This window comes from Myiozetetes cayanensis, unplaced genomic scaffold (genome assembly GCF_022539395.1).
Source record: "Myiozetetes cayanensis isolate MyiCay16 unplaced genomic scaffold, myiCay2020 scf5-8, whole genome shotgun sequence".
Lineage (NCBI taxonomy): Eukaryota > Metazoa > Chordata > Aves > Passeriformes > Tyrannidae > Myiozetetes > Myiozetetes cayanensis.
Genome location: NW_026087742.1, coordinates 56,080,050 through 56,152,138, shown reverse-complemented (window position 1 = coordinate 56,152,138; position 72,089 = coordinate 56,080,050).

Genomic DNA, 72,089 nt, shown 5'->3' with positions numbered 1-72,089 from the left:
TGACCATTTGCTGAAATATCCAAAGATCAAGCAATTTTTGAAACAATAGTACAGATGACACCTGAAAGAAACTCACTACAATGTGCTCAGTTGCTGGTTTGCCATTTACTGAAATGTATAAGCAAAAGACAAAATCAATCACATATTCATTAATTTTAGTATGATTTACTTTAGGAATAGCAAGGACACCATGTCTAAGGTCAGGGATGACTACACTTTGAGTAATTATGGAAACTGAGAGAAAGTTTGTAAAATAACAGGGCCACAAGCTAACGGGGTTTGCTACGGTTTGTAAGATTTTCAAAGTAAAAGCAATTAAGAATTGCTAGAAGTATGCCTAGAATGAGTGTTGAAACTTTTTGAAATTTTGAAATTTTGTGGATTAGAAAGATAACTCTGTCCTTCAAGAAGTGCAGTGGAGTGATTAGTTTCATAGGTACAGACAGTTCATGGAATCATAGAATGGACTGGGTTGCAAGGGACCATATAGATCAGCAAGTTCCAGCTCCCCTAGATGTTAAAGATGATGTAGTTTCATCAGTTTCCACTAGAACGGGTTGATCAGGATCCCATCCTTCCAGGGATAAGGCATCCACAACTTCACTGGGAAACCTGTTCCAGTGCCTCACCATCCTCACAGTAAAGAATTTATTCCTTATTTCTAATCTAAATATACCTTCTTTCAGTTTGAAGCCATTGATTCTTGTTTATCACTGCAAGCCCTTGTAAAAAGTCCATCTCCAGCTCTCTTCTAGGCCCCTTTAGGTACTCAAAGGCTGCTTTAAAGGCTCCCTAGAGCTCCCTGGAGCTCTTCTCTGCGATGAACAGCCCGAACTCTCTCAGCGTGCCTTCACAGGAGAGGTGTTCCAGCCTTCTGATCATCTTCATGGCTCTCCTCTGGACTAGCTTCTTCAAGTCCACATCCTTAAAGCTTGGGGTCCCAGAGCTGGATGCAGTACTCCAGCTGGAGTCTCACATGAGCAGAGTAGAGAGGGAGAAACACTCTCCTCCACCTGCTGGCTACACTTCTTTTCATGCAGACCAGGTTACACCTGGCTTTCTGGGCTGCAGGTGGACATTGTCAGCTTGTTAAGCTTCTCATACACAAAATGCCCACGTCTCACCTCAGGGCTGCTTTCAATCCATTCTCTGATCAGCCTGTGTTTGGGATTAGGATTGCCCCAACATGTGTAAGATCCTGCCCCTGGCCTTGTTGAACTTCATGAGGTTCCACTGGCCCACCTCAAGCTTGTCCAGGTCCCTCTGGATGGCAGTCCCTTCCCTCCAGTGTGTTGACCACACCACACAGCTTGGTGGTGTTCTGAAGATTCTAATAAACTCTGATAAATGGGCAAGTGTTACTTCAGATTACCTTAAACATACAATTCACTGCAGCAACCAGCAGCTCAATTTCTGCTCAACTAGAAGCCTACTAACTGAGCCTACTGTTGAATAGGAAAAAAAGTACCACAGGCTGATCTAGAGCCACCAGATGAAGTGGTATTGATGACTTATGCCTGCATTGCTGTGGCCCTCCTCTCCTCATAGCAAGCATGACTTGGAGACAACTAACTGAGGCAATGTTAAACAAGGGAAAGATGTAGAACAGTTATGTAAGTAATGATATTTTAGGCTCCAGTGCTGTAGCTTATCGGAGTCAGGATGAATCTGAGATGGATTTTAATGATTGTGCAATCAATGTTTCCAGAATATTGCATAAATGCATTTTAAACTGTGACTTGGATAAAATTTTGAAATCTGTAAAAATTATTTATGAAATATTTATATGTTAGTAATCAATTGCTTCAATAAATAACCAGAGATTAAAGGTTTGAAATGAAATTCAACTTTGGAGTTTGCATTTTATGATACTGTGGAAATAATAATACCTTCAGAGGTATTGGAGGTACAGGGTAGATGTTGATTTTTAGTCTAGAATTAAATTCTGTTAAAAATGTGTTCTAATAGCCAAGCATTATATTATTACCACTTTTTGTAGAGTAAAGGGTTAAGTTTATTTAAAAAATCCATGCTGTCTGTAAGTCTTGAGACTTTTAGTGAAGACATATGTTTTGCCTCAATGTTTTGACATAAAGATAGTAGCAAGTTAATTAATTACAACTTGCATATTGGTTGTGAGAAAGTTGCTCTGTTAATTTACAAACCTAGGACCTTTATCATGTCAATCACAAGAGGATATCTGCATAGAAACAATTTCAAGTATTAGGATCACTGACTGTTAAAGTAGGTTTCTGGTACATTGTCTTTAAACAACTCTATTGTTCATGTTACATATGATGTAAAATAAGGGTCAGGTTTATCAGGTGGGTTAGATCATGTAATTAAACTGGATCTAGACCAGTCTGTAAGCCTTTCTTGCTCCAGACTTTCCTCCTTGTCTCTGGGGTCTTGGCTTTCCAAAGAACAATCTTGCTGCTGAAGGCTGGGGCAAAGAAGGCTCTCAGTACGACAGTCTTTTCCTCATACTATGTCACCAGGGCCCCATGTCTGCTCAATAAAAGGCCCATATTTTCCCTATTCATTGTTTTGCTGTTTCTATAGTTATAGAAGTACTCATGCACTAGTGAAGCCTTTTGCTCTCAGCACTCCTCACCAGATTCAGATCCATCATTAATGTTTAACTTGACTTTAGTGGACTTACTTTAATCAAATAAGTAATATTTTTGAGTTTGCCAGTTACCAGCACAGAAATTCTCTAAAGCTTCATGAAAAATGCATAGAGCAAAATAATGTAATATTGGGCAATAAAACTCTGTACCAGTTTCTATTCAGTCCTCAGCTGGTCAAACAACCATTCTTGTAACTGTCCTATATTTTGGTTGAAGAAAGTGCTGAAGTGGCAACAGCTTCAAGATCTGGTCCATACTGAATAATTTCAGTACTTGCAATATATGGAACTGGCAACTGTTATGTTTACAGATGTAATTGAAGGAAAGGAGCACCTGGTGGTTATGAGGTATATGTCAAAAGGTTAATTATCAGCTAAATCCAACCATAAAATTGTATATAGAGATAATGCATAATCATAAGCAATGCTCTGTAGAAAATTACAATGTTCAGTATCTACTTCAAGTCAACTCCCATTACACTGGAAATGAGAATGGCATAAGGAATCAGTGGTGGATACTGAACACAGTCCTAACATCACACCTCTTTTGGCTGGAAAGACACCAGCACCTTTTACTCAGTATAACATATAGTCAGTGATACATATATTCTGTTGGATATCTGTCACTGATATAATTTCATATGTAGTATCTTAGTAGGAATAACAATTTGTTCTTCCATGTTACATGTTGAAATGGGCAGTAGGGTCTGTGGTAATTTTTTTGTTATATTTAATGAGCATTATATGTTTAAATTAATTATCTTTTTCAACCTCTCTTCTGAAAGTCGGTTTTATGCATATGTTGAAGTTCCTTTGATTCCAATGACCTCTGCATCATTCTAAATGCAATTAATGCATCAGAAATGATCTCATATTCTTTTCTCTGCTGGTGATATAACATTTGCATTTTTTTAATGTTCATAGTCTAGTGTTTTCATATTCTCATTAATTTTCTTATTAGTTTACTTGCTGATGTAATTCTATTAATTTTGTATGGACAAGATGATGTACCATTACAGTCTTACAGGAGATTAGGGATCCAATTCTGCTAAACTGTGGAAAACCAGAAAAGATAAATTTTTGAGGAGAAGAAGAGTGGAGTGATACAGTTTAGCTAATATTTAATAATATAGCATGTACGAAATCAGCATCATCACCTCCTATCATCTAGAAATCTTTAAATCCCTTTAAAACAAAGTTTTAGAAGTTCTCCTCTCTAATTTTTTTTGTTTTGAAACAATTATATTTGGAGTCTGGTCTCAGTAAATGCACCGTGAAGTCTCTACATTGTCTGAAACAGCTTTGTAAAATTCTGATTGCTAATTTCTCTAGAAAAGTAATTTATATACATACATTTATTTATTTGTTTATTTGTTATTTTTTCAGGGAGGAAATAAAATTATAATTGACTTTCGTTTTTCCAATTGTGATTTAAGATGTAGTATCTGTCTTTCTAATAGTCTGAAAAAAGGTGTTGTGTCCATGTTGAAAGTTAATAAGTAAAACATTATTTGGTTTATTTCCAAGAAGTAAAAAATAAAATCTCATATTCCTTGTTATTTAATCTCATATCCCATGTAATTTAATATACAAAAGAAGAACATGAATTTTGGCGGTTGTAGATCTGACAAATATAATAAATACAAATGGGTTAAACTTCCTCAAAATTCAGTGAGGTTTATGCTGTTTAGTTCTAAGATGTTTGAGTTTTTGCATTTTTACTTTTTTCAATTCATAAGGTTCTTTGGTTGTACAGTGAAACAGCTTCCCAAAATTTGTAGACCGTAGCTGGATACCACCTGCGAATTGTGCATATTTTATCTGTGCAGGTTTGTGTGTATGACAAGAAAAGATAAAAAACCATTAGCAAAATGGAAAAAGTTTCTATAAAATGTTCTGAAGTTTCAGAAGGTCGTAGCTGTGAGTCAGGCCATCTCAAACTGCACTATAGACCTGAAATAAATTACTCATTTTTGAGGACTGTTACTTTGTGCATCAGGACTATCATGAAACAAACGTCCTATCTATAACTATATCATTTATTCTTTATATAGTACTCATATCACGCTTAACATCATAAGGTTAGCAGAAGAGGACAGGAATCTCATTTAAGGCATTTTCATTTTAGATAGAAATCCTAGTTGCTCTTTTGGAGATTAATAGGTGCTTTAAGGACAGAATTCACTTCAAATAGATATCTAAAGTAGGTCAGATGAATCATACACTCTGTGTGTCTATTTCTCTTTGTTGTCTATAAATCCTCAGGTGATTAGTGTAGTTAAAAAGGAAATCTATCCATTCAACATATCCATATTGACATAACAAATACTTCTTTAGGTAATATCTGGCCTATGTAGGGAGCTGCAAGGGGAACTTTTCCTAAACCAAGGCAGCAAAGACTCTACCTCAGAAAGGAAACAGGTTCAACAGTTATTCTGTGCTCACACTGCTTTAGTTTCTTTTGGCTCTGAGAAACTGTAAAGAAAAATAAAACAAAATGCTGTAAAACTGACAAGGATCTCTGTACAGGAGCCTCAATCCTGAAGAAGCTCAGTTTAAGTTATCTGTTATAGAGTCAGAAAAGACTGTTCTAAAAAACTTTTGAGATGCGATCTTAGTCTACTTCTTCTAGCCTAACGAAGGCTTGATGTGCCTGTAATATTCTTGATCGATATTTATTGAACCTGCTTTAAAAATGACCTATTGTAACTGTTCATGAGAGAACTACAGTTTTCCCAACCTTGTTGTCCCTTGTTGCTTTACTAGACTTATCAATAGAAATATGTTGATCTTACTACACTTTAAGCCCTTTGCTTTTGGCTCTAATCTGAAACAATAGGACCTGGACAACATTTTACCTTCTTCCTCTCTGCAACAACTTTCATGTGTTTGAAGAGTCTTCTCGGAATATTTCTTCAAGATTTGTTCCGGTACTTTTAATCTTTTCTTGTAGATGTTTTTTATACCTCTAATCAACAAGAAATTTCAAGAAACCCTGTCCCTGTTGAGGAAATACATTTCTCCTAAAGTCATACTGAACACTGCACCTCAGAACTCTCCTTTACCTGAGATGATAAATATACAAGGGTCTGCATTTCAGGAAAATAGTCAAGTGAAATTTCTCCTCTTGAAGTATTTTATTGTCTAACACAGAAGAGGAACAAGAAGTTATGTAAAAGTTCCAAGTATATTTTCTGCTAGTCACAGGTAAATTTAAACACAAATTATAGAAAAATTGTGCTACTCCTACAAAATAATCAAAGATCATCTTGAATAAACCTCCGACTTGTTGCCATTTTCACTCTCTACTGGGAATTAGTGTTTGTAAAAACAATTAACAGAAAAATTTACAAACTCTTTGATTTTACTTAGATGCTGACAGTGTTTAAAGAAAGAATTTCAAAAGACAGATGGTAAGCTCCTATTTTTATTTTTTTAATATTATTTGGGGAGGGAGGTATTTTAGGTTTATTTCTTTTTTCAGTGTTGTGTAGTCACCAGCTGTGATGGGTTGGCCCTGGCTGGATACCAGGTGCTTACCAAAACTTCTCTATCATAGCCCTCCTCAGGGAGAAAATATAACAAAAAGTTCATGGGTCGAGTTAAGGGCAGAGAGAGATCACTCACTGATTACTGTCATGGTCAGTGCAGACTCAACTTGGGAAAGTCAGTTTAATTTATTAGTAATCAAATCAGATTTGGAAAATGAGATATAAAAATTAAATCTTAAAACACATTCTCTCCTCCCCTCTCTTCTTCCTGGGCTTGGCTTTGCTCCTATCTGGAGGACTGAGCTGTCTCACTCACCCAGTGAAGTGATAGGAAGTATACAGAGACTGGAAATGGGAATCAAATAAGTCTTCAAATAAGTAGATCTGGTATTCAGATATTAAACTCTTCTCATGTGGAATATCCATGTGAGTTGAACTCCTGACAGGTGCCCAAAAACCTGCTTTCACACTCCGCCTCCTCAGCAGGACAGGGTGAGAAAATTAGATGAAAAACTTGTGGGTTGAGATAAGGCAGTAAAATGGAAAAAAAAAACCAAAACCAAAACAAAACCAACCAAACAAACAAGCAAACAAAACAAAACAACAAATGTCACATGCAGAAACAGAGATGCTGTATTAACAAGGGATGTCCAGCCACTTCCTGAGGTGTAGGGCCTCAAGTGTCATAACAGTTGACTTGGAAGATAGCAAATTAAGGAAGATTCTTTCTTAATTGTTAATGTATTCCCCACAGACACTCTTTTCTTAGCTTTTATTACTCAGCCTGATGTCATATGGCATGGACTGTCCCTTTGGTTGCTTTATATCAGTTGTCCTAGCCATGTCCCTCCCATCCTACCTCTTGCCCATCATCAGCCTACTGACCTTATTGAGAGTTTGGAAAAGAGTGTGTTCTGGGTTGGATAGACAGCACAGATGCTGTGCCAGTACTGCTCAGCAATAGCCAAAACATTGGTGTGTTATAAACTCTGTTCTAATTACCAATACAAAGCACAGCACTATATGGGCTGCTAGGAGGAAAGTTAACTCCGCGCTGGCCAGGGTTTTACAATCTAAAAGGACCTTTACAATTGTTGGATTTTACAGTCTAAAAGAACTGGGTCAGAGAGTAATAGACCGCGACACATACAAACTGGAGAATTAAAAGATATTTTATATTGCCACTTTACTAATGAGATTTAATTATGTCTAATGGACAGGATTTAATTATGATGTTATTTAACATCAAATATCTCCAAATCCACAGCAATGCTTTCTCACTAAGCCAGCCATTGATTTGACTTAGGGATTAGTTCTGAGTTGTTCTCTTCTAATTTATCTTGTTTTGGTTTAATTGTGAGATTATGACAGAACATGAAGTTGAAGTTATATGTGAAGGAGACTTCTGAGTTTATGTTAAGAGCAATATAAGTATTCAGAAAAATAATATCCTTACTAGACAGAAGGTGCCAGGCAGATTTTACTGGAAATGAGCCCTTGTTCAAATCAGGTAGAGAAAATGACAAATGCAAGATTTACACCAGAAAAGGGTAGAAAGAGATCAGTGAGCATTAGAAACATGTAATTGATAATATGCTCTGTGCTACAATTTTTGCAAGAATAATTTGCAAGCTAATAAAATGTAAAATGTAAAATACTGATGATGACTAGATGCAATGAGAGAAATTTAAAAAAAACTGAATAGAGAAAAATAAAAGAAAATCATCAAGTGGAAAAGTGAAGACATAAATATATTATTAAAAGATCCAAAGATCTAGGATAAAAAAAAGGAAAAAAAACTCCAAACCAAAAAACAGCAACAAAATAAAAATAAAAAACCCAACCAAACAGAAACCAACTAACCAAACAAACAAAAACCTTGCAGAAAGTAGCAACCAGAGAAAGAAAGGCAACACTAAGAGCAACTATGAATGTAAAAGGAATTAATAGCAAGGTGATGACACTGAATCAAGAGAGATCTTGAGAGATGCTTATATTTGATGATGCAATTGACTCAAAAGAAATGTAAGTTAAATTTTTGGGGGATTTGTCATAATATTTATGTTGATTCTCCCAAGCTAATGAGAATTAGAGATGGGGTACTAAAATGTTAAATCAGAGGACACATTTAGTTGAGAAGAAATCAATAAGAAAATATGTCACGTGATTATTCGCTTAAGTCCAGAATGCCTCTGTGTAGAAGTAAAGCAATGAAGCCAAATGAGCCCTTGACCACTTTTCCTATCAATAAAGTTTCCTTAAAGTTTTCTTCCTTTTCTTTTATACTGCAGACCTAATCCAACATTTAAAAAAATTCAGAAGTTTCACAGATGCTAGCATGAGTGAATATTTGTTTTAAAAATCTTATCAAAATGCATAAATTATTTACTGTTCTTTATTCACTATCCAACATTTGTTGTTCATTATTCATTCATATACTACAGCAACGAGCTGTTCCATTATAAGAATGTTAATGGATAGATACTATAGCTCAAGTACTTGCAGTCCGTCACTTATATAGAATCAAATCATGATGATGTAGATGACTATTCACACATCATGAATATTGAACAGCAAACAGCCAAAATCAATATTTTGGAAACAGCCTGTAGTCCAGAAGTTGCTTGTCCAAACTATTTGTCCAATACTTACAAATAACTAGACATCAGGTTTGGCTTCTGAATGATTCATGAATAGAAAGCAAGGGTAAAGGCCAGTTTCAAACCCCTTTAAAATCAACAGGAAACTCCCCATTGGTTTCAAATAATGTTTGAATAAGTTCTCCAAATGTGCAATTGGTATTATTTGCAGTAAGTATTCCAGCCACACAGTGCTTCATCATACATGGTTTGTAAGAGTTTTGTGCTTTAGAGGAAAAGATAAAAGTTCTAGTCATATTTCCTCCCAAAGACATCACTTAGAAGAACTCTGGCACAGGATCTTCCCTTATACCTTTCCTGTCCATTTATGCTTAAAAAAAAGAAAAAAAGAAAGAAAAGAAAAAAAAAAAAGAGTGCTGTGCTATCATGGAAGGAAAAAAAAATACTCTGCCTTTTTAAAATCAAAGAGAAGGCAAAACATTTTTTCCTATGTAACCTTAAAATAAAAATGTGACATTCAAAAGATGATCTAACACCTGTGCACTCATCCTGATCCGTGGGACTGACTATGGCTAGTTTAGTCTTGACGCAATTTACATAGCTGAGCAGTGAAAGTAGTTCACTGGTTTTGATCTTTCCATACTCTGAGACAAACATGTCAATTACAGTTTGTTTTCTTGAAGCCAAAACTGTGGTGCTTTGCATTGTTTAGTACAGTAAACACTGAAAGAATCTGATGTTTGTTCTGAAGAGCTTATGATCTAATTGATCTTCACATGAGAAAAATGAAAAGGTCTTGCACTGAAGCTTATGGAACTCCTACACTGATTAGAGTCCAATTCAAGATCTATGATGAAAGCTTTTCTTTTGATCTCTACACTAAAAAGATTATTCAGAAGCAGAGTGATATCTAAGAGACTAAGTGTTTTTGCTAAACTGTGTCAACAACTTTTCTTTAAAGCTTAGAGAAAATGCAGAAGAGGATAGGATTCATCCTCGAGCTCCAGTAACAGCTCTGAATGTTTTGTATGTTGTCTATTTAAAGCACAGAGCAGCAGAAAATACAAGTTAATAGCAACTGCCAAAAGATTTAAAATAAAACTTGAGAGCTTCAGTACCTGACAATCTTTTGATGACCTCCCATTTTTAATAGATACACATGCAATACTTCATGTACTTAGCATAAATTGTAGTATTACCAAGGAACAAGTTCTTTTTTTTTTTTCACTTGTACTTCCTTCTTTTTCAAAACTTGGTGATTCATGAAGCAATTTGTGAATGTCATTAAGATAATCATGCATTGCTTAGGAACAGTCCTAATTAAATAAAAATTACTTTTTTTTGTAGAAATCAGTTTATGAAGTTCATGATTTTCTGCTGAAATCAAAGAAGTTACTACTGGAAAGCAAGCTCCTGCAGTGAATTTCAAAGCTTTTGTTCCAATTTCCATTTTAAGTTGATAACACTTTTAAGGCTCATCAGTACTGTTTTCTAAGTTACTCTTACATACAGTTGTTCATCATGTTAGAATCAGGAACAATCATCAACGTAAATACAGTGCAATACCATTTTTTTAATACTTGCTGAAGCTTTGCACAGCTTTGAAAATATTTTTGATTTATGTGAAACAAAACAAAAAAAAAGCCAAAAAAACCACAAACACTCTGATCATCCAACTGAAAGACAGGCGGGTCAGAGGTCAGTGTGAGAAAAATACTGTTTTGGTAAGTTCACAAAAGAGTGTTGATACTTCTTAACTATCTGAAACATCCACTGATTTTTACCTGTCAGTTTACAGAGAAATCTAGACCAATGGCATAATATAAACTTGGAATACAGCCAAGTTCCTTTGTATCCTTTAACAGTATGATTTTTTTAGGCGACGTTGAGTTCATAAGGTTAGAGCATACACTGTTTTTTGGTGTAAAATCATGCTCCAGGAAAATGGATTTTTGCCTTGGACTGAAACAGTGAGAGGATGCATTAGAAAAAACAATGGGAGTCATAGACTACAGGCTGTGCTGTTTTGAAAAGAGAGGGACTATTAACAGTCTAAATACGGCAGGCTTGTGTTACAAGCTATGTAAGACTTTAAAAGAAGAAAAAGCTGCTTGTGTAGGAATAGAAAAGGAATGTATTTAATTTCAGGACAAGCCCTTACAAAAGAATGAAATACTCTGGTTGCCTCATTTGACCACTTTCAATCATTAATGTAAGAAAGATGTTTGAAGTAATGTATGAAACTAGTGGTATCAGAATATTTCATCAAATTCACCTGTGTTTGTTTCATACATAAACAACTTTAAGTTTTCCCTCAAGTTATAAAGAATGATAAAACTGCAGTCAAAGACGTATTTTATCAGATGATGAAAAAATAACCCTCATTTGGAAACTTCTGGGTGAAAAAGCTATTGGTTTTGAGACTGAAATGTCCTTTGAGGTATTTTTCTTGTGTAACTGATAGGTATTTAAAAGCATCAGATCATGGTTTTATTAATTTTATTGATTTACTTGTTGACTTAAGAATATAAGAGTTTAATTTATGACCTTGCTACATGAGAGACAGAAACTGAGACAGTAGGAAGAACCTTACAAAACAGCAAGATACCTGGAATTCATCCTGAAATATTAATTATACATCTGGCAGTACAAAAAGCCTGATTCATAGCCCATTGAAATAAATTAATTATGTATCTGGCAGACTCCAAAATGCGCTGAAGCCAAAGGAAGTCTTAGGAGTCTTTGACTCCACTGGGCTCTGGATCAAACTGCAGGAGGACGAGCAGAATTAGGCAGAGAAGAACAGATCACCAGGCCTGCTGAGAGCAGAGCAAACTCAGATCAAGGAGATAAAAGCAGCAGGTGGCAGTGTGTAAACACCCCCAGGCCCTCAGAAATGTGTCTCTAACACTGCATGGAAGGGGAGGGGGCATGCCTCCCACTGCATTTGTAAGTGACCTGTCTACTTTCACTCTCTGTAAATCTCAGTGAGAGGTGACTAAGCATTATGAAACAAATAGCTTCCTGGAGAAAGGATAAAGGTACGAAACCTCAGCTTGGTTGCTGGGTGTGATCACACCTGGGTTTCAGCAGCCATGTACCTTCTAAAACTCTCATCAGAGCTCTGCCTAAGGCTCCTGGACAGTAAGCAGGTAGTTCAGCACAATTTGAATGAAGACAGCTAACAGCTGAGTGTCTTTCCTGTTTCAGGAAGGCACAGATTATTGAGAAGTTCACACCAAACTGGAGAAGGTCTTTTGTAGAGACCTCTTGGCACCTTCTAGCCATCCTAGTTGTAATTTGTCTCGCTGTCATTAAAACACACGTTTTCAAGACTAAAATTAAAATATGCTGGACACTCCTGGGGGATGAAGTGAAGATTAAAATTAGAAATGTCTTCAGATAGAGGGAAACAATAAATGAATTAAGATGAACACAAATACCACCAAGCTTTTCTGTGCTTTCCTGCTTGTGCACTGCTTGCACATAATTCTTCTTTACTGAATAATGAGAAAGAGGCTCCTTTGCTTTGTGACTTTGAAAGTCAAGAAAACTTTTAAATATTGTTTTAAATGAAGCACAGTATGTCTTTTCAGTATGCAGTATCTGCAATATTTGCAGTAAAAGCAAAGTACTAAAAGCTTGAGTTTTGTACCATTTGATAGCTTCCACCACTGTATAAGAAGCGGAGAAGCGGGAGTCTAGGAGGTTCTTGGAGTGTTTGGAGGATAGCTTCTTGTCATACCTGGTGAGCGAACCTATCAGAGATGAGGCTGTGCTACATCTGCTGTTTAAAAACAGAGAAGGGCTGGTGGGAGATGTCAGAGGCTGTGTGGAGTACAGTGACCATGAATTGGTAGAGTTTTCAATACTTGGTGAAACAAGGAGGGGTATCAACAAAAACTCTACTCTGGATTTCCAGAGAGCAGGCTTTAGCCTATTCACGAGGCTGACTCGGAGAGTACCTTGGGAAACTGCCTTAAAAACAAAGGAGTCCGAGAAGGACGGACACACTTCAAGGAAGAAATTTTGAAGGCACAGGAGTAGTCTGTCCCTATGTGCCGAAAGGTGCGCCAGCAGGGAAGACAACCAGCCAGGCTGGGTAGGGAGCTTTTGCAGGAACTCAGGGGAAAAAAAAGAGCATTTATCACCTTTGAAAAAAGGGACACGCAATGCAGGAAGTGTTTAAGGATGTTGTTAGGTTATGTAAAAAGGAAATTAGAAAGGCAAAAACACAATTTGAATTTAATTTGGCCAGTTCTGTATAGGATAATAAAAACTGTTTTATAAATACATCAGTAGCAAAAGGAGGGGCAAAGAACACCTGCAATATTTATTTGACACAGGATTGAATATAGTTAACAAAGATAAGTCTGAGGTACTTACCACCTTCTTTGCCTCTGTTTTCAGCAATAAGACAGGTCATTGTCAGGACAACCAGACTCCTGAGCTGGTAGACAGGAATGGGGAGCCAAATAGCCCCTCTGTAATCCACAAGGAAGCAGTTAGTTACCTACTGAGCCAATGAGATGCTCACAGGTTTATGGGACCAGATGGGATCCATCTTAGGGTGATGAGGGAGCTGGGAGAAGAGCACGTCAAGCTGCTCTCCATCATTTATCATCAGTCCTGGCTCACTGGGGAGGTCCCAGATGACTGGAAACTGGGTAATGTGGGTAATAAGAAAGGCCTGCAGGAGAATCCAGGAAACTACAGGCCTGTCAGTCTGACCTCAGTGCCTAGCAAGGTTATGGAACAGATCATCTTGAGTGTGATCACTGGGCAGCTACAAGATGTCCAGGGAATCAGACACAGCCTATTTAGAAGGAGCAGGTCCTGACTGACTAACCTGATCTCCTTTTATGACCAGGTGATTCACCTAGTGGATGAGGGGAAGACTGTGGATGTAGTTTATTTGGACTTCAGCAAAGCCTTTGGCACTGTCTCCCATAGCATTTGCCTGGAAAAGCTGGCAGCCCATGGCTTGGACAGGGGCACTCTGTGCTGGGTTAAGAACTGGCTGGAGGGCCAGGCCCAGAGAGTGCTGGTGAACAGGGATGCATCCAGTTGGCAGTAAGTCACTAATGATGTTCTCCAGGGATCAGTGTTGGGCCCAATCCTGTTTAATATCATTACTGATGATTTAGATGAGGGGATAGAGTCTGCCATTAGCAAATTTGTAGATGACACCAAGTTCAGCAGGAGTGTTGATCTGCTGGAGGGTAGGAGGGCTCTGCAGAGGGACCTGGACAGACTGGAGAGTTGGGCTGAATCCAACAGTATGAGGTTCAACAAGGCCAAATTCCTTGTCCTACCCTTTGGCCGCAACAAGCCCACATGTTGCCACAGGCTGGGGACAGAGTGGCTGGAGACTAACCAGGTAGAAAGCAACATGGGGGTGCTGACTGACAGGAAGCTGAACATGAGCCAGCAGTGTGCCCAGGTGGCCAAGAAGGCCAATGGCATCCTGGCCTGGATCAGGATTAGTGTGGCCAGCAGGACCAGAGAAGTGTTTCTTCCCCCATACTCAGCACTGGTGAGGCCACACCTGGAGTACTGTGTCCAGTTCTGGTCCCTCAATTTAGGAAGGACATTGAGGTGCTGGAGTGTGTCCATGAAGAGCAGCTGAGGGAGCTGAGGTTGTTTAGTCTGGAGAAGAGGAGGCTCAAGGGAGACCTCATCACTCTCTACAACTACCTGAAAGGAGGTTGTAGCCAGATGGGGATCTGTCCTCCCAGGCAACCAACAGTAGGACAAGAGGACGCAGTCTTAAGCTGCATCAGGGGAGGTTTAGGTTAGACATTATGAGGTTCTTTACAGAATGAGTGATTGTGAATTTGAATGGGCTGCCCAGGGAGTTGATGGAGTCACCATCCCTAGAAGTGTTTAAGAAAAGTGTTTAAGTGTTTAAGAAAAGACTGGATGTGAGTGACACTTAGTGCCATGGTCTAGTTGACAAGGTGGTGTTAGGTTGTAGGTTGGACTCAGTGATCTCAGAGGTCTTTTCCAACCTGGTTGATTCTGTGATTCTGTGATAAAGGCTGTTTTTCTAGGTTTTTGTGTGTACATCTGTATGTAGACAAAATACAGACACAGCTATTTATAATAGTTTTTTTCATCTACGTTTAGATAAAAGTCCCAGAAGGGACAGCTATGAAACAAAATATGCATGTGGACATAAAGGAGAACAAAATAAAATTAACAACCAAAACAGACCATAAATATCCCTAATGTCACAGTGTACAGTTATTGGCTGGGAAAGAATTCTTTTTCTTCATATTAGCTTGTATGGGGCTAGCTTTTGGATTTGTGATGACAACACGCTCTGCTGAGGGAAGCTGGAGAAGGGAGGGATGTTTGGAGTGATGACATTTGTCTTCAGAAGTTACCATTACGCATGATGAAGCCCTGCCTTCCTGGAGATGTCCAAAGACCTGCATGCCCTTTAATTTTGTGGAAGAGATCAATGCATATCAATATACATTACAATATTGTACACACAGCACTGTGAAATAAAGTAAAAATAAGAAAAAAAAGAAAGGAGAATAACAGTTGTAAGGTTCATCCCAATGACAATGAAAAATATGAAGCCTCCAACAAAATTTTTTACAGTGAAACAGAGTAAGAAATACTGATGGAAGTCTACTATGACCTTAACAAGACTGTGAGATTACTAACAAGCAAAGCCTACAGTATATACTATTTAGTGTATTATAGCATATTTGTTCTTTATTTCTGAAGATGGATACTTTCTGTTTTGTCTTTAGAAAAAAAAAAAAAAACAAACACCTGAATCTGCTGTGTTATTGATTCTGGTTTGTGGGGGTTTTGATGTTGGGTTGTTTTTTTTATTGGGATGGTGGTACAAATTAATCATCTGATATGATTATATGCTAAATGCCATAATTTGAAGTACTATAAATGCTCAAGTAAAAACTTTCTATGTTGAACAAAGGTTGCATTAGAAACTTATGAAAATAAGCAAAAATAATATTGGGAGAAAAATATCTGGTAATATTGTGGGGTTTTAAAAATAAATTACTTTAATATTTAATTTCTTTTTTTTCCTCCAGAATGTATGGAGATAGTACACTTACATCAATTATCATAAAATCTTCAGTTTTATAAAGCTAGCTGTTTATAAATAAATTCATATGCACTGTCATTCTTATTGTCTTGATTCAAACACTCAAAAAGACAGATATCTGAAATTTTCAAAAATGTGTCTTGAGCAGTTTTACTTATTACTTTATAACATGAAACTGTCATAGATCCTTACCTTCATTAATGTTATTTATCAGTTGTTACACTCTGGATTTAAGCTATAAGCTACCCTGAGTGATTACGTTTTTATTTAAGACATTTTAAAAAACCTTTTGGTTCGTTATAACCTTGAATTAGCATCCAGAGAAAGAGTCACACACTCTTCTACTGGAGACATTCTTTTAATTTAGTGAGAAAAATAAGATATTTTGGCAAAAGGTTTTACAGGAGTAAAATATAACCAAGAAAAAGCATTTCACTGAAACACTGAGCACAAAAAACCTATTCCACAGAAAACACCCACTACAAACAACCAATATACCAGCTTTAGTAAATCACAATTCTCTGGTTTTAACTTACCCACAAGAGAAGGAAGAGAGTAAAAGAAGAGTGGACACTCCATCAATGAAATGGCTTTTCTTTATACATCTGCCTCATTAATTTTTAAATTTTCTGAAATTATCATGATCTTGCTCTGCTCAGTAATATTTATTCTGCTATAGAACGATTTCTATGTATTCTATATAAAAGTATATTTAAAAAATCACCTTACTCGGAATCATAGTAAATTTTAAAATTCAAGGACTTAACGCTAAAATGCTACGTTCTTATTATCCATATGTTATAATGCATAGTTATTCACTATGACTGTTGCTTCATTTTTCATTATATGTATTATGAATTAACAGAGAAAAAATAGAAATAACTGACTACCAAGGGAAATATAAAATCTACGAAAGAACTAACTTAGAAAAACAAATCTGTTGAATATTGTAAAGTTACAAGACCTAATTTAGCAAATGACAAAACTAGTATTAAAAGAGTATTGGTTTCCATCACTTCCGTGTATTATTTCACTGTGAGGATTATAAATAAAAACATAAATGCTGTGCTAATGATTTTAAATAAAGCTAAAATCAAACAAGAAATCATGGGAATAACTTACACTAACCAAACAAGAAATTATAATAAATAACACCATGTCAATGCTCCAGTGCTGTAATGATTTTAAATTAGAAAAGCAACATTTACAGAACAGGTTGCTCATTTAACATTTTTAGGGTCTGTCAATAAAATCACTTTTGGCATGAAACAACCTATTTGTTTTGATTAAAGGAAAATCTCTCAATGAAAATACTCAAATACCAGGAGGCGTTCTTGACTTGTTCAGTGCCTAGAGCATTCCTGCATATCACAAGGGTTTGAGAAAGAAGCAACCAGTGCTTGAGGGTCTGAAAAAATGTCAATGTGGTATGTAGACAGGCTGTTGAGGTTAGGGAAGAATGTTCTTTCAACAAAGGATGGAAAGCTAGAGATCTGATTAAGTCCTTGGCTGCAGTGTTTGTGCTTACTTACAAAGTGCCATTTGATGTGCCCTAAGACTTCTCTCTTTTACTGAAATAATTTTTTTAAAGGGTCATTCATGTTGAGTAAAGCAGATATCACATAATGCTTAACACAGACTAGCTGGCTACCAGGATTTTGTATTATGGAGTTTGTGTGTGTTTTTGGGGGAAGAGTTTTTGTTTGTTTGCATAGTTAGGTTATTTGTGGTGTTTTCCTGTTAAAAAAAGTCTGTCTGTGACAGGCTCTGTGCACAAATCAGTTTCTTCCACTCTGAGACATTTACAGTCAAGAGAAATGTAATTCATATCAGCAATATAATGAATACAGCAATATAGGCCATCAGGTAATTCTCTACTTAGTAAAAATGTGTTATGTTTGCTATTCTCATTTACATTGACTGCTATAAAGCCTCTAACTAACCTTGCAAGGAGGTAAGTTGTCATCTGGATGAAGAGCCTGTATCTTCAGGTACAATGTGGGTATAAAGTACTATGTTTAGTTAATTTTATTTTAGAAGTTAAAAAAACCCCAAAGAATTTACCATATAATCTTTAAAAAGAAAAAAATTGTCATCAAGGAAGATACCATAGAACCATATTACTTAATATCACATTAAAAATAGAATATAATTGTAAAGGTCACAGGTCATGTGCTTTTTTTTTCCCCAGAAAATCATGAATAGACCAATACAGAGGTCGTCTTTCTGAATAAAAGTATTTATTCTGATTTGGATATTTTTTTATTTTTCAGCCACAAGCCAAACATTTCAGTTTGGAAATGTGAAAATAAGCAAGTATTTATTTAATTCAGTATAATATAGATACTATATGTATCATTTCGCCAGCAGGTATAGCATAAAGAGAAAATAGCAATTAAAGACAACCAGATTATTGACCCAAGGCTGAGACAGATGAGAGGTTTCATGGAAACCCAAGAGGGAAGCAGGAATTCCTTGACATTATGTCAGTATATGACCTAAAATTTCTTGTCCTTTTAGCAGATTTGAAATAAGTGAGTTGAAAGTAACTTATTTCTATTCGTACTGTTTAATGGATAGACTGATTAATAACTCTAACATAGGTTATAACTTCTGTTTTAGACACTTGAATTCTGTTTTGTTTCAAACATCTTCAGTTGATACTTGCATGTCAACTGCCTCATAAAAGGAACAAGCTGGTCTGCAGATCGAGTTGAATATTGTCTTTATTTGTACTGATATCTCAATAGCTCATTTTTTGAATTGTAGGCACAGAAGCTTTCAATAAGTGTTTATTTGCCATTGCATAGCAGTTATCCTTGATTACATGGAATTTGCTCCAGTCAGCAAGATCTTTTCAACAATTTGCAATAAAATGTTCAGAAAGTAATTTATTCACAAGAGTGAAGAAAAGTTGATCTGAATGCTGGAAGAAGATTATATCAGTATTATTTTCCTAAGATTAAGACACAAAACCAAGACATAAAATATTAGAGAGACCATCCCTGGTTAGATAGATCTTCAAGACACAGACCAGCATACGAGTTTACTCCACCATAGTGTAAATCACCAAAAGGGCTTGGCAGCTCATGATAGTTACAATCTGACATACTGTATATGTTAGTTGCACTTTTATTTTCCTGTCACACTGAGGTACTTATGGATAAAAATGCAACTACATTGTATCTCCCATGGGCTATTGTGTTTTACTTACACACATTTTTGCAGAAACTTTGTGTTTGTGAAAGAGTCTGTTGTGAGTGCATTTTATAATCAAGTTCTGGAAATAAAAACATCTGATTTATCTGACCCATCAAATAGGAGACAATTCAAATTGCAGCATTTGCCAATAATTCAAAGTGTAAACAACATCAATATCAACAATGTGTTTAATAAATCTAAGGAAAATTTAAATAATCTCTAAATATAATGACAACATGCATTTCAATGTTATAAACAATATATTTAAAGCATGTACATAATGTGAATATACTGACAACATACAGTTCTGAATATTTTTCCATTGTAAGGTTATTAAAAAGATAAGTTGATTTGTTGTTCATTAATCACTCATGTCTGTACAATATTGCATAGTACGAAGTAACATTGTTGATACACTGGCTAAAGGTCCCACATGTCAATATTCCTAACACTTGCATGCTAGGAGTTCCTATATAATTAATATGTTCCTTGTTTTCCTCAACAGAACCCTATACACTGTCTTATCATTATTTTTATACTCCTAAATAGCTTCATCTTTTGATCTTCCTCTGCTATTTCATTTTTCTAGTCTCTTGCTTTGTTCAGAAATGCCTACAGAGTAGAAACATACCCATTTTCAGAAAATGAATTTGTATATAATATTTTTTCCACTATGTAGACATCTGATTTGTCTAGTCCATCTGTTCTTTCTTATTTTCATTTCAATATTTGTCTTATTATTCCTACCCCACCTTCTTCCCTCACAGCTCACAATTTTTTATAGTCCAAAATAGACGTTATTGCTGTTCCATCACTTATTGTCAAAGAGATTATGCAAATATATCTCTGGCCCTATATGAAGCTTCACTTTCTTCAAAGCAATATGACAGATGTGCTTATGGCTGGCAGCCATACCCTCAAGCCAAAGTAGTGATTGTTCCTGCCTGAACTGATTGGCCTTTTACCTGTATAGTGTTTTCACAGGTTTTTAAAAGGGAGTTGGAACCAGGTCTTAAGCAGGAGGGCAAATGAGCAGCAGCAGCAGATGAAAATGATTCATCTATGGATTTGGACCTATAAGAAGTCAAGAACTGGAATCAGGACTAGAGAAGCTGATGATAAAGAAATGTAGTAGAAGTAGGAGTAAGATATGATATGTTAATTTATCTTCAATTTAAAAAATGCATTAATTTTATGTCCACTTATCTACTTCTAATGCTGTATTTTGTTTGGGAGCCCCTGGTGGTCTAGTGGTAAAGGCGCGGCGCTATCACCTCCGAGACCCGGGTTCGATTCCCGGTCAGGGCCACTCCTGGGCAGGTGGGGCTCGTTAGCCCTTAAAGGCAACCCACCTACGTCCTAAGGACCTCACTGCCACCGTCCAAGCTCGCTTGGCCCCGGCAGATGAACCTTAGGATTAAAGGGTGGGCTCAGTTCCGCGCACACTGTGTCTCACCTAAAAAATCCAATGCGCAGGCTGGAAGGTGTAAAGACCTTCCCCGGATCTTCGCTCGCGAAGACCGGCCATTATTATTATTTTGTTTGGTTATTTTCCCTTCCAATCTGTTATATTTACATAGTTATATACTATATTTTATATATATATATATAAATGCTCAAATACAAATATGTAGTCCCTTATGGAAATTAAGTTTATCAATATAGCAAATTTATATAATATATAAAGAGTCAAAAAATTGATGGTTGTGACACAGCACAATTACTTACTCTAATTTGAGTGACCTTGCTGTTCTTCCAGCTATCTTTGATTTTTGCAAAGATTCAGTATCCCAGTGGGCACCACTCTATGGCTGTGTGTGTTTATATACTTTGTTCTTTCACCATTAGTAATTTCAGACACGTTCTGCTGGGAGCCACCACCAGCTGCTGCACAGGCCTTTATATATGGCATGAGAATATCTCACATGTATGTTATGGTCAACTAAAATCTCTCTATCTTACTCTTATTTCCTACCCACCTTAGTCAGTTGTGTCTTCCTCCTGTTTGTTAGTACATAGTCTGTTTTGCATAGCTTGTCTGGCCTTCAGAGGAACTAGCACTGCACTGCATCTCCATTCTACATGTACTCTAACACTGTAGAGTGAAAAGCTTCACAGTGAGTGAATCTCTGTATTTCTTACTGAAGTGGTGGTTTAAATTTTAATATTTGTATAGCTCAGGTAGAAAGAAGCTCTGCTTAAACACACACTGCAGCTCCGCTCACGATCTCTTGGTTTTCAAGTAAGTTTGTTTTTAATTTTTCTGTATGAAAAAATTCTATCTGAACAAACTAATATAAAAACCTCCATAGTCTGCGTGTCAATACTGTTGTTTTTCATTTTATTTCAGTGGTGCAGATAAGCCCAGAGTAGATTTATTTGCACAGGCAATAGAAGATAGATTTATCTTCCACATTAGATCTACATGTGGATGCAAAATCCTGCACAAGGCAAAAGAAATCAAGCTTGTAGAAAGACAAGAAATAATATTCTTTTAGAAGAGACTGCCAGGGGACAAGGCTGTTTAAAATAGACAAGAAGACTGAGAGAGAGGATTTTTTAAAATAAATAACAGATATAGAACTGAGCTCATAACTAAGAATCATTTTTTTCTCTAAAATTTTAACTTGAACAACTTGCTCTAGATCACATACCTCATTTCTGGCATAGCTAAACCCAAATCTCCTGAGAAACCTTAGTGGGAAAATTCTGTGATTTAAAAATATCCTTATTTATCTTCTGAAAATCCAGCTACTAAGATACCACTTCTTATTGTCCTTCTGAAAATCCAGCTGAAGATCTTACTTGCTCTGTTTTGCATCTACATATTTCACAGATGAGTGCAAAATCCTTTTCTTTAGCCTATGTAATACACTGCATTTCTTTCTAGACAGTAGCCTCTACCAGTGAATATTATCAGTCTGAGTTCATTACCGTATTTTGCTCTGGTGGACTGGCCTCTGTGAGCCCCTTTTCAGTGCATAAGCTTCTCTCCACATCCTTTTCCATGTGTTAACTCTGTTATTCTGCATTTGACACAACTGTGTAAGTTTTAAGGCAGCTTTTTTTTGTGGACATATTTAAAGCTTCATCCTATTGAAAATCATCCACAAAGTAAATAAATCAAAGTGATATAAACAAAAAACCAGGAAACATTTTATACCTGACATCAGATCTGTGATATCCTCATCTTGCTTATTTAATGGAGGAGTAAGATATGATTTATATCTAGACACTGTCTGTTAATAACTGGAATCTAAAATCGTTTATACATTAAAAAAAACAAACCAAACCAAAACAAAACAAAATTCTCCTTTACCCCTTTATGGTTGTTGGAGAAATAAGAGACAGATAGAGGCAATTTGGTTTTCAAACTCTGCCTGTAAAGAAGATTTACTGTTTGGTTTCTTTTTGTTGTGTTGTTTTTCTTAAGTTCATTTATTTATTTATTTATTTATGAGAGGAATTTAAAAAGCAAGTTAAAGGACCATATGTCATCCTGTCTTGTCATGTAGGAGGAGATTCATATCACAAAACCCCCAGCTAAATAATCTCAACTAGTTTTCTTTATAATCACTGAAGAGAAAGGTAACTCAGGAGGGTAATTTTTCCTAAATGTTTTTTGTCCAGTGTTTATTTCAGCAAGAGCTGATAACAGCATAGATTTCCACTGAAAGTTATGATCCTGCACTTTTTGCATCCCATTTCTTTGCCAGCCTTTTTTTCCTCTCTCTCCTAGGTTTTGGATATAACCCTGACTGACTTGTGGAGTGAATTGAACAACATGGTGATCTAACTGCATACATGTATTTCTCCTTGCTATTTCTCCTAGCAATTGAAGATCCAAATGGCATTATTCATACCCTTCAGTTAATATGGACAGAAGTTCTGACAGGACTACATCCTCTGAGATTGATTTGTTTGGAGTTTTTTTGGAAAAGAAGGTATAAGTTCTAAGCTTCATATAGCTTCACCTAGATGCAATGAGGAACTTGAAATATTGTAGCTTAACTAATTATTTGGATACAGTCTTATGAACTTGTACTGTCTTCTCTGTCTTTCAGGAATACATTAAATCTGCTCTTACATAGGAAGTTTAGTATCAGCTTGAACATTTTTTCCCCTTTTTTCTCTGCTTTATTTTTCCTATAGCTTCTATAGAATATCGCAGATGTCATGTTTTCTCAAACCAAAATCTAAATACTTATAGATGATATAAAATAATTCAGTGATATCAGAAAATTATTCAGACTTGGGAATTATGAAAAAAATAATGTTGGGGCACAGTCAGTTTATATGAATTATATTCTAATAGGCCAATATTCAACTTTTTACTTAGGAAACTTGAGTTTCATTCAAGTTGGAACTGGTTTGCTACTCCATTTTTTTTATTCTGTAAAAGGAGCTATTGTATGCTCACTATTGTGAGAAAGAAAACTATGCAGATGCAAAGGCAATGGGATAGATTTGTGCCTATGTTATGATATAAGAGCTTTTTCTACATGCATTGAATATTCTTCCATTGACTACAGTAAAAATGGGATTGCAGACTAAGTAATTAATATTCATGTCAATGTTTGGGACTTTTAAGACTACAGTAAATGAATGTTTTGTAATAGGCCTATGTAGCTGCAAAAGAATGTATACCTTTGGAAAAACCTTTGAACAAGATAGTAATTTTTTTAAATTTCAGTTTTTCAGCAGGACTTCATTAAAATCTTGAGAATATGGTGTGTTTACATGGCTGGCAGCAAAGCCTCCACCCAGACACTTGCTCTGTTGTGGGAACAAGCTGAGTCAGCCTGCACCTGCATTCATTTAATTAGAACCCAAAAGGAGGGAAGACCTTGACTGGTGCTGTGACAAAGAGAGTGCTGTATTCTCAAAGCGGAACACCACTTAACAGTCTGCATGGTCTGCATGGTTTCTCCATGGCTGAAAATAGTCACAAAATGATAAGGTGTGAACGTGTGGAATCAAAACACCAGTTTAGCAAGATCCTAGGAATTCTGGTTAACTAAAAGACAACACCAGGTGCTGTTTTACAAAAGAAAAAGAATAGAAGGGAACTGCAGAAAGAGATCTGTGGAGAAATCCCTAAACCGAATTCTGCGTGTGTAATCCCATTTCTTCATCGCCGAAACTCTGTCCTCGCAAAGGAATGCGGGAGAGAATCAAAAGGGCAAAAGCAAGAAAACTTGGTCAAGATAAAGATCAAGTGAAAGCATGGGAGACAGTAACAAGTTTAGTATGAACTGTTTAAGTTCATCATTGATAAAAGAGTTCTGGTCTATTTTGAAACCTATTAGACACATCAGTATGTATTTCATGTAAATTTCTTACAGCATTTCTTATATTTAATTTGTGAAGGCTGATTACGCGTTGGGACAGTCTGCCCAGGGATATGGTGTGCTCACCATCCCTGAAGGGTTCCAAAAGCATGTAGAAGTGTCACCTGAGGACATGGATTAGTGGTGAACATGGTGGGGTAACATACTGCTGAGTTAACACAGTGCTGGATTAACAGTTGAACTCAATGATTTTAGAAGTCCTTTACAATCTCAGTGATTCTATAAGTAGTACAAATGGAATTGCTCACCACGATAAGATCAATGCCAAGCCAGTTTGCAACCAAGAAATAATTTAGAAAAGCTCCCCTCTCAGTTTTATTCCTGAGCATGATGTTATATGGTATGGAATACCTCTTCGGTCAGTTGACATCAGCTGTCTCAGCTGGGTTTGTCCACATTCCCTTGGCTCATCCCTAGCCTACTCTCTGAGGCACCAGAGCGAAAAACAAAAGCCTTGAAGTTGTGCAAGTGTTGTTTGTCAGTAGCTAAAACATTAATTTTATGTTAGCTGAATCCCATTTTAAGGATATGCATAAGGCTTTGTGCAATATGCTTCAAAAGCAGCAAAAGGGCAAGTCAGGGAAAAGTTTACTGTTGCTTGCAGCTGGGCCTTGAATTGGAAAATCTTGTTCTTGTGCATTTCAGCCCCTGGCTGAGCCAGAAGCACTCCATCCCATCACTGTGAAGAAGATCATTTAGTGCTGTCACCACAAATAACTTCAGTTTCACAAGCATTGATGATGATCTCCTCTCCTACACATTTTGTCACTTTGAAGTGCTTTCAGTATCCCTGGTTACAGATGAAATGATTTAAAAAAAAAAAAAAAAAAAAGAAAAAAGTACCTCTTGTGGAAACACAGGTTTTCAAACTTTTGCTTTGACAACTGGATGTTTCATTAGAAATGAGATGCTTCTAGTCCCTGTGAATAGGAAACAGCATTTTGCTTCTTCTCAGAAGTCATACATATTCTGATAACTAAAGCAATTTGCTCATCTCATAGGGTACTTGAACACCCAGCAGTAAACAAAGAGCAATACGTATTACAATTGTGATTTCCCATTATTTTGGCTGAGAAAGTGTAATTAAAAAAAAGAAACTAGTTTGGTCTATTAAATTAATAATTATTTGCTATGAGTTTCTATATAGACTTCATTAGCTTATCTGCTAAGGTAATTACTCCTCTTATCTGTCTTTACACAGGTAAATCCTGAAACTGGTTGGCATGCATCAAAATGATCTGCACTGGTGAGGAAAATGAGCAGATTACACAAGTGGAGGGCAAGCATAATGGATTCAGAAAAATAGAATAAAAAATAAACTTAACTTGTTACATTTTATATATAATAAATAACACACTGTCCCTTCTTCAGATCAATGTGTTCTGCAACGCTAATGTGTGAGACTCATTAGGTTACTAGATTTCTTAAGGACTGCTTTATGTTATGACAATAGGAAGTTGTAACAATTTGGAATTCAGAAGTGAGACTTCAGGATGGTAAAAGGCTAAGCCATCTTTCTGTTTGCTCTTTTGTTTTGGACTTACCTTGCACCAAACGTAAGCCTGATCAAAAAATCTCTGTGCACTCAGAATTGGATTAAAGATTTATCTCTTGACTTTTTTTTCTGTCAGGAGGAGTTCAGTATGGGCGGGTAGGGATTCAAGAACAAAAATAATAAGGAGAAGCAGGCAGTGACAGGAGAGAGAAAAAGATGAAAAGATAATTTTAACAAACATTTCAATTTAATTTATAAGGAAAAGTGATGGATATATTATTCTTTGTGTAACAGCACAGGTAATTTTATCTATGTGGGATATCACAATGGTGGATATGTCTTTTACTGTTACATGGGTCGCATCAAAATGCATATGCTATTTTTTTGGGTAAAAGTTTATATTTCTTTCACATCAAAGTGAAGAGATTCCCTTTGTATTTTCCTTTTATTTTTATCCCAGAATGAGACTGCATTAAACTATCTAATTCCTTTTGATTTCCTGAAGTGTATTTTGAACTTCTGCTTAAAATTGCATTCCGATTTCACAAAATGATTGTCAGTTAAATTTGAATTTTCTTTCTTCAACACTGCTACGAAACTTGCAAGATTACTGGAGATTTGACCCAGGGAAAAAATGCACTTCCACTATGTAATTTGGATAATTTCAAAGACACGTCTCAGCAAAACCAATAGTTCAAGTGGGACCAGACTTTGATACACATACTCATTTTGCAGTTCCACTTAATTTTACAAGAAGTCCAGTAGAAATGAATGGACATGATTTTGCTATAATTTTCTTTATGTGCTAAATAATAAATTATTTTGCCACTTTTGCATGCCTGGCTCCCAGAATAAGGTAGCTCAGTGTTTCATGGTAACCTGCTTGAGTGAAAATTAAATATGTAATTTTTCTGTCCTGCTCTTCATTGATATGGAAAACAACTAGTTACTGTCCTCTCATTACTTACCCTTTATGCATATGAAAACTGGTATTATGGTCTAAACCAGCCTTCAGTTTTCAAGATCAAACAGTTTGAGTTTCTTTAATCTTTTATAAGCAGATAAAATTTACTTGCTTTTAACAGCAACATCTAAGTATCTTATGAATTTTTGAAGTTTCTCTAATTGTTTCAAGTTTTTATTTAAAAGGATTTGAAAACAAGACAAACAGACTATTAAAAGGTATACCTTCCTCATATCTTATAGGTACAATTCAGAGTACCTGTTTTTTTATCATATAAGAAAGGAAAATAGTTTTTGAGGGCAAGGGATACCTTTTAAGAAAGTCTTACAAAGATTACAGAAAACTTGCAGGTTAGATTTGTTAAGGAAAGAGGAAGTATTCACATTACTTTTTTAACAGCCATTTTCTTAATACACTGCAAAATGAGATTTGCTTTTTTGATTAACCTCACGTTTTTATTCAGCCTCAGCTTGATCCATTCATATCTCCATTTTAGATTTACACATTTGATTTCTTTTTAATGTGGTATTATGCCTACTTTTATATTGAATTTACTCTTATCAGTTTCTGCCCATTCCTCCAAGAGATCATGATAATTCTAAATTCTAATTTCATTCTTCATATATTTTATAATCCTGCCAGGGTTGGGTTTTTCAGTTTCACCATACAAGACATTAATGTAAATAATAAATGGTATTTTTTTCTAAGACAGGTTCATTGGATATGCAGTGTAGTGTCATGAACATACTGCTATTATCCTTGGATAAATTATGTTCAAAATCAGAACAGGTGTATCTGTAAAGCAAGTAATCACAGTGGAGAGGCTGCATTCCTGAGAATGTCTTTGAGTAGTATTGCATTAACTTAGTTCTCTGTAACAAAGAACTGCATTGTGGTGTATGCTCTGGGAGACCTCACTTGGAATAGTTTTCCAGTTGAAAATATAGCTAGTCATTAAGGGGCTTTTTTTAATATTTCTTTATGCATTTATTCACTTGTTTTCAACTGACCACATGTTATGATCCGATTACTAAAATTATTAGAGAGATACCTCTGCCCAAATTAAGGTGCAAATGAGACCATATGCTGAAGTCAATAATACAGATTTTTATTTAACAGTAAATGTGAGATAGAGAGAGAGAAAGAAATAGGAAAAAGAGAGAGGAAGGTGGAGAAAAAGAGAATGACAGAGAGACAGACTGTCATGGTTTAGCTGGTTCTTGGAAACCAGGCAGGAATTTTTTCCCTCCCCCTGCCCACTGCATGCAGAGCTATCAAGTGAGCACTTAAGAAATACAAAAGAACTGACCCGGCTAGCTAATTGCTCAGCAATTAGTTTCCTAAGAAATGGGGAAAATGAGGGGCTGCACTTTACTTTTTTCTCTCATCTCCTGGAAAACGGGGTAGAAGGATTCTGTGGGCTGACTGTGGCTGAAACACAGGTCAGAGCGGAAGCTGGGGGTTTTCTGTTGTTGTGGACCTCTTTTGACAGCTGCAGGCCCTGCCTGGATTCTTCATCTGAGAGGAGCTGTTTTTGTTTTTTTCCTGGAGGTTTTTTTTTTCCTTTCACCGTTCCAGTTTGTTTTCTTTCCCTGATAGTAGTCCATGTGCACATCAAGGGGAGAGAGAGGACTGTCTTGCACAATTTTGACCAACCGAACAGCGTGAGTCTCATTTTTTTCCATTGGGAGGACTTTCTTTTTGTTGTTGTTTCCCTTCCCTCTCTCCCTCTCCCCTTTCCCAGTGTGTGGGAAGGGAGGCCCAGTTTTTCTGGTTTCTCTGACATACCCTAGAGGGTGTTACCCCCCCCCAACATGGCAGCGACCAGTGATTCCAACAGCGCCACCTGTTGACTGGCACAGGACACTACAAGTTCTGCATCTCCAGTGATCCAATGGCGCCTCCTGCTGACTGTGATTGGCATTGAACCAAAGGGCACAAGCTGAACTGTTTACTTTTTTTCCTTTGCTTGTTCATTGGATTGTTTTGAAGGGCATCCTTTGTGGGTACAGGAGTATTGTTTGTTGTTTTACTGGGGTTTTTTTTGTGCTTTTGCCAATACACAAATACCTTTTAATAAAGGGGCTGTTATTTTTCCTTTTCCATAATTTGTTTTCCTTCAATTGCAGCCTCTTCATTTCAGATTTATAATTGCTTGGAGGGGGGAGTTGGGATCTTTTCTCATAACTCATCCTCAGCAAAAGATCTGTGTCTCATTTAAACTGGGACACAGACTAAGCAGAAAAAAATCTGTAGACTCCAGTGACATCCTATTGAGCCTCTTCTTGTGGTCTTCTCAGTGGTGAGAGTTCCAGTCTTGTTGAAGTTATGATTGAAGTCTGAGTCCAGGGTGGTGAGAGAAAAAGCCTGTGTTGTGAGGGAAGTCCATGGGGGTCAGCATTCTCTTCTTTCACACTTGTGGGTACATTCTTCTCCTGGGATAATTAGACAATAGTAGAACCTTTAGCTTATCTCAAGTTTCCCTGACAGTCCAAATCAGTAAGCATGTTTGGGGAGGGAATGGGGGGGGTGCTTCACTGAGCAGTTGCCTCTTTGCACAGTTTTCTACAGTGGAGAAAAGGTCTTTCAGTAATTTTAACAATGTTTAAGCCATTAACCATTTCAGTTTCTCACACCATGCATTCTCTTTACAGTCGTGACATGTAGAACACATTTCCCTGGTTTGCTTATAAGGTTGTGTCAACAGCTTTTAACAAATTAAGATTCCTGTAGATTTCTGTCAATTTTCTCCCATCCTTCTCACTTTTCCAAAAACAGAACTGAGATAGTTCTACATAGTTTGCTGTTGACAAATCTGTAATTTCTGATTTTTATTTCCCTATTGTATTCGTTGTACTTACGTACTATTTAATAGTTAGCTAGCAACATCTTTCTGTGTGTTATTTTTTCTGAGCATTAGCCCAGATTTTCACAGCTTCCTCTTTTCCCTTTTTCTGGAAGCTGATTTAACTGGTTTAATTTTAGGTGTGTTCAACCTTTTTCATGAAGTCTCAGAGGAAAAAAATGTGGGGCAGGAACATTTCAGCCTCTTATGTATTATATGTTATATCTGCTATAAGTCAATCAGCATTAAGTTTAGGATGATACCTATTCACTATGCCTCATACCACTCTGTGAGGCACTAGCTCATTACAGACCAAGTAAGGAAATAGCTATGTTACCCTTAAAGTTGGAAAAAAATTGCTCAAGTTCAATGGGAATCTTTAGAGTGACTTCAGAAGAGTTTGGAACAGGAGTTAAGAACATGGTGCTGGACCAATCTTTGAGTACAAAATTTATATCAAAATTCCATCTTCCAACAAACTTCCAACCTTAGAAGTACCAGTTATTGCTGATTTCAGATGTTTGCGTGACTGAGTTTCCTGACCCTCCCAATGAAGCTTGCTTTCCCACCTCCTCTCCTCTGTACACACATCTTCATCCAACCTGAAATGAGGAACCATAGAAAACAACAATGGGAATAGCATAACTTGCAGTCTCCAGACTACACCAGATCATCAGTCTGCTTCTGAATGAAGGCCAGGCAAGGAAGACAGTAGCTTCATGATGGCAACATGATAACAGCTTTTCCAGTTCCGATAAATAAATAGGGATAGTGCTATTTCTGCTAAGTGTTTCATCCTATTCACATCAGCAGTGGTCTCAAAGATGCAGCAACAGCATGACTCTGAATTGGGTTGTGGGAGGATGGATAAGTGGATGTTAAGGCAAGGGATATTGATCAGGCTGGTTTTACCATCTTTTCCAAATCATCCTTCAGACTAAATAGAATCATCCTGAGAACAGGGGTCAGGGCCAGGCCGGGTATCCAATCAGTCCACACTGATCCATAATATGGTTACTATGGCCTACTGATGGCTAATGGGGTTTTGTATCTTCTTTGGAAAAAGAAAAAAGAAAAAAAAGAATTTTACTAGGTAGGTAGTATTGATCTAAAGAATGATTGCAAATGGATGAAGTAGGAAAGAAAACTCTTCTGTCTTTATGGGAAAAAATATTCTGTAATTTTGAAAGAAATTAGATGCAGAAATCCAGGAACACAGGGCTTTATGTGTGAAATCAGAAAATTGAGTGTGCAGGTAGCACGTGCATTCCTTAAGAAAACCGAAATATTAGGAAGTCCTTTGTTGCCAGGGATCATTCCTGTGTACTGAGCTCAGCTCTCTGTACTGTTAATTGCTAGAATGATCTAGGTTAAGCTTTTGGCCCAAGTAAATGTTTACTCACCTAAACAATTTCTGTGCATACTTCATGCGTGAACACAGAGAGCATTTCTAACAAGTATTTTAGATGTGACCACTATGTTTGGAAGATAGAGGAATGCACTGGTAAGGATGAAGGTTTTTCTTTGTGGATTGGCATTAGTGTTCAAAATGTTTATGGGCATTGTTTCTTCCAGTAGTATAGGTGTGACCCTACGGATCCTATAATGGAGACACAAAGCTTCCTCCAACAACACATCTCAAAACTTTCTCTTAGCTCAACTAACTTCACTTATTTGTTCTCTCCAGTGTTATTGTCTTATATAGAAATCTAAACTCTTCTATTTTTCAGTGAGCCTACTGGTGTTAACTTTCTAATCACAACTGACCTGTTCATTTCAGACTGGAACAAAAAATGTCATCAAACAAATCTGTCTTTTCAGTGCAAATGATTGATAGCAACCCTCTTTTGCTGAGTAGCTGAATCCTCTTTCACTAGTCTTCATATACAATAGGAATTAAAAAAAAAGAAACCTGAATTTCCCTGGTTGGTAGACTGTTAGGCTACTGTTTAGTGGGATTATCTTGTAATAAACAGGACTACAGAGAAAGGTATGTCTGTGAATGCAGATGTTATGAATCTTTGGGTGAACAGGCTTTTTTTTAAAAAAAAAAACAAAACACCCAATAAAACAAAACAAAAGAATATAATAAAAATCTTATTTCTCAGGTTCCAAAAAGCAAATATTAGGCTGCATTGTGAGCAAGGGGAAAAAAAAAGAACAACAACAAAAATCCCCTTTCAGTAAGATTATAAAGAACTCCAAGGAACAGATTAATCCAAGCTTCTTTCCAAGTTTCTTTTTTCTTCCCTTCCACTCCTTTCTCCTTACAGTTGATTTTCAACATAACCCTTTGGCTGCTGTTTTTTACTGTAGCTTCAGAACTGAACAAAACACAACAGTTGCCTCTGTAATTCTTATAGCACATACTATTTAACAGACAGTTGCTATGCCAAGTACCTGACACAATATTGTAGGGTTTTTTTACTTTATACTTGCTGTTATGGTGATTGAAGCAAGGAAACATGCAGACTCGGTGTTGAGTAATATCTATTCCATGTAATATTTTATATAGTAATGGAAGATTATCTTTGAAGATGGAATCAAATAACTATCTTTATGCCTTTGGTAGAAAATACCAATATTGTCTACACAGAAGGAGAGATAATATTTCTGACAATCTTACTATCACATGGCCTTACAAACAGCAAGGTAGGCATAGAAACTAATGGAAGAGAGTCAGTAGTGTTTGAAATGTATTATATGTGAAGATAAAATGGGTCTTTCTATGAACATCAAACATATTTTTCATGCCTGGGCAAACTGCAGTTGAGGAAATCCAAACTCACATTTGGGCCTGGTTTATATGACATCTTACCAAAGATTCCTATATAAAGAAGTACTTCTATATTTCTCTCTAGCTTTTAATGATGTGAAACCGTCTAAGAAGCCATAATTTACTCTCTAACCACACAACAGACTGACAAATAAGAAAATAACAGAACATGCATTAGCATATTAGCTGTCTGTCCTGAAAATGAATGGTTGTAAGGCAAGTATTGGTTGAGATAAGCTTCTGAAATGTTCAAGTTCTGCTGGGTCTGTGAGGCAAGCCTCAGGGAGCACTGACAGAATTTCTCCAAGTGGACAATGTCTGGAGTTGCAAAGCAGGGTGAAACTGCCCCAATCCCTGTCTGTAATGGGAAAAAGATGGTAGAGATAAGGCAAGTAAAGGTAAGAAAACTTAAGGTAGGAATTGAAAAAGTTAACACCTAAATAAAATAAAATAAAATAAAATAAAATAAAATAAAATAAAATAAAATAAAATAAAATCATCCAATAAATGTCAGACTGTGCAGACCAGATGTCAGAAATAAAATCTAACTCAATAACTATAACATATATTTTGACAGAGATGGCTTCATGTTGCAAGAATCAGTTGAGGTGTGTGGAGGTATGGGATTTTGATTTACCTTGTAAGAAACAAGTATCATACTCAGAAAGGATAGCTTTATTGGGACAATAACTATAAATAATGTAATTTAAGCTCTATTGAAAACGACTAATTTACATCAGTACAGTATAACTCCCTAGAATAATAAAAACAGAGTTCTGCATCTACAATGGGGTTGGGATTTTTGAGCCAGTAGCATGCAAGGGTGTAATGCCTGCTTTTGATTGAGGCTTATATGTCATAGTTAGCATATTTAACAGGGTTTCAATGAGTTACTGTCCTGTTTTCGGCTGGGATAGAGTTAGTTTTTTTCTTAGTAGCTGGTACAGTGCTGTGGTTTAGATTTAGTATGAAAATAATGTTGATAGCACACTGATAATTAAGTTGTTGCTAAGTAGTGCTTACCCTGAATCAAGGACTTTTCAGGTTCCCATGCTTTGCCAGCAATCAGGTACACAAGAAGCTAGAAGGGTGTAGAGTCAGAACAGCTGACACAAACTGGCCAAAAGGATACTACATTCCATATAACAACACCTTCACTGTACAAACTGGGTGGAGTTGGCTGTGAGGGGTCGATCACTGCTCAGGGATGGGCTATGCTCGGTCAGCAGGTGGTGATCAATGTGTTGTGCATCACTTGCCATTACTGGGTTTTATTTCTGTCTTTCCTTTTTGTTACAACTACTGTAATTAGTAGTTGTAGTAGTATATTTTATTTTGTTTCAATCTTATCTCAACCCACGAGTTTTATTTTTTTTTTTTCTGATTCTTCCCATCCCACTGGAGGGGATAGGCAGGGGAGTGAGTACTATGTGGCACTCAGTTGCTGTCTGGTGCAACATATTGTCACAACAGTCATACATATAGAGAAGAAGTTGTTTCAAACTCAGAAACTGTATTTAAGACTTTTAACAATATCTTTACAGATATATTTGTGTGTGTGCATGTATTCCTAATAACTACTGGATGATTCTTAAGGGTTTTTTTTGGTTAAATATATATGAAGATCTCATTTCAGAACAGAGATGTTTGTGTGCCAAATCATACGATATTTTAAAAATAATTTGTCCATTCTATCTTTAGGGAAAGAAAAGACAATAACAACAAGAAAATGGTTGATGACTTTCATTTAGAAAAAGTGATACTGTGCATGCTGCCAGTAAAAGTTATCTGCATGTATCCCCAGTAGGAATCTGCCTGAGTATGGAAATCTAACTTTCTTTTTACTTTCTCAGCCGGAAATGTAATACATTGATGAGACAATATGAGAAAGCTGACAGTTCTTGCTGTTCCCATTCTGTAGTTAAATAGAAAGCTTTATTCACACTTTGTGCCTAGAACCCTACACACATCATGAATTAATAACAAATAAAGAAAGAATTTAACAGACACACTTGCCTAGAATGTGCATTAAGGCAACCACTTCATGAAAGTAAACAGACATATTAGGACCACATCACCCCCTGTTTCTAACTCCTTCTCCCAGTGTGAAGACACAACACACTCTGTTTTGCAAAAATAAAAAGGAATTTTATTTTAGAACTGACATAGTGCTTTCCTTTCACAAGGCATAGAAACATATAGAGCAATGATTTGGGCTAGAAGGTTCATTTGGTTGAGACTACTTGGTCAGTCCAACAAGTCTGATTTCAGGACCCCTAAAACACTGCTTATGAATGAGTGTTAAACCCTAAGTTCAAATATCTCTACCAAGTCCAATTACACTTCACCCCCTGTAACTCAGTCTTTTCCTGGACTATTAGCATAGCTTTTAAGATGTATTCTTAATGTTTAATCCAAAATTCGCCTCTGCAGCTGGAGCTCATTATTCCTCTTTCAGTTCTGATTGTCTAAAGGGAGCAATTGGTCCCTCTCTTCCTTAAACTATAGCTTTTTGGATTCAAGGACAGTAATATGCCTTTTCAGTCTTCTTTGTCCATAGAATGAACATGCACAATTCACTTAGCCTTTTCTCAAGTGTCTTTCTTTTTCCCAAACCTTTTATTAGTTCTTTGTGTCTCCTCGGAACTTATAACAATTATATGTATACTTTTTTTTTAAGCTACTGCCCAAAATTGTATGGGAGTTCCATCTCGTTCTGGACTAGTGTGGATTATAGCATAACTATTTCTTGTCCTTTATTTGTATATGATTTTTTTTTTTTTTTTTTGAGAGGACTTGAAAAGAGTGGGGGAAAAGTGATGCTACTTCTATAACCTCTAACTTTTAGAGACATATGGAAAGGAAAATATTCATGTGTATTGGGTTAACGTGCCCAGTAGTGGGAAGCTGCAGGGGTGGCCTCTGTGAGAAGAGATCAAGGCTTCCCTGTGCTAGACACAGATTGTTCCAGGAGCAGGAGATGCTCAAAGTGTCAGAGCAGATATTCTGTGCAGCCCACTGAAGAGGCCACAGTGGAGGAATGGAAAGGAGTATGATGAGGAAGCAGCAGCAAAAAGACACCTCTATGTAGTGATTGTAATTCCCCACCACTTGATCCCCCTGAGCATTTGGGATGGTGAGAGGAATCTGAGGCAAAGGAGTGAAGCTGAGCCTAGGAAAGAAAAGAGAGGAAGATATTCTTTTATTGTTTGAATTTTTGTTTCCCACTACACAAAGCAGTAATTAAATAATTATTTTACTTGGCACTAAATTAATTTTCCTCAAGACGAGTTTTTTTCTGCTCACAAGGGTAATTGGTAATTGATAATTGATAAGCTGGCTTTATCTTTACCCATGGCTTTCCTTGCAACTGTTCTTCCTTTTCTTTCATCCCCACTATATCCCTGGGAGAGTGAGGGAGCAAATGAACAACTAGGTGTACATTTAGCTTTTTGCCAAACCTGACCCAGCACATCATTGTTGATATTTTTAATGTAAATTTATGTATATTTTTCTGTGCTTTTCATGTCTGTATTCTTTCAAATGAAAAATAATTATATCTAAACCCAACAAAATATTCATAGCATGTATGTACAAACACACAAAAAGGATTGCTTGAGTGACAGCTCATAAAAGCATCTTATTTATTAAAAAAAAAAGAAAAAGAAAAACCATTGAATAGGAATCATCACTTTATATAGCAAGAAAAAAACCCCACCATATTGTGAATGTAACTCATATTTTGACAACTACTTGAATCTGTCAGTATAACTACAGAAAATGTTACCTATCTGTATGTCTACGTCAGTTTTTGACTTTGGATCAGGGCATACTTCTGCAGTAAATCTCCTGTTCATATCCAGCTCTTGTACTTAGGTTCTCATCCAGGAGAATGTAGATTTAATCCACTCAGATAAAACTGGGGCATGTGGGGACATGGTTTAGGCACAAACACAGTTACGTGGGTAAACAGTTGGACTCAGTGATCTTAGAGGTCTTCTCCAACCTTAATGAAATTATGATTCTATGAACTATGTTCTAGGAGCTCAATGTGCACCCAATCCAGGATGATATTCAGTCCAGGGGACTAGACAAGAGCTAATTTGAAGAAAAGCATCCAAAAGGTATATGGTGCAGTTATTGGATCTTTAGCATAATTTTTTTTGCCTAACATATCTGCTCTTGTTATGCCTTACTACTTACTGATATCCATACAACTCTTACCAAAGAATATTTTGGTTCTCCCCTTCCTTTAGTAATTCAATCCAAAGAGAGGTAAAGTGCTTTATTCATCAGACATACTGATGATCCTTCAATGTAAATGTCCAGAATGGAGAACTAAATTACATCCTCGGAGTGGAAATTAGTAAATTATTAGCTGCTGATGTACTGTCATTATATCCCCTCTGTATTGCTGACTCCATAAATACAGTTCCAACTATTAGGGAGAAATGTATGGTAGTTTTGACAAAACACTGATATTTTTTATTGTTTTGCTTTACTTTGTCAGGAAATGTTACCTGGTAGTTGATCCTCCAAGATCTAAGACACCAAAGGAGGCTCCCATATAGACTGTTGTCATTACCTTTTCTGTTACTGATCACATAACAGCCCATATAAATTGCTTATAATATGCAACAAGAAACACAATTTGCACATTTTTACTTTAGTGAATTACAAATTTGATACTATGTATATTTTACTTATACCTTTGTTTATTCTACTCAGTTCAGTTGTTAAGGTCCTTTTAGGCATTGCCATGTATGTTGTATTGTTGCTCAAGTTCCACTTGAATTTTCTCATGAATCATATATACTAACAATACCCGAAATTCTACTTAACATCAGAGATAAGAAAATAAAAAGATGATTTCTTCATGTGGCAGATTTAGTTTTGATGAGGTAACAAAGCTTGCTTCTATTTTATTCTGATCAGGATTTCTGAGAAAGTAAGGAAGAGTTGAGAGGGCTGCCCCAAGAGTAGGGTATGTCATAGTTTTTCTTTTGGCCTGTGTAATGTGCCCACTTAGGGGAATATTAACATGCTCAATCCTTTGTACAACATTTCTCTTTGTCAGCATCTTGCTTTGAGACTTCTGTCTTTATCCTCAAAAAATGACACTTGGCATATGACTACAGTGGCTTGGGGATTGGATGGATTCATCTTCTGTTTTTCATTCACTAACAGGTTCACACTGAATCCTCCACATGCCTGAAGATAATACTGAAGTAGAAAAATTCTTTTTGACATTGGAGGTCCTTTGTAAAATTTGATACCTGTTACTCACTGGTCCATGTTTTTCCTATTTTGATATTCAACATCTATGTGGTTTTTTTTTAATTCCTTGTGATCACTAATCCTAAATATAGAGTGTAATTGAACAGATATTACCTTCATTTCCCCACTGATTTATATAACTTGAAAAGAACCAAGAAAAAGGCATCCTAATAATATTGCCTTAATTATGTAGATTTTAATGATAAATTATTGCAGAAATGCTAATAATCAGACACAAACATATATGTATATATACAGATACACATCTTCATTTCCACGCTGTATATCATGTGTGATAAAAATTCGTTGAAATTTCAAGGATCCCACATGAGAGGAAACATCATGGGGGATCATCTGCTGAAGGATTTTCCTTCAAAAGATTCTATAAGTGGCCTTGAAAATGAAAGTGAAAATTTGCTTTTGACAGAAATGGCCACTTTTTGATGAGTTTGAAGGAAAACTATAATAATAATAATGGCCAGTCTTCGCGAGCGAAGATCTGGGGAAGGTCTTTACACCTTCCAGCCTGCGCATTGGATTTTTTAGGTGAGACACAGTGTGCGCGGAACTGAGCCCACCCTTTAATCCTAAGGTTCATCTGCCGGGGCCAAGCGAGCTTGGACGGTGGCAGCGAGGTCCTCAGGACGTAGGTGGGTTGCCTTTAAGGGCTAACGAGCCCCACCTGCCCGGGAGTGGCCCTGACCGGGAATCGAACCCGGGTCTCGGCGGTGACAGCGCTGTGCCCTTACCACTAGACCACCAGGGGCTCCCATGAAGGAAAACTAGAGATGAAGTAATGGCATATTTTGTATAGGCATCACATAATTTTTTATCATGCACAGAACTGTGTATCAAACTATGAAAAATTACCATTACTGACCATGTAGTTTTCATTAGACTGCATATATAAGTCCAAAATCAAAATAACTAGTTCCACTAATTATATTTCAGAATTGAGAATGGGGAACTTAACATGCTGGATATCTTCTCCTGTACTGTTTTTTGTGTGAGTCTGATTATCAGTAATACTAGTTCTGTGGGGAAAAAAAATCTCCTGATCTTAAAGCACCTTCTATTCAGAGGTTTAAAGATCTGAGCAAAACTTAAGGACTATAACCCCTGCAAAGGAAGGAAGACAGAGAGATTAATCCATTAAAAAAACCACAAACAATGCAAGGGTTAGAGAAGCAGCTTGTGTTTAGAAGATAAGTATTGTTATACATTGTAGATAGTTTGAAAAAAGGTAGAAAACAAGAGAATCTGACACTTCTCTTTCTCCAGAATAGGTACTTTTCAATATGCATGCACCATGGTGAACAATTATTCTTTGCTATTTTAATCCACCTCTACAAAAGGTTTTGCTTCAAGTATATTTTCCCTGGAAGAATAACTAGTATGTTTTATGTTAGTCTTCATCTCCAGTGGAAGTGAAAACTATGAAAAATTGACTTGTTTCAATGCACTTTTGGAAATTCATCTGGCTACTGTTTCCAGTATGTTTCCAAGACATCATTTGATTTTATGGAGACCTAATGATACATGATAGCTGTTGCTGGATGAAAACTTCTGTCCCCTTTACCAGGAAAAGCTTTGGATGTGTCTTATGCAACCAGCAGAATATTTGTAAATCTGGCCATACCTATTTGAAGAGAAGTTGTTAAGAATTCATCAAATAACTGAAAAACCATATTAAAACTACAGTATGTGTCCCCAGTGTTTAGAGTTCTTTCATTTAATGAACATCATCAGAAGAGACATAGCATCATTCAGGATTTTATATGATAATTTGGATAGAGTGAAAAGAGATATGGTAAGGTTCAAAGAGGGATACCGAAATATCTGTGCAATTTTTAGAGAATTTAAAAAAAGTCTACCTGCTTACTATCATCGTAACTATCTACACAAATAATAAAACATTCACAGCAGATATTTTCTGGGATTATCATATCTGTAATATGTGTAAAAACCAGAAAAATCTAACAACAGAGCTTGTCAATCAAGAGATGCTTTGTTTTCTCCTAGATAGGAATCACAATTATAAATAATTTCTAATGCTGTTATTGAGCATAGAGTTAGATTAATCAGGCTTTGTGATCTGTACATCTGATGAATATCTAATCAATGGATTGGCCACAGGCCATTTGATATATCAGAGAGAACACAAAATAATGCAGTTTCTGGAACAAATTTTACTTAAACACAATGAAAACTACTTTTAACAAAAGTCTTTGACACTGCCTCCCGTAAGATCCTCACGACAAGCTGTTTCTGGATAAACAGATAGTGAGGTTTGAAACTGGCTGAATGGCTGTGTTCAGAGCATGGTGATCAGTGGCAGGAAGTCTAATTGGAGGCCTAGGCATCAATATAGGGGCCCAAAAATATTTAACATGTTCATTAATAAAGAGGATAATGGGTTAGAGTATACTTTGATTGAGTTTTCAGATAATCTGAAAATCAGAAGAGTGGTTGATATACCACATGGTTGTGCTGTCATTCAGAGGAACTGTGAAAGGTTGGAGAAATAGTCTAATGGGGATCTTGTGCAGTTCCAAAAAGGGAAAAACCAAGTCCCACATCTGGGGAGGAAAAACTGTACAGGCTTGGGTCTGACCAGCTGGGAAGAAACTCTGCAGAAAAGAACCTGGAGACAGACAACAAGCTAACCATGGGCCATCAATGCACCTTTGCAGCAGAGAAGACCAACATAAATCTAGACTGTATTAGAAAGAGAGTGACAAGCAGGTTAGGTGAGGTGATCCTTCCTTTTTTCTCAGCACTAGTGAGATACATCTGGAGTGCTGGATCCAGGGCTGAGGTCAATAGCACCAGGGACGTGCACATAACGAGCAAGTCCAGTAAAGGAGGTAATTAATTACCACAGAGGTAAATAAGCAATTTGTCATATAAGGAGAAGCTAAGAGATCAGGGACTGTTCAGCATGAAGATGAGAAGGCTCAGGGGGATCTTATCCACAAGGATAAATGCCTGAGGGGAGACTTGAAAGAATGTTCTTCTCATTCACGTCCAGTGATAGGATGAGAAGCAATGGGCACAAATTGAAATAAAGAAAAATTTATTTTTATAAAGGAAAAAAAAATATTGTGAGTGCCAAACACTGGAATTGCCAGACAACCTACAGAGTCTTGAACCCCGAAAAAATTCAAAATCTGACTGGAGAAGGTCTTCAGAACCTGCTGTGCCAGGCCCTGTTTTGAGCAGAGAGGTTGGAGTAAACAATCTCCAGATGTGCTTTCCGATCTGTATATCATTGTTGTCCAATATTTCTGTCATCTGCACTGAATTTTATTTATGTCATGTGGAAAAAAGAAACAAAAAAAAATTTTGTTTTCCTAATTTAAAAAAGTCTCAGTTTTATGTCTGATTTGTCCATGCTGAAAGAGGTTTAGGTGTAATGGATGGGTACTAACTTCAGTATGAATCAACATGTTTTCAGTGTAAATAAGAGAATCTGCTTACCTGGTTACTTTAACAGGAATGTATGGGAGAAGAGGGGAAATTATTATTCTCTTCTACACAGTGCTATGGAGACATGCTTTTGCATCAGACCATTTGAAGATGGATGTGGAGAAGTAAGGAATTCTGTCAAAATAGTGAAAGCACACTTCATGCCCTGCGAAGAAATGACAACTTACAAAAATGAAAGAGACATATCTTCTTGGTAGTACCAGATGATGTAGAAAGGGGTAGAGGACAAAAATTTGCAAGGAACTTTTCAAGACTTAAATATCTTAGGAAAACTTGGGCCACCAAAAAAAAAAGAGAAACAATGTAAGTTTTTGACAGAAGAAGCAACACATTTGTGGTCTGAATATTATAATACGTGCAAGTAATTTAAGCCAAAATCTTCAGATTTGGTCTTTAGAGAACTGAGAGTTCATCCCCTACAGTTTAGAGTACCATAAACATATGCACTACATACATATGAAAAGAAGACAACAGGAGTGAGAAGAAACTACAGAAAAAGCTTGCACCAAGAACCAACATATCCGCTTCTACTTTTGATGCAATAAAAGCCTTGTTGACAGAGATTACACAAGAAACTCCAAGAGAAATAATTTTTCATGAATTTTAATATGGCAGTCTACCAAGATGACAATTCAGAAAGGATTTTTAAACAATGGAGGACTTCATCTGTTTACTATTTGGAGATTTCTTTTGATGTGAAGACACAGACCACACACATTTCATGGAGAGCAATAACACTGGATGGTAGGAAATTAAAATTTCGACAACTATTAAAATACATCAGATAATTATTGTACAAAGTTTTCTATGCCAACAGTATATAATAAGTGAAATATGTAAGTTCTTTAAACTTGAAATTGCTATATGCATTGTTTGCATATATCTCTGTAGATGTCTCTTCTGCTTGCTGAAGACTGTTGACTGCAGCAGACTGATCCTGCTCTGGGCAAAATAAAAAACGATGTTTCTTTGTTCTTCACTGTTATTACAGCCAATCTGATATATGGCAGTAGGTCACCAGTCAAAGCCTATATTACTGCAGGCAATGAAGATAATACCTGACATCACTGACCGAGCTTCACTGAGCTCCCTATGCAGTGTGTACAATTTTGAAGTGAAAGGGATATTTCATACTAAAAGGGCCTTTATGACAACAGAGAGATCTTTATAACCTCAGTTGTCTTACAATGAGATAAACCACACAAAACAACTAGTAAGCAGGCCCAATATTGTTCCTGGATAGAAGACTGCTCATTTTAAACCTGGACTATGAGTTAACACCAATTCAAACACCAATAATGTTTAATACTTTTGCATGGAGTTTTGGTACAAGATAAAAAGCTCTTATTCTGATTTTGAATTAATTTATTTTGAATAGCCTTCATGTAGCTTCAGTGTCTCTCACTGGGACATATATACCTGAACAAGCTCATCATGGATTGTAAGATCATGTGGGCTTTGGTTGGACCAGGATTATTCTTAGCTTTCCCAGTCTTTTCATAGTACGGAGTAACAGAAATGTGATGTTTTAAAAATGTGACTGTATTTTGCCATCAGGTGTATAAATAAGGTGTAGAAATTTGGCACAGAAAATTTGTAATATTAACTTAAGACTTACTCAGACCATCCATGGTATGCATCATCGTTTCCTTCCCAGAGTCACCTAACAGTTATCAGTGTATCCATTTTGAAGTACAATACTCTTTAGGCTGTTAAGAGGATACTCTGTCTCATGTTTATAAAACATAAATGGAGTTCTGAAGTGACTATCTAGTGCTATGCAGAGATGAGTAGAAGAGATCTCTGCTTAAGTGCTTAAGTGCTTAAGTGCAAAGGGTGCTTTAATCACCCTTTGATCTAGCTCACTGCAAGGGAGAGTTCATCACCTGCTTGGAAGAGTTCAAAGAGTGAATTCGTCGTTTCATCTGTATTTCAACTGCAGGTATGGTACAAGGAACAATAAAAATATTGTAGGGCACAGATAAAGCAAGTAAAAGAAAAGTAAAAGAAATGTGACATACAACATAGGACTAGTCATCTGAGAAAAAGAAATCCTGGATATCTGATTCTGGTTGTGTTGCTGCAATTATTTCGCTAACTCACTGGATACAAAACAGGAAGAGATGAAATGTGTGTTTCATGTATTCATATAACTTTAACAAACTGCAGTATATTATATCTTAAACAATTTCAACTTTGTGTCTTCTGCTGGACAATTATTCAATTTCACCTAAACATAGTTAGAGAGGCAAATACTTGGCTTCATACGGAAAAAAGAAAGCCCCCCTACCTCTTATCTAGATCACTATAACACATCAGGTTATTTATGCAAACTATTAGTTCTTTGCTGTGTAAATAGTAAGGTCTTCTGGAATTCTAATAAGAGCAGACTGAAAAGGCAGCACTAGTGAATTCTGCTTTGAGAGGAAACAGTCTGAGCTTGGTTACTTGAAATGTTAAATTATCCAGTGATATTTAATTAAATTTATTATCTATTATTTTCATGGATATGTTCAAGGTCCAGTAAATACATGTTTAAATCGGAAGAACTTAATGCAGACAACCAATGCAATCCAAAAGATGAGAAACTAGAAAAGACTGTATTTCATATCACATCACACTACCATTCTGCTTTGCTGATCTAGAATTTGTAGGTTCTTGTTTTAGGAAATGACTGAAAAAGATCAATAATTCCAGACCATTCATCTGAGTTCTCTCAAACAGATTTAAAGCTCCATTTCTTTGTCTTTCTCTCCCATTTCTGAACTTACCTCCCTTGACCAATTTCACATTTCTAAAAATATAGATTAACTATATAGTTGATTTTTTTTTAATAGGAGTTAAAATTACCATGCTGAAAACTAACATTTGTAACTAAATTTTAACTCATATTTCTTTTTATAACTTTTCCCCAAAACTACACTCTATATATTTCAAGTGATTATACTGTACACTCTCATGATGATTAATCACGTTCTTCTATTAATAATGTTAGGTGTAGTGGTGATCAATTTGTTATTCTAATCCCCACCTTGCCCCATCTAATCATGCAGGCAGCTGAAATTATTTGGTGCAAGCTTCCAATGGAATAAGTGAAACTCTTAGTTTCCTTTCCAGAGGCACTTTCATGTTCCACTATGTTAACGTAGTGACCATGAGGAGAATAAAAAAGTAAAGCAAATGTGCATTTAAGCAGCAGCAAAGAACTACCAAAACAACCTCTACTTACCACACCCAATAATTTTTCAACATTGGCTTTTGCTCCTAGAAGTTTCTCTACATATAGGACAATATGAATTTAAATTTGGATGGACACTGACTTGCTGCTGTTGGCAAAAAAGGAACACAGTTAAATATTTAAAAAAAAAATAAATAATAAAAAAAATGATTGAAATCCAGAGTAAAGAACAGGTGTATCTGCAAAAGATGCTAAACTGTGAAACATGAACTATTCACTGAAAGCAGGAACGACTAGAACAGTTTACTGCAGCTCAGCTTTTGTGTGAGACTGGAAGCTGACAGACATTAAGGTAATCAACACGTATTTTGATACCCACCAGTGTTTCCATGCTGCAGTACTTCTAGGTAAATGTAAGAAACTGCAAAGAAGAGTATGAAAACTGTGACTGTGGTCCTGAAAGTAGGAGAAATGAAGACTGTGATTTAGAAATATCACCAGACCTAACTGTAATGTTGTAAAAGTATTTATGTGTCCATCTGCATTGACTATATTCCCACTACACAATGTTTTTCTAGTCTTTTACAAGGATTAAATCAGGGACAATGTAATGCAAATCTCTAAAATAGAACAGAAGCTTCCAGAATTTTTTTCCCAGGAAATTGGTATGTATTGCAAGAGTAAACTTGTTTTGAAAGGAGTGTTTCTTTGAACATTCTTTTTTCTGACCAAATAGTACCATCCTGTACAAAAGCTTCTATGTAGCTGATATTGCCTTTTCAGATCTGAAGTAAATGGGCATTCATCTAGGTGAATTAAAAGTCAGCTTTGATCTACTGAGGTAACTGATGCCAGGGAATCTTTTTCTAGAGAGGTTAGGATAGGTACTAATGTCTAAAATAATATAAACTTTCTATCTATATGAACTACTAGCCTGAGAAAGTGAGTGAGATGAACTTTTCTTAATGAGTTTTGAACATTCAGAAGGAATCAAAACGAATCAAAACAATATTTAAAGTTTATTTTCTTGAACAGAGCCTCTACAAATACCCTTTCATATATCATGTTAGAGATGTTCATATTTTTTTAATATTTTGACACAGTAAAAAGTACTAATCAAGCTTTCCAGAAACAATTTACCTAAAAAAAAAAAAAAAGCTGAAAAAATATAACTTGAAAGAAAAGAGGAGAAAGAAAGCATTGAGAAGCTATTTATTGTCAAGTTGACCCTTCAGTACTCCTTTCTAGTACATACTCGTTAATTTACTAGCTGCATAGTCATTAAAGAAAATTTGGTGCTACGAACAAAAAAAACCCACCACTACCAAAAAAGTTTCAAAATAAAGGATTATATAGCATTAAATTTTAATGGTAGCACCTAATTCCAATTACATAAAGTGAATTTTGAAATGGACTTCTCAAATACACGTAGGTAAAACCCATTAGGAATCCCACATGCTATTTGCCAATAGGAAATTAGACTGTTCAGGATTCATAGAAGATATTAAGTCCTTATTCAGGAGCTCTGTGCTTTCTGAGTTCCTTATAGCATTAAAGAAAAAAAGAATAATTAAATGCAATGTTTGCAAATGCTGCTGTACGCACATTATGGGTTATTGACCAACTTTAGGCAAATAGCCAAGCTACATGATTTTTGGCTTATGATAAAGAAACTGCAACTAAAAAAAAATCTAATAGATACTTTTCTCTTTCAGTGTGACTTTTCAAGGTTGCTCAGGAAATTAGTGCTGAGTTCCCTACATAAAGGCTTCAGTTATGTCTCCTCACCCAAACTTTCCCTTTTTAGTTCCCCTGTACTTCACCCTACATGAGTACAGAAATTATTTATATTTCAACTAACTTAGAGGAACTAAAAAGCCTCCCATTTACCTTTCAAATTCCCTAGGTAATTGGTATCCCAGATGCTTGCTTCTGGTTTTCCTACAGTGACTCCTGTGGAAGAAGTCTGCTGCTCTCTTGAAGTCTGTGCTTTTTAAATACTTTTTTTCTGTCTCATAGTAATGAATAAGACTAATTGAAGACAGTTTAGACTATGTCAAAATCTCCACCTAAATTCCTACCCATCATAGTATTCTGGGTGTATTAAAAAACAAACCAACAAGAATAGCAACCCCAAAATCAAAGCAACAACAACCCCACACTACCCCAACAGAACAAACCAAAACTGAAGAAAACAAAAGCAAGACTGAAAGCATCACAGAGTTTCAGACTGGAAATTGTTTATCAGTGTCAATGTGGAGAGTTAATGTTTTAAGGGGAGCTTGATTAAACTCAAGACAAGGGGCTTATTAGTAATCAGATGAAGTCAAGGTAGTCCAAATTCATTCCACTTTATTTTAAGTGCTCTACGAGTTGTGTAAGAATTTAGGCTTCTTCTTTTAGGTTTCCCCAAGGCAGAAAAAAAATCCCCAACCCCAGAAATTGCTTAAATCTCATACCCACTCTCTTATACTCTTGTCTCTGTTTCCTTGTCTCTGTTTCCTGACTATAGGGCAAGCCTAACTAGCTAGATTGCAAAGAAAAAATGGACTGTGTGGCAAATCTTGCCTGCTTCAAGGGATACGCAGGATATCTTGCATCATGAAGCTGAGAAGTCACAACATTATTAGAAGAAAATAGAGCCACCTGTAATAGAGATGGGAAGTCAGTTAGCAGATTAATTAATGTTTAATTCAACTATTTTCCCTATTTTTCAAATATTTCTCCCTAGCATTCTGTCATTTACTAATATAATTAAAGTGTACTCTAGATTCGACTTGTAGTCTGAGAGACAACTCTTGTGACTGAGAAGATTTACTGTTGCAGGATAATGTTAGTAGTACCCATGGGGGTAAACAAGAAATGAAGGAAGAGCCTATACCTGAAAGACATCAAAGGAACTTTATTCAGAAACAAATACTATCTATCTAAACCCAGACTTCTGAAAGAATTGTGCAGGGAGGTGGAATATGTGGTGAATGGAGTAATGAACCAGTCAGGAAATTATCCCTAAAGTCACCTACTTTTATAATTTCTGATTTTAACTTGAAGTTCTGTTAGTATCAACTAAGCACTTTTCACTGCTTAATTTTTCCCCTCTGTTGGCTTTAATTTAGGTTGTGCTTGGGGCAGACTTCAGTCTGACAAATTTCAAAGTCAGACTTTTAAACAAGTGGACTTTTCTTGTAAGAGATTTTCCTGATATTATATACTTCGTATCATAGGCAAGAATAATATGATGTATTTCTTAGCAATATGTTTGTATACAGGTTAATTTAGGAAAACTGAGATGCTATGGAGAAATATTTAAAAATAAATGAAAACAAAAGATGTAGGTCTTTACTTGGGACTTATTATGATACTAATCTCTTAATTAGCTCTGAAAATAACTGAGATCCTATATTACTTTTGACTATATTGGGCTAATCCAAGAAAAATGAGAATTACATCTTTTTGCTAAGGAAAACTAAGAGAAAAAAAAAATAGCTTGCCCATGATACAGAATGTCAGTAATGCAATTAATAAGTCAGTTTTCAGAACCAAGCACGTCACAGTGATACTAGGCATCTCCTATCACAACATTGAAAATGACACAGTAAGTTACAAACACAAGGCAATTTTACCTATCACATAGCATTTCTTGTTATCTTAAGAACCTTAATACATTCTGACAGTCTGTCATCAAGCAATCCAGTTTCAGGATAGCTTTTCTGGCTTAAGCTTTCATAGCAGCTGGAGTCCCATCCAAGGAACACCCACTGCACTAAAATCACTGTTCTTCCTGTTAATGTATTACAATGGTTACTAGCATGAAAAGCTGTTACACTTTTCCACTATATGAGCCTGATTAAATCATCACATACTGCTTGTATGTTGAAAAAAGTGTTTAAAAATAATCTGCTTCATGACTCCTTTCTTTACACTGTGTTCACATCATGCAAAATCAAGGAGATGTGTGTCAAAACGTTAGCTTTCACATATTCTTCATTGTGCTTAAAAATTAATGTAATTAAGAGCTGACTGGAGTGAGTTCATCATTAGCAGTATGCTTTCGTCTGTTTCTCACGGTGTAGTTCAAAAGCCTTCAGTTTTTCTCTTCTACCTGTGTATGAACTGCACTTCAAGCAATCTCAATTTAACCATAGAATAAGAGACCTAAATTTTTCTTCCTACATGTGGGCTAGGTGTCAAAATTCCTAGGACAGGTATATTCAAGACAGTAAAGCAAATCTGTACTCATCTCACTGTAGATATATATGTGGAGTTGGTTAACTACAATAGACACACATATGCAAGAAGTGCCATTTCAGATAATTTATGGTGTCTGGGTCATCTTAGACATAACAGCAGACCTGTAGAAGACCTGTGTGTGGTAGATGGAAACCAGAGAAGAATCTCTAAATCATGTACAGCAGCAAGCCTATCCAATGTGCACAACTGGAGTGTCATATGTGGCACACTCATTTCACCTGAATTGAGTCTTCATTAAGCATGATGACAGTAGAAATTTAGGCAAGTTAATATGCAGATGCCTGCACCCTCAAACTGAACCTTCTGTATTCAAGTTATATTTTAAACCAACACTCCACATGTCATTGTTATCTTCACCTGGTTTTAGTTCTTGAAGACTGACCTCTTCTTTCCTAGTGACATCCTTTTCTGCCTTGATTTTTTTCCTTATTTTAAATTTTTCTATATTTTTTCTTGTCTACAGGTCTTCATTTTATGTCTTGTAGAGTTTCATATAGTTATTTCTTGTCTTTTTGGTTTGTTAAATTACAGAAAAACATCTTGAAAAAAAATTCTACTACATTTGTCCTTGATTTCCTCCTTAGTTATTTTCTAAATGTCTTTTATTTATACCTAAACATCCCAATATACTCTAGGAACTAAAATGGCCAGTCTTCGCGAGCGAAGATCTGGCAAAGGTCTTTACACCTTCCAGCCTGCGCATTGGATTTTTTAGGTGAGACACAGTGTGCGCGGAACTGAGCCCACCCTTTAATCCTAAGGTTCATCTGCCGGGGCCAAGCGAGCTTGGACGGTGGCAGCGAGGTCCTTAGGACGTAGGTGGGTTGCCTTTAAGGGCTAACGAGCCCCACCTGCCCGGGAGTGGCCCTGACCGGGAATCGAACCCGGGTCTCGGCGGTGATAGCGCGGCGCCTTTACTGCTAGACCACCAGGGGCTCCACTCTAGGAACTATATACATTGCTACAATACCTGTACAATTAAATATTAATTAATTTAACACAGGCTAAAGAATAAATTTCATGCTTAAAAGAATTGCTTAGAAGCCTCAGTCAGTCTCTACTGAATACTCATTCAGTGTTCTTCTGCTTTTGGTTGTTGTTTTTGTTCCTTTTCAAAAACTAAGGGAAATTAAATTACATGGCAAACCTTATGGGGTAGATAATAGTATACTGAATTACATTTTTAAGTAACATATGAATAGGATTTGAATCTGTGTAACAAATATAGCTTTTCATAACAACATTTGTTCCAAGCAAAGCTACCCGTCTGAAATCCAGATTTTGTGAAAGTTTGTTTCTTAGGAATTCAGTTCTGATTCTGCTTTATGTTATGTAGAGCATAAATCCACTTTTTGGCTTCAACAGTAGAAGAGAAGAGATGTAGACAATGCTGAAAGAAGCATCCAGACATGAACATCAGGGCAAAGGGGAACATCAGCAAAAAAGTGCACCAACTGCTGCCCTTCACAAGAAATTAATCTTATTTTCATATAAAAACCTCCAAAGCTTAGGAGTATTTGTAAGACTACTCACTACTCACTCAAGCATTTCGATACTTTTTATTTAATTTTCAGGCACCCATCGAGAAGCAATAAAATTCACCACGGTCCATAACTGAATGTCATTTATCTCAGCCATTTGACAAATACTTGAAAAAAAGCATAGTAGCAGTAAAATTTAGCATTAAAATTTTTATGGAAATAAGAATATTATTCATAATATTGAACACCTTTGATAGCTTTGAACAATGTGTTAAAAATAAAAGTATTTTACACCAAATACAGAGGTTTTTCTGCAACATGCATATTACTTAGAATCAGGAAATCATGGGTTCAGTACATTGGGAGTGACTTCTAAAGGCCATCTAGTCCACCTCTGCACTACTCTGAAGATACAGTCCCCTTCAACATTGGACTCTCTAGCAAGAAAAGGGCACAGATCTTACATCAAGAGCTTATATGAATTTTGTGAAAGAAACCTGAAAACGTCTTTGTAATTACAAATTATTACATGGAATTTAATCCAAATTCCTAACCACAATGCAAACAGCATACATCTATAAATCTTAGGTTACAATAATAATTAGCATGAATTTAGTGCATTTTACAGGAATTTTAAAGATGTATAGGAATTAAGTGTAAGTATGTATAGCACACAGAACTGGAAATATTGAATCCATATCAATTTATACTCCAAGATTCTGCAAACTTATTTCAAAGAAAGATAATAATCATATTCAATATCATTATTTTATGGAAATTAGGATTTAATTTGTGATGCCATGCTTATTTGCCACATTTTCCAACCTTCATAGGCACTCTACGTTTTCTGTTATGCACAAAAACTGGGAAAGCAATAAAAGCCATGGCCTGGTACCAGAAACACAGGAAGCAATCCATCTATTTAGATGTGGTTTTATTTTACATGTACATTATATACGTATGGATATATGGTTTATTTCACAGCCATAGTATCATAATGAGTATCATTAAAGTTCTCCTTTGGAAATAGTAAAATCCTTGGAAAAATAGTGTCAAATTGTACTTCCTTGGAAATAAGTAGTCTTGGAGTTTCAGAGGGAGATGAATGGGGCAATTCATATGTCTCAGAGGCTTTATTCTGTTTGTCTACTCACCCTAGGCAAAAGGCAGTTCTTCAGTTTACAGTGTCTTCATATGTTTGAGGTTATGTCTCTTGAAACCATAAAGAACAGAAATACAATAGAAATATATATATAAACTTAGGACTAGGGAAAACAAATTTTTTAGGGGGTGTTTAATTTCAGAGTCATGGGAAACACATAGGTCTATTTACACCAAAATACACAGGCATGCTCCTAGGGGATGTAAACCTAGAAATTGCTTTCTAATTCTTCTGAAGAGGTATGACAAAAAAACCCACTGAGTTATACTCAGCACCCAATTTTCATAATCTTTTTTTTTTTTATAAAATCTGTTTCAGCCTCTTTCATCCCTTCTATTTAATTTAATAACTGATCTTTCTTTGATGTAAATGTTTACATTTTTAAGAACATGAATAGAAAAAAGGAATAATCAAATTGTAGAGAAAATATTACTGAAAACTTGAAAATGACAGGCAAAACCCGCTTCGTTTTTAAGGACTAACGTACAGACCCTATCATGTCTGTGAGTATCTTCAACATAGTAGTCTGTGACTTGAAGGTAATATGCAATGAGTGTGATGCAGAGATTGTTATTGTTTCAGGGGTTTCTATGACTTTTAGTGAATGTAAAATCCTACAAACAAATACATTAGACCTGATCCTGGAAGTATTCTAAGTATTCTAATTCAGAGAATTAGAATTGCACTATATAGTGCAAATGTGTGTATACATGTAGCCTCATATTAAAACCAAACCAAATTTTTCCCTCCCATGCAAAGAAAGCTGACCTAAGTTGCTTCCAAGAATTCAGAATAATTTTGTTAACATAAAAAAAAAAAGTCATTAGTATTGACATATAGAGTTGTGTTATACAGTGGCCATGGTGTTTTGAAAGTTAGGTAACTATTCCTAATAATTTTGCTAAAACAAAACAAAACAAAACAAAAATATTTAAAATTCTGTTTTAAAGGAACATTTTAAAGTTAGAGACAGTATACATGCTACTGGTATTTAGTGGGAAATGGATGCCTGACTGCTCTTCCTGCTTTTGAAAGTCTCCTGTTTTTTCTTATGGCTGTTCTAGGTAAATCAAACTCAATGGAAAATTTCTCATTTGGTTTAGGGATATTTAGATCAGGCCATAAAGGTTTAAATTTGTTCTCACTGGGAACACCATCAAAATCAGGACAAGTCCCTAAAGTGCCTTCCTTCTCATAACATGCACGTCATTTCCCTTAAAACATTCATTTTTTTAACAAAACAGTACACGTTTGTATAGTTTATCTGTAAATAAACTATGCATTTCCTATGAATAAATCATCAATGTTACCACAGAGTTCTAGATTATCTTAATATTTCTCTGATTTTTACTTTAAAAACTATTTTGGTAGTTTTTCCACCAATTTACTAGATAGATTGTAACACTGCATAAAATACTCTTCCCCACTCATCACATACTTGCCACCATACACTCATAGAATTTTTTTAATAACTTTCCTTCTTCTAAATGTCTCATATTACATTCTGTAGGTAAAGTAAGAAGAAAAAACTAAAACATAAGGGAACATACAATGAAAATCTGTGTTTAATACTGTGAAATAATTGAGTCCTTTACAACAAAAAAATGTCCCTTTCACTCTTCAGTATTGACTGTATGTTCTTGATATAACAAAAACAAGAACTGTACTTGAAATTATTGCTACTCTGGACCCTCTCCTCTCCTTGATTTACGGTTCTGTATCAAATTACCTGATTATCTTACCATTCAGAGAAAAAAATACAGAGTTCAAAATGAATAAAAATTATTTTCTTAATGCAATGGCATTACAAGTAGTAATAAAACTGAGTGAGAGGTTAAATGAAAATGATACAAAAAATATAATTCAGAATTCTTGCTTAAAAGTGATTTTTTATGAGTATGTTAGCCTCTTTCATCCCTTCTATTTAATTTAATAACTGATCTTTCTTTGATGTAAATGTTTACATTTTTAAGAACATGAATAGAAAAAAGGAATAATCAAATTGTAGAGAAAATATTACTGAAAACTTGAAAATGACAGGCAAAACCCGCTTCGTTTTTAAGGACTAACGTACAGACCCTATCATGTCTGTGAGTATCTTCAACATAATAGTCTGTGACTTGAAGGTAATATGCAATGAGTGTGATGCAGAGATTGTTATTGTTTCAGGGGTTTCTATGACTTTTAGTGAATGTAAAATCCTACAAACAAATATGATAGACCTGATCCTGGAAGTATAATTCAGAGAACTAGAATTGCACTATATAGTGCAAATGTGTGTATACATGTAGCCTCATATTAAAACCAAACCAAATTTTTCCCTCCCATGCAAAGAAAGCTGACCTAAGTTGCTTCCAAGAATTCAGAATAATTTTGTTAACATAAAAAAAAAAAGTCATTAGTATTGATATATAGAGTTGTGTTATACAGTGGTCATGGTGTTTTGAAAGTTACGTAACTATTCCTAATATTTTTGCTAAAACAAAACAAAACAAAACAAAAATATTTAAAATTCTGTTTTAAAGGAACATTTTAAAGTTAGAGACAGTATACATGCTACTGGTATTTAGTGGGAAATGGATACCTGACTGCTCTTTATGCTTTTGAAAGTCTCCTGTTTTTTCTTATGGCTGTTCTAGGTAAATAAAACTCAATGGAAAGTTTCTCATTTGGTTTAGGGATATTTAGATCAGGCCATAAAGGTTTAAATTTGTTCTCACTGGGAACACCATCAAAATCAGGACAGGTCCCTAAAATGCCTTCCTTCTTATAACATGCACGTCATTTCCCTTAAAACATTCATTTTTTTAGCAAAACAGTACACGTTTGTATAGTTTATCTGTAAATAAACTATGCATTTCCTATGAATAAATCATCAATGTCACCACAGAGTTCTAGATTATCTTAATATTTCTCTGATTTTTACTTTAAAAACTATTTTGGTAGTTTTTCCACCAATTTACTAGATAGATTGTAACACTGCATAAAATACTCTTCCCCACTCATCACATACTTGCCACCATACACTCATAGAATTTTTTTAATAACTTTCCTTCTTCTAAATGTCTCATATTACATTCTGTAGGTAAAGTAAGAAGAAAAAACTAAAACATAAGGGAACATACAATGAAAATCTGTGTTTAATACTGTGAAATAATTGAGTCCTTTACAACAAAAAAATGTCCCTTTCACTCTTCAGTATTGACTGTATGTTCTTGATATAACAAAAACAAGAACTGTACTTGAAATTATTGCTACTCTGGACCCTCTCCTCTCCTTGATTTACGGTTCTGTATCAAATTACCTGATTATCTTACCATTCAGAGAAAAAAATACAGAGTTCAAAATGAATAAAAATTATTTCCTTAATGCAATGGCATTACAAGTAGTAATAAAACTGAGTGAGAGGTTAAATGAAAATGATACAAAAATATAATTCAGAATTCTTGCTTAAAAGTGATTTTTTATGAGTATGTTACTTTTTTTTTTTTTGAAGGGGCAACAGTAGCAGCATTTTGTTTCTTGCTACTAGATCTACATCTATGAAGTAAAACTGTACTTTGGAAAGCATTCAGCAGTTTATGAAAACATTATTTATGATAATTTAAAAATATTTTAGCAAATAAGAACATAAAAACTATGAGTACTACTTAAAAAGCAATTACCATTAAAACTAAATAGACAATGGGTAATCAGAGCACAAATATTACAGATGTCTCATATCTTTATTACATAACTGTCATCCACTTGTAAAAATCAATTTTATTGATTTATTATCAACTATCATTGCTAGAAGATCTTAACTCTCATGAACTTCAGAAGTGAGCAGCTCTGTATTTCCATTCAAATTTGTGTTCTTTTTTGAGTTACTCAAAAGTGATGTTGGAAAAGGATATTTACAAGAATTACTTTGTTTTGTTTGTACTGTTATCATTCAGAGAACTAAATAATAACAATGGTCTGCAAAATGTCAGCAATGTGCTCTCTTTCCAGGCCTGTCCTGAGAAGTGGAAAGTATCAGTCATAACAATTTTGTGATTTGGTCCTGAATTCAATTGCTGTCCTCAGCCCTATGAGATACAGTGGAGTTGCCTCCTCATATAATTGGTATACATTTTAAATTGCAGAATTACAGAATACATCAAGTTAGAAGGGATTTTATTTGCTCATATAGTCCAATTAATCCCTCCAAACACAGCAATGATGGCCGAATTCTTCTTCGGCTTTATTATTAAAGCATAAACCAACAGTTTAAAAGAAGTGACTATTACCATAAGGCTGCTGAAAGATGTAGTATTTCTTCCAGTTTGGGGGCTCCCTACTACAAGAAGAACGTTGACAAACTGGAGGAAGCCACTGGAGGAGATCCACCAGATTGTGAAGTGGTCGGATTGGACATGGCACTCAGTACCATTGTCTAGTTGACAAAGTGATGATCAAAGATTGAACTCGATGATCTCAGAGGTCTTTTCCAATCCAGATAAATCTGTGATTCTGGGATTACACAGCTTCACAAGGACAGGATGGCACAAATTGTACATCCTACTGGACTGATGACAGTAGTTGGATTCAGGAAAAATTTACAGGTAGGAGACAGCAACCACTCACTGATGTCTCAGTGCTTCTGTAGCAATTGTCTGGGATGACTCTGGACAGTTGTATGGCAACCCCTATTAGTCTGCCCTGAACAAAATGAAAAAATTTATCAACAATCTATTTATCTCTTTTTGTTTTAGATAAGGTCTGGTTTTCTTTATTTTCCCAATTACTTTGAGTATAGTCAGAAGATTTGAAGGAGTACAAGTGACTAAGAAAACATGAATTACAGTAAATTATTTATAGAATAAAATATTTGTAGAATTATTTTTGGAAATTTTGTCAAGGTTTTTCCTTTTTTCCTTTCCTCTTTTCTTGCCTTGCCTTGTCTTCACTGCCTTTCTTTTACATTTTTCCATGCAGTGGCTCCTTGCTAGAGAAAAAACCTGTTCCTTTTAATTTTTTAGAGGAGAGCAAATCTTAAATCTGTTAGTGCTTGTCTGTGGAGCCATATGGGTTTCCATATGGCATTTTCTTTGATGACTATGCCATATTCAATATCTTACCCATGTGAATGTCTGTGAAATCAAGTGTTTTATCTTTAATTTCCTGCATTGATGAGTAGAAGATAACTCTGAGTGTATTGGCACATTTCTGCTTTATCTGTCTATCATTAGACTGGAGGATAGCATGTTCACACATTTTTTAATTGGTTAGTTGACTGGTCTAAGAGGAGATGTAACAATATGAAAGAGAATGTAGAAATGTCTTCTGTCATGAGTACTATGAAAATCTTCTCCTTGGTACTGACCATTCTATACCCACAAACAAACAAGTTGAAATTTGTCTTAATGAATTTAAAGAACTAAATTGAAAGAAGATGGAAACTAAGTGAAAAAAAAAAACAAACAAAACATTAAGGGAGATTTTTGATTTCTGAGAGTGTCTACATGACTCAGAAATGTCACAAAATGAGAAAAGTATTTGTTTAGAGTACTATAAACAGAACGGATGAGTCTTTTTTGATGAAATAAGCATGACTTCCAAGAAGACACTAATATAAAAATGCACTCTGAAATACTTCTGAAGATGTAAACCTCATAATGTCAAGTATTGCAGTTCAGCAAAAATTCATTACTTACTTGATACAAGTAGATGCAGTTATGATTTCATATCATGAAATTCCTCTACCAAATTAAGGAAACAAAAGAAACTTGTCATGGCTAGATGCAATTAAAGAGTATAAAATAAGTATGCATATGTAAATTAGAGCTAGAAGTGTTGTCTTGTATTTGTAATGCGTACACTGTGACTGTTTAGTTGGATTTTCTGCTAATAAGATAGTTTTGTCTCCCTTTTAGAAAGCGTTCAGGTGTAGAAGGTACACTTTTCTTTTGGAAGTCCATTATAGGGAGTAATGATTCTTGCTTTGGAAGGATCATAGATGTCTATATTTGCTTGCCAGGAAAAAGAACTCTTGTTTTGCCAAATAAAAACTAATTATATTACCAGTATTATGGTATCCAAATTTTAGGTTAAATTATTATTTACAAAATCGTATTCTATTAGAACAGAAAAGAAGAAAAATGTGTTCATTATTAGTACTTTCCTGTGATTCTATAATAATTAAACTAATCCCAAGGAAAGTGAAAGTTAAGCATGACTCATACTCAAACTTTTACCTTTTCATTCTAGAGATGTGCAAAGTCTGTAATGCTAGTAGCAGAAGGAAACTGTTCATCAGCCATCTTTTCCTCTGAGTAGAAATAGTTTTTTCAAGGGAGATTAATATCACAGTTTGATTCAGAGTATAGAAGCTATGATGTGGTTTTGATTTAAGCTTACTTTCAGAGTCTGAATAGGAAAAAAATCTTTCCAGTTATAGAAATACATTGATATTTTTAAAATATATTTCAAAGCACTGCTTAAAATTGAATTTATCAGGGGCCACCTGGAAGCATGGAAGACGATATTTTGTCCAAAGGAAAAAGAAGAAAAAAATGGAAAGAAATATAAAAGAGAGAAATTAAGTTGTATTAAAATAAAAGTTTGGGAAAACTTGGTTTGGAAGCATTTGGAAAACCTCCTGTACACGCACACTTTGTAAAACTAACCTTTTCATGCATGAAGATTGCATACTGTGCATGTACATACTCAGTAAATTTCATTTATCAGCTTCAGTTTTATACGCAATGCATCACTTTACTGCCCACTACTGCATTGATCCACACAGCAATACTGAATACACATTTATGATGAAAGAAGGTTAATGGTCTTCCAAAACTCCCATTTTGTTTTAATCTTTAATTAATTCAGAAAAGGTATGATATACAATTTCTCTTGGTTTAGGTGGATTTTTTGTTTTGTTTTGTTTCTGGTTTTTTTTCTCTTAACAATGTGTTTTCTCAAGTAGTTAATTTATTAGCCCATTAATATACAAACCTTCACAGTTTTCTATAAAAGTCAGTAGCTCCTCTTGTCAACACTTAACAGCTACAGAGAAGGTCTACTGCAGTAAAAGACATTAGTGGTAGCTGTAGTTTGTGAAGCTCTGCCTACTGAGTAAAACCAAAATCATTCATACACACATCAATAATTTTATACACGGAGCTGGAAAGCTTTACTCAAGGCTTTTGGTTTTTACATTGTCTTTTCTTTATCGGATTCTGCTCTACACATAGTTTACCAAAATAGATTCACCAAAGTGCTAGAACAAGTGAATGTTATTGTACTGATATGCATAAAAGGTCATACATTTTAAAAAATACATACACAAAAAAGGGTATGTCCAATGACTGTACTCATGGAAGAAGCTGCATAATCAGTCACTTTATGAAAAAATAAGTTTGTCATACCTCCCTCTGCAGTGCTAACCTATGCAACGGATAATGACTATTGGTATTCTCTACACCAGAGTTATATGACCACACAACCTAGGAGAGATTATAATCTTTTAAAACTCTCACTAATAAGTAAAAAGAGGTATAATTCTGATATAACTGTCAGTGAAAGGAAGAGAAGACAGAAAAAAAAAAACTCAAACAGCAACTAAATAAACAAAACCCTCAAAACCCAACCAAATGAAAAAAACCCAAGCCACAAAACCATATTGCTTAATATATACATTTTAGAAAGCTATTTGCCCAGTGTTATGTTTTATGAGAATAATTATATCAAGCTGCAAGGTTATTTTAAAATATTTAGAATGTAGGTCACCTCAAAAGTAAAAAATTACATCCTTTGTAACATTTGTAATGGAAATATGTATATATTGACTTGTGTAATAATTACTCTCTATTTCTTTCATAGTGAATTCTATTAAGCATTTATGAGAAGAGAAAGACCGTGAAAGATGTGTGTGTTGTATGCATACACAGTGTATAAGCTCCTGCAATTCTTTAAAGGACAACAAACACACTGGAGCTCTCTTGCTTTCTTTTTCACACTGACTCTAAGAATACTTTACAATTACTTAACCAGTGATGGTGTTCTATTACCCAATATCTGCAGCCTTCCCTTTCTTCCCTTCCTCTTCCCTTCCCTCTCCTACCCTCCTCTCCCTTTTTCCCTTGTTTTTTTCAGAAAATTACCATGTATCTATTTTTTGCTAGGAGGAAGAAGGGAGGTGGATAAAGTTAGAGTATGAGAGAGAAAGAGAGCAGGTGGCATTATAAATTTACAAGCTTTTATTTGGCATTTATCGGAAAAAGAACTTTCCTTACCACAGTGCTTGCAGCCTGAAATGCACTCCATCATTTCAGTCTGAAATTCCAATAAGTCCAGATGCGTGATGGCCTTCAGCTCTAAATCAGGCTGTGCACTTCTAACATGACCTTCCCCTAGGCACCAAAATGATATTTCTCTTGACTTCCTATGCATGAATTGAATCAAGGTACTTTAGATGTGTCTTCCTGAGCTACTTTACCTATTGTAGATTATAACAGACATCAAAGATTTTTCAATTTATGACTTACCTATTTCCCAAATCGGGTTGTAATGGTAATGATGTGTTTATTTTCTAGATCTGAACAATGAAAGGACTAATGTACAGTGGAAGAATAAGTATTTTGCATTCCAGGGATAGCAAATGAATAAGTAGCATACAAATTTCAGAAAATTCTTTTACTGCATTTATAATCTCATTCAAGGTACCAAATTAACTATGATAAAATAGAAGTAGCATGCCATTCTTTCCACAAACTTCTTGTTTTCATTATTTAGTGAATTTAATTGTCTTTTTTACTTTACTGCAGTATTTGTAAAATTTAGAATTTGTATCTTCCTGAAGAAAGCTATGAGAAAGAAAATTTACAAGGTTTACAGGCTGCTGCTTCTTTACTACTCAAGAACTTCCAAATATTAATATTAAAAAAATTAAAGTAAATAATTAATACTCACATGTAGTCTCTAGAAGAACTCAGTTGAAGCCAAGCACCATGGGAAGTTGAATAGAGTTTCAAATCTGTATTCTTCAGTGGGAAGTAATTTTGACAAACACACTAGATGTTAGAAACTCTTGTTGCATCTATAAATACCCCAAACTTTCAAGATGAAGGCATCTGTAGAAAATAAATGTTCTCAAGACTATGAAAATCCCTTACTAGATGCATATGTTGATCCCTACCTGAGTTGGTGGGAGGCATTCTGTGGGAAACAGTGCTTCCTACTAATTTCATCTGGATCAGCATTATATACATTACTTTGATGCTTGAGGTAATTTAAAGTTTTATGTAGGAAATGGTAACAGGAAGATTTACTCACAGAAGCACTGGTATTTCAGTGAAATTTCAGTGGCTTTTGTCATTTCAGATTCGGAATAGAAGTTAATTAAAAGTGCAACAAAAGCGCCTCAAAAACCTCAATATATTTTCTTTCAAAATTCAGTTACTGAGGAGACCCTAAATCACTTAGTAAATGCCTGAGCAAAGTCCAAGTTTTATGGTTCTTCATAGAAATCAAAATTCAATATTTTTTTCCTTCCTGACTGATTTGAATTACACCTATGGGGAAAAAAAAAAAAGATTTTTTTTATGTAAATCCTTGTATTCATTGGGTTGCAAAATGGCAAATCTGCTTTATACTCTGGTGGCTGGACTCTCAATCATGAGATAGAAAACCCCTACCAAAAAAAAAAAATAAATTATTAGAAGTGTACTTACTTCCATTAATATTTCAGATTAATACAAGCAGGAATATTTTTTCTGTAGAGAGCAAACTTGAAATCTTTCGCTCACCCTACCCTTCAGAAAAGAAGCACTCTCAGCTGACTGATTGTTCAATTTTTTTCCTTTGTCAAAAATGGGAAGGTTAGTGATAAAATTTAGGACAAAAAGAGCAGGAAAAGCTTTAGTTGGTTCATTGGTCTAGTGTCTTGTTTGTCACAAAACACTTCAAAAGGTCTTTGTTTTACCTGACGGCAAAGCAAAAACATTTATAAAACTTTACAGATGTTCTGTAGAAAAAAAACCAACAAAGCAATTGTGAAGCAGCAGCAAGGGCAACCAAGGTAAGCCTTGAGGGTGAGTTAGATCAAGTTGTACAGGGAGATTCCGGAGTTCAGGAACTGGAACAGTAGACCTGAGCCCTGTCAGGACCCTGAAGCTCTCGAAACAATCAGGGAAGGCGGGGTCATTGCCAGGAGCATCCGTGGGAGATTTAAATGGCTCCAGGGAATGTGAGTGACCAGGATGGTGGGGGCAAAAAGGACATTGTGTAGCCAGTTTGTGCAGCAGAGCACAGCCACCCTCCTGCTCCCTGAGGTGAGCTCACTTGGTGGTTTTTAACCTCCCAGCTAGAAGAGACCCAGTGATGGTGTCCATACAGTGAAAAGTCATGGCAAGCAGGAGCATGGCAACCCAGATCCTTAGAAGCATGTAGTTGTCCAGGTCTCTGGGTGCAGGGAGTGTTTGAACCTGGCATTAGTACTGGAGGGCAGCAGAGATGATTGTGTGCAGGTGTGACCATTTGCTCAGCAGGAAGAGGAAATGGAGAGGCTAAGGAGTATCAGAGAGTGTGAGAGAGAAATAGATTGGTGGAGTCACATCCTTCCATCCTTGAGAGAAATGCAGCAGAAGGAAGCTCAACAATGTCAGAGGAGCCCTGATCCTCTTACCAGCAGGTAGAATGAGGGGACCTAAAAGATGAGGAATGGAAACAGGTCCTGCTCAGAGAGGTAAGAGAATCCTTTCCTGGCCTCCCTCACCTTCCCAAATACTCTTACAGAATGGGTGTGAAGTTCTGAACTCAAGGGTCAGGCAAACAATAGTGAAGGTGAAGATCTACCTGGAGGGTTGCCCAGAACAAGTCAGCTAACCAGACTCATTACAACTATGGGTGTCAAGAAAGCAAGAACAGTGATTTTTTTAGGTGACTTCCTTCTGACAGAAGGCCCTTCTGATCTGAGGACCCTGTATGCTGATTGGACCCACCTCACAGGGAAGTCTGCTGCTCCCTGCAGCCTAGCTAAGAGATTATTACCAGGAGACCGCCTGGACTACTCTGGTTCTCTAATTATTACCCTCTGCTTGCTGTCTAGGCCAGCAGCAATGAGGTTAATGGGAGAAGTCCTAGGGCAATCCAAAGAACTTCAGGGCACTAGGGCAACTGGTTGAAGGGACAAGAGCACAGGTGGTGTTTTCCTCAATTCCTTTGGTAGCAGGGAAGAATGTTGAAAGGAACAGAACACACCTGATCAACATGTGGCTTAAAGATGTGTGCCATCAATGGAATTTTGGCTTTTTTGATCATAGGGTGGTTTATATGGTACCAGGCCTGATGGAGACAGATGGGGTTACCTATATAAAAACAGGAAGAGTATTCAGAAGGATTCTAGCCTGTGAGTTGGCAGGGCTCATTGAGAGGGCTTTAAACTAGGTTTGGAGGGAGAAGGGGGTAAGACCAGGCTCAGCAGACATGAGCCTAGGGGTTGCATGCCAGGGTTGGGGGTGAAATCAATACCCTAGCTGATGTGCATCAACACTGATGCATGCAGTATGGATAGCAAACAGAAGGAGCTGGACAGCAGCACCTCCAGGTGCAGAATAAAAGCAATGACATAGTCAACCTCTTGGAAACGTGGGGGGATGACTTGCACGACTGGAGTGATGCAATGGATGGCTACAAGCTCTTCAGAAGGGACAAGTGAGGAGGGAGAGGTGGTGGTGTGGCTCAATATATTAGGGATTGTTTTGACTATTCAAGTGTAGTGACAATAAGGTTGAGTGACTAAGGGTGAGAATCAGGGGGAAGGCTACCAAGGCAGATATCTTGATGGAGTCTGCTACAGATTACCCAACCAGGAGAAAGAGGAGGATGAAGTATTCTTTAAGATGACATTTCATGATTGTTAGTCCTTTTCTAGTGGGAGACTTTAATTTGCCAGATGTCTACTGAAAGCTCAACATGGTTCCTGGAGAGTGTGGAAGATAAATTCCTGACACAGCTGGTAAGTGAGCCTGTCAGGGGGGCTGCCTGGTGAGACATGCTGTTTACAAACAGAGAAGGGCCAGTGGGAGATGTGGTGGTTGGAGACCATCATGGGCATAGTGACCACAAAATGACAGAGTTTTCAATTTTTGGTGACGTACAGAATAGGGTCAACACAACATCTAGCTTGGACTTCTGGAGAGTGGACTTTGGCCTAGTCACGACATTGGTTCAGGAGTTCCCTGGAGGACAATCCTTAATAGCAAAGAGGTCCTGGAAGGTGGGACATACTTTAAGGAGGAAATCTTAAGGGTTCAGAAGCAGGCCATCCCTGTATGCTGAAAGATGAGTTGGTGGGGAAGAAGACTGGCCTGGCTGAACAGTGAGCTTTTGCAGAAATTCAGGAAAAAAAGAGAGTTTGTGACCTTTGGAAGAAGGGGCAGTGTACTCAGGAAGAATACAGGGATACTGCTAAGTCATGCAGACAGAAAATTAGAAAGGCCAAGACTCACCTAGAACTCAATATGGCCAGAGTTGTGAAAGATAATACGAAGTGTTTTTACAAATACATTAACAACAAAAAGAGTGCCATGGAAAATCTCTATCCTTTACTGTCTGGAGGTGGGGGAAATAATGTTGCCAAGGGTGAGGAGAAGTCTGAAGTTCTAAATGCCTTCTTTGCCTCAGTCTTTAACAGTCAGATCAGTTTTCTTCAGGGCAAACAACCCCCTGAGCTGGTAAACAGGAATGGGGAGTGGAATAGACACCTTTCAATCCAGGAGTAAGCAGTCAGTGACCTACGGAGATATTTGACATTCATAAGTCTATGGGACTGAATGGGATTCATCCAAGGGTACTGAGGATCTGGCAGAAGAGCTTGCTGAGCCGTTCTCCATCATTTCTGATCAGTCTGGACTAAGCAAGGAGGTCCCAAATTACTGAAGATTGGACAGTATGATGCCCATACACTAGAAGAACAGGAAGGATGATCTGGGGAACTACAGGCCTGTCAGCCTGACCTCAGTGCCCAGCAAGGTTATGGAACAGATCATCTTGAGTACAATCACAGGGCACATACAGGACAACCAGGGGATCAGGCCCATGAGCATGGGTTTAGGAAAGGGTGGTCTTACCTGACCAATGCAATCTCCTTTTATGACCAGGTGACCCACCTAGTGGATGAGGAAAAGGCTGTGGATGTAGTTTACCTCAATTTCAGCAAAGCTTTTGACACTGTCTCCCACAGCATTCTTCTGGAAAAGCTGGCAGTCTATGGCTTGGACAGGGGCACTCTGCTGAGTTAAGGACTGGCCAGACAGCTGGGCCCAGAGAGTGGTGGTGAATGGTGTCACATCCAGTTGGTGGCTGGTCACAAGTGGTGTCCTCCAGGACTCAGTATGAGGCCCAATCCTGTTTAATATCGTTATTGATGATCTGGATGAGGGGATCAAGTGAACCCTCAGTACGTTCACAAATGGCACTAAGTTGGGTGGGAGTGTTCATCTACTGGAGGGTAGGAAGGCTCTGAAGAGGGATCTGGACAGGCTGGATCGATGAACCAAGGCCAACAGTATGAGATTCAACAACAACAAGTGCCAGGTCCTGCATTTTTACCACCAGAACCCCGCATGTTGCAACAGGCTGAGGGAAGAGTGGCTGGAAAATGGTCCAGAGGAAAAGGACCTTGGGGTGCTGGTTGACAGGCAATTGAACACGAGCCAGCAAGGTGGCCAAGAAGACCTGTATCAAGAAGAGTGTGGCTTGCAGGACTAGGAAAGTGATTGTCTGCCTATACTTGGCACTGGTGAGGCTGCTCTTCAAATACTCTGTCCAGTACTTGAGCTCCTCAGTACAAGAAAGACATTGAGGTGCTGGAGCATGTGCAGAGAAGAGCAACAAATCTGGTGAAGGGTGTAGAAAGTAAGTCCTATGAGGAGCAGCTGAGGGAGCTGGGGGTGTTTAGCCTGGAGAAGAAGAGGATCAGAAGTCACCTTATTGCTCTCTACAACTACCTGTAGAAAGGTGGGGGTTGGCCTCTTTTCCCAGCCAGCTAGTGACAGGATGAGAGGACACAGCCTCAAGGTGCATCAGTGGAGGTGCAGGTTGGACATCAGAAGGAATTTCTTCATGAAAAGGGTTGCTAAATATCGGAATGAACTGTTCAAGGAGGTGATGGAGTCACCATCCCTGTAGGTGTTCAAGAAATGACTGGATATGGCACTTAGTGCCATGGTCTAATTGACAAGATGGAGGTCAGTCAAAGCCTAGACTAGATCTCAGAGGTCGCTTCCAAACTGAATGATTCTTTATAAACAACAACATTTATTGCCACTCTGTAAATTGCTGCATAAAATTGTAGAAGCAGTGCAATATAAGACTGGTTCTTGGTGCCTTTGAATACTACCTGTTCTGGTTGGTTTGTGGTGTTTTAGAGTACTCCTGCCATATCTCACAGCACATCAGAGGACAATAACATTTATAACTGTTACCCTAATTTCAGATTATGATGTCTAATTCCTTCTTGAATAGTTATATTCTCGACATTTGAGTCCTGTTCTGTAAACACTAATAATGAATTTGCTGAATATGAGATACTTCAAATAGCATATGGCCTTACATAGTCATATATGTTACTATAATATAATGTGTGGGAAAGATGAAATAATTTTTTCATACCTTCATTCAAAGCAAATGCTGTGACTAAATACTAAAAGATTGTTGCAAATATGTTTTGTGTACATTGCCAACATTAAACAGTGATTTATTTGGGTTTTCCCTAGACTGTGAGATTATTTCTCAAATTCGTATATGATAAAGACACAACCATTACAGATTTATTAAAAACAAGTGATGCATTTAAACCTAAGAAGTTATATTTTTATTTAAAGGTAAATTAAAACAATAAATTTAATGTGTGCACAGATGAGCCCAGTCTTTGCAAACAATAATCATTTGCTGTTTAATTTTCCTGGGCTGGATTGCTTCATATCTTGATCTGATGAGCCATTTCAGCTATCTTTCTTACCCCCATAAGCTTGACATTTTGTTCATTAGGATTGGCTTTCCTGATAGTCACAATACAAGATAAACTGTTATATTAAGAAGAAATGATGGTGTCGCCTCTCCATAATTGAATCTGGAAGACGTATCTGCTGTTCTTTAGAATGACATATTCAGGAAGCCAAATAATCAACCTCAAGGGAACAGTTTTCTGTGCCTGAGAGATTCAGGTCGCCTAATACTTCACCAGTGGTTTTTGCAGAAAATGTGAACCTTTTGTCGAAAAAAGCCAGCTCACCTGATAAATAATCATGTCATATTGAAATATATGTTTTTGCTAAAAATGCTCTAAAAATAAGGTTTAAGGTACTAATTCAGAGAGAATGGGATATAGACTGCTCTATTCATCACTTTCTGTTGTCTTGCAAAGGCTATGTTCCAGGACTGAATTTCGTGTGCTCTTTTCTTTATTTTTCCCTTAAAAGAGACAAGACCATAAAAAAAAAGGACACCTGAACTAGGTGTTTAGAAGTTCTTATGTAAAAAATATGTAAATTTTAGCTATTACATTCTGGGTTTCTTTATACTTTCTTTCTAGTAAATTTAAAGCTACAAAAGCCTTTATAATTTTTAACCTTTCATGATTCTTAAAGTGTATTTTCTTTCAGAATTTCATTTTCAACACGACATGTATAAACAAAAGAAAAATGTGTGATTTGAAACTGAAATCTTTCCTGGTAAAACAAAGCATGAAAAAAATTCTTCATAGTCTTATAGACTAAAATATGAAAAGAGATTATTCTGAGCTCATGTTACACCACAATACTGCAAATAGAGATTTTCAGAAAGAACTGATATCCTTTTGTTCTCTCACCTCTGGATGACCATCGGAGTTGGAATCTCTCATTTGTGAATTAGATTTCATGCTTTAGTAATTGATGTTTTTCATATTGATATGTAACATTGATACCGTCTTTGTTTGATATTGTGATGGACATCCAATTTAATTTTTCTCAAGACAAAGGAATCCAGTCTTCTAAGGTTCTAGTCTTAGTCCAACAGATAAAGTCTATTCAAAGGCAAGAGTGAACATCCAACATGTCTAAAAGGTAGAACCCTCTGGTACATAACCGCAGTTTTGTTAGCCTAAAGACATTTTCATGCGCCTTAGAAGTTGCTCCGTTCCAGGTTATTTCAGAATAATTAGCTGATGATCAAAGGAGTGAGAAAAACTATCATGGTATCACAGAGTCACAGAATCACAGAATGGCTGAGGATGGAAAGGAAGTCTGGAGAGTTTTTGGTTCAACCCCCATGCTCAGTCAGGGCCACTGACTGCCAGTTTCAAGGACCGTGCTTTCCAATACCTCTGAAGATGCACACTCTACAATCTCCATAGCAACCTGTTACTCTCACAGTGTTCAGACAGATGTTCATACAGAACTTCCTGTTGTTTCAGTTTCTTCCCATTGCCCCTGTTCTGTGGATAGGCACCACTGAAGAGTCTGGCTCTGTCTTTTTTAGATCATCCCTTAAGGTATTTGCTTCTGAGACTTCTTTCCTCCAGAGCGAACAGTTTCAGATGTCTCAGCCTTTTCTCATAGGAGACATGCTCCTGCCCATTTGTCATATTTGTAGCCTTTTGCTTTCCTGGGGCCTGCCTCCCCCATGTGAATCTGGACTTTCGTATGACTTTTTGGTGATAACTATTTAAAAATCTACTTTTCTCTTATTCGCCTGTCTTCTTCTCTATCTTAACTCCTTTTCCTTATATTAATCTCTTTTCTTTTAGTTTCTTTCTTAACTCCTTTTTCTTCTCTTAGTCTCTTTTCTTACATAATATTTTGGGTAACTAAAAAACAGTGTGTTGGATTCTGCTAAGCTGTGTGATTGGCACCTGGGTCGTGCTTTGTGGAGTGCTCTACTTGGCTGTTTGTTACCCCTTTAAACTTTTGCGAAGATCTTTTATTTTTTTTTCCCTGTATTTCATTTAAAATTAATCATATCTCTTGGGAAAACATGTGCAGTGTTTTATCTTTACATGATGTCAAGGTAGTAAAGAACCAAAGGCTCTGCAAAAGTTTGCTGAGGAAACTTTTGGAGTCTTAAATATGTTTTTAAAAGTAATATTCCCAGTTGGGCTTGTGACTCAGTGGCTGGGGTCCTACATATTGGAGACAGTGTCTCAAGCCTTAATGAAGCCCAGATTGACAATGTCCATTGCTTTACCCTCATGCACCAAGCTAATTACTTCATCACAGAAGTTTATCAGAAGTTTATAGCAGGGCTATTTTGAAGAAAAAGACAATATTGCCATTTTGAATGACTACCAGTTAAAAGTCTCTGACTGGTGTATTTCTTGTGGGGAGGAAGATTTAAGACATCCAGACTCTCTCTATAGCAGTTTCTGTGTCCATGACACGTAGCTAGATACAATACTGCCAGATACACTGGGCTTCACTGATGACTCAATTTACAATAAAACTAAAAACAATCCTGCATGTAACATGAGCATTTCAGTGCTATTCTGTTGATAGTCATTCACTTAAAATTCATCACATTTTGATTTCACCACTTGCTTCTACATTTGATAACCACATGTTATCAAATACTCGTTCTGGCTCAAAATATGCAAAGGTCTTCTTAAAACAAATAATAAGTTTTGAGTAACTGGAAATTCATACAAAGAAATTAAAACTTTTTTTATACCACATTTTTAACTAATGCACTCTAAAGCATCAAAATCGAAGTTTTTATCTTACCCATAATGCCTAAACCTAGAGGCAATGAATCATCTGAAAGGAGAAATGCTTCACAGAGCTGTTTTCCTATGAAATTTAAAAGCTATTTCTAGCAGAATTATTTTAAGGCACAATTTGCAAGTTCTACTCCATACTTCATACTTTTACTGTGTTTTACACCTAAAGACTTTAAAGACTGATGAAATATGTTGCCCATACCAGGTTTCACCACCAGCTTTGTTATCCTCCCTGTCTTTTCAGGTAAAAGGGAGACAGTACACGAGCTTAAAAGAAAAAAATTTTGTTACTGAAAATAAAGTACAAAAAGTGAAAAAGATTCAGTCTTCCTGTATTCAAAAACTTTTTTTTTTTAATGTGTTTTATGTGTGGAGGAAGGAGGAGTGACTAAAATGTCTTCACACACTTTTACAATAGGTCATAGAAAGCCTGGAATGATGGAGAAATAAATTGTTTTGGCATGTGTATTAAAAAGCTAGTCCTATGATTATATTGTGAATGCAGTCTCTTATATAGAATAAGTTTGTTTATTGTCATAAAAAGTATGATAGTTCATTAATGTCCATTCTCATCTCTGCCTTTCTTATGCAGTTAGCATAATGTGTTTGCAGGACTTTTTAATAACAAGGTTAACAAGGATAGATATGGTAAATAAACCCTTTCCAAAGGGAATTTTATCCCATATTTGTTACAAGTGTTCCAGGTACATTTTTGTCTGAAAAGTATTGACCACTGTCAGTGATGAGGTGCCACAGGATGTGTGACAGTGCACTGATCACTGTCACTGATCATTAATCTTAAATTCTTATGAGTGTCATGCAAAGCTGAAAGACGATGTACAAGACTTTGTAAATTTTTATGAAATACAAATTCTCTCTGTGTACACTGCCTCTCCTTACAGATTTGAATACCAGTTTTCACGTGTTTTTAATTTCAAACAACCCAATTTGACAATATTTCTCTCTCACTCCTCCTCCTTAACTGGACAGGAGGAGAAAAAAAAATAAAATGCTACTGCATCAAGGTAAAGACAGGGAGATTCCCTACCACTTACTGTCCTGGGCAAAAGAGACTCAGCTTAAAGAAACATGATTTAATATCTCATCAATTAAAGTACATTTGGATAATGGAGAAAAAAGATCTTCCACTTCTTTTCTAGGTTCAGTTTCACTTCTTTACTGACATCTCTACCTATTGTCTCTAAGCAGCACAGGGGGATAGAAGAGAGAGGCTGTCGTTTTGTAACAGTTCCTCTCTGAAATTCCTTCCTCCTCACACTTTTCCATTTCTCTGGTATGAGGTCCTCCATAGGCTGCGGTGTGGATACCAGAGTGATCTTATCCATGGGCTTCAGAGGAATCTACTCTGGCACCTAGAGCACTTCTTATTCTTTCTCCAACCTTGGTGTCTCACATATTTTTTCCCTCACTCCCTCACATCTTTTGTCCCTCACACCTCAGTTCCATGCAGTTTCATGGCACTTTGCCATTTCTTAGGTATATTTTCCCTGTGGTGCTTAGCTGTTGACATCACAAGTGTCTTGCAGTGTGTCCACTGAAATTGGCTGGACAGAACCAGCTGTGACCAGTTCCAAAAAGCAGCCTCTGGCCTTTCTTCTCAGACGTTATCCCTGCTACCAATGCCTTGACATTGACACCTGATACTCTGGCAACATTTATTTAAGAGATCACTCCAGTTAGCATAATAGTGACTTTAGAAATTAAGTGTTGTGTCTTTGTTTCAGTTACCTCTCATGTTCTTGCTTTCATAAAACATTGTTTTTTTGCTTAATATATTATAAGTATCGTCCTTACAGGAAATCTATTTTAAATAGGTATTTCAAATCTGGTATACTGGGACCAGTACAGGATCACTGCCCAGTCATGTGGGGCTGGGTTGAGGAAAACCAAGGCACTGCTGGAGCTGAACTTGGCAAGGGACAAAAAGGGACATAAGAAGGGGCTTCCAGAGGTATTTCATCCAGAAAAGGAAGGTCAAAGGAAGTGTACCCCACTGATGAGCAGGGCTGGAAAACAGGTGAGGAGAAGATTGAGGTACCTAACAGCTTTTTTCTCTCAGTCTTCACTGACAATCTCTCTTTCAGTGTCTCTTGAGTGAATGGACTTCAAGGCATGGACTGGAGGAGCAAAGACTCTCACTACATAAGAGAAAATCAAGTTTGTGACTACCTGAGGAACCTAAATATACACAAGTCTATGGGACTGGATGAGACACTTCCTGAAGTCCTCGGGGAATTGGCTTATGCAGTTGCCAGGTTTCCATGATAATTGAAAAATCATGGGAGCCAAATGAAGTTCCTGGTGAATGGAGAAAGGGAAACATTGAATTCATTCTTAGAAAGGGCAGAAAGTGCCAAGACCTGGCACTTGGGCTTCTAAGATCTTAGACTATTGGCCTTGGCCCATCAATCCAGCCCATCCAGATCCCTCTGTATCACCTTTCTACCCTCCAGCAGATCAACACTCCTGCCTTACTTGGATTCATCTGAAGGTGTCTGAAGGTGCACTGGATCCCCTTGTCCAGATCACTGATAAAGATAATAAACAGGACTGGTCCTGATACTGGCCCCTGGAGAACATCACTTGTGACTGGTCAGCAGCTGGATCTAACTCAATTCACTCTGGACCCAGCCATCGAGCCATTTTTTTACACAGCATAGAGCCAGTTTCCCCTGACTGCTGGGGGAAATGGTGTCATCTTTACTGAAGACCAGGTAAACAACATCCACAGCCTCTCTCTCATCCACCAAATGGGTGGATATCATAGAAGGACATCCAGTCAGTCAAACAAAACCTACCTTACACAAACCCATGCTGACTGGGCTGATGTTATGATCCCCTTAATGAGAGATACCTCTTCCTGGATTAAGGTGCAAATGAGACCATATGCCAAAGTCAATAGTACAGATTTTATTTAACAGTAAATGAGAGGTAGAGAGATAGAAATAGAAAAGGGGGAGGAGGAGAGAGAGAGAAAGAGAGAGATCAAGCAGAAGGTCGTCACCACCAGTGGATCCCGCAGCATTCCATTGGTGCTTCTTCATCCTAGGCTTCTTGGTGGTGGGGGTCCAG